The sequence below is a fragment of the Humulus lupulus genome, chromosome 2, assembly GCF_963169125.1.
Source record: "Humulus lupulus chromosome 2, drHumLupu1.1, whole genome shotgun sequence".
NCBI classification, from domain to species: Eukaryota; Viridiplantae; Streptophyta; class Magnoliopsida; order Rosales; family Cannabaceae; genus Humulus; species Humulus lupulus.
The window spans coordinates 86,851,413-86,923,501 of record NC_084794.1 but is presented as its reverse complement, the minus strand read 5'-3'; the positions used below and the strand labels follow the sequence as shown (position 1 = coordinate 86,923,501).

Sequence of the window (72,089 nt, the reverse complement as noted above, 5' to 3'; positions counted from 1 at the left end):
GGGAGAAAGCTAATGGGGAAGTCACAACGGGACTCATACCTTACTCAGTGTGAATCAAGGGGTATATTGGGTATTTAGCACAATATCGAGATATTGGGTAATGGTAACAAATATTTGATGATATATTGGGAGTTAGTGAGATCAGGAGAAAATTATGGGAATTTTGACTATTTTACCTCAGGAGGCGTTTTTGGGACCCTGAGCATTAGGATTTGCTTGAGGTTATTTAAGCTCAAAGTTACCTGTCAGAAATAAAAGAACGTTCAGTACGTTCTCTCTCTCTCTCTCGTTCCCTTTTTGACGTTCGTTCGCCTTTTTGAAGGAAACTCGAGTTTTATGACTCGGATTCAGGAAAGGATCGAGGCACAACGATTCCAGGGAAGATTATAAGCTTATTAGCCAGAGGATTTAGTTGGGAAATGACTCAATCAGAGGTAATCCAAGTTTTAAGTTTTCAAGTTTTAGCTTTGATTGGATTTTATGCTTTGATGAGTTTTTGGATGGCTTGAGATTTGGGTTTTGATAGTTTTGGATCAGTGGGATGTTTGGGAACTTTGATTTTGGGATTTGGATATGTTTGGATAGGTTTTTGGAAGGATTTTAAGTGGGAAAATGAAGAAAATGGTTGGGTTCGTTGTCAAGTCACGACCTTGTTCTAGGAAGTCGCGACCTGCATGAACCCAAAACCAAGAGGGGTCTGCCTGGGCGATGCACCGCGACTCTAGAGGGCCAAGTCGCGGCCTCCACCCTAAAGCCTAGGTAGAGGGATCTCTGTCAGGGAGGCAAGTCGCGACCCTCAGGGCCAAGTGGCGACCCGCCTGTGCATTTTTTACCAGATTTGGTTTTTAGTCGTGGGAACTTAACTCTAAAGGCTCGGGATCAATTCTACTACCCAGTTTGGTAGGATTCGATGTCTCAAAGTGTAGAGTCCAAGAACTTTACTTGGCTAATTATTTAGTAGTATTATAGTATGTATGATATTATCTTTGTTACTGTGGATTTTTGGTTCAGACTGGGAATTATTTGGACATTCATAGTAGTACTTATAGATTTTCTAAGTTTAACCTATAGTTTAAGAATATTAAGTATAACCTAAGGTTTGATTATATGACTGATATTAAGGATAATATTTGTTATATTATAAGGTTTAGATATCAACCAATAGGATTTTAAGCACATGTTATGAATGGGTAATTAAGGATTAAGTATTTTTTAGGATTAAATTAAATAAGGGTAAAATTTGAATGCTTTAAGGTCAGTCAGCAGCTTTGAATACGTTGAGGGCTTAGTCAAGGCTGTTTACCCCATTCAAACTTAGCTAAAAATGTGTAATTTCGTGTTTAAATATTCAGCGTGTGCCGATATATCGCAGCTATAGGGGGCAATATATCGCAGCACGTAGATACGGAAAACACGAGACGATGCACGGTCGCCTCGGGCATACTGGCCCAGGCGATATATCGCCTACAGGGGGCGATATATCGCCTCCTCCAGCATGTTTTCAAACATTTTTGAATTCTTTTCCTTTCAGCCATTCAAACTCCTTCATAAGTCCAGCATCTTTTGAACGAGTCTTCAGCCTCTGCTAAACGATTATTCAAATTATTTTCACCTAAAAAGCCATTATTTTTATTCAAGTAAAATCAAGATACTTTCATTCCCAAACTCTATAAATAGGACCTAGTACCCAGCCATTATTCACCTTTTGCTCTAAGTTCAGAAGTTGCTAGTGTTAAGTGAGTGTGAGAGTGTAAACACCTGGTTTGGGAAAATCATAAGCTTAAACATCATAAGCTTATCAAACACTTTGGGAAGTGAGGTTCTATAGTATTTCAGTTGTGGTGTAGATTGGTCTTTCAAGTCTTTGAGGTAAACCAAAACTCTAGCTCATTGTTTTATGTTATTTTCTTTCTCATAGCCTTCTATTCAGTTCCCTAACCTCATTCTTATTTTGGTTAGGAAAACTAATTTCTTGAGCACATAAGTTTCGGTAAGCATGTTTTTCAAATGGTTTAGTTTTTCCATCCCTTTCATTTCATCTCTTTTCTTCTTTAAACTCACTCTTTCTAATGGTTATTAGGAGTGTTCCAAAAAGTCCCAACTCAGTCCACATATCCCGGTAACTTTGGTAAGGAAAATAGGCTAGAATCTATATGTTTATGTTTATGTATCTTATGTGTTATGTTATGAAACATGCTATAAATATGTTATGAAATGTGTATGTTTTTAGGCTTGGGCATATGCCCTATTTGACTAACAAGACCCCAAGTAGATTATGGGCATATGACCTACTTAGCTAGTAGGACCCCACTAATCTCATGGGCATAAGCTTGTTTAGTCTATGGGACCCCAAGTAATAATGGTCATTATAATAAGTGTATGTATTAAGTGTTATGATATGTCTTTACGTTTATTATGAAATTATGTTTATGACTATGTGTTAGATTTTCCTTGCTGGGCATTAGGCTCATTCCTTTTTGTTTTATGTGCAGGAAAATAGCTTTAAGAGGCGGTAAGATTCGTGGACGCTTAGAGGATGTGTATCGATGGTGAATGGAGTCAAGGGGCCGAGCGTTATTCGATTCGAGGATGTAGTTACTGTTTTATGTCTTTTTATGGTTTTACATGTATTTTCCGCATTTCTTATGTAATGTTTTTTTATTAAATCATGTTTTGTTTTTAAAGACAATGGGATCCCATATCCTTCTTAGTATTTTATTTTGTAAGCAACTCTTATTTCTTTTACAAGTTACTTAATAAAATTATGGTATTTTCGCAAATGTAAGTTCTATTTAGGATTTTATGTATAGTTTCGTTAATGGTCCAAAAGTCTAGATTAGTGGGTCATTACACGAAGGCTAGGACTTGGTCTTGAAGTATTTATTTACTCATTTTTTATGGGATTTTATATTATGGTTGTGACTAGGTTGTCGCTAGGGGCTTGGAAACAGGATCGTGCTTGAGGGTCGTTTATTGGTAACCTGTTCTTGGACCAAAAGTAAGAAAACTGCACCCAGTATGAGATGCATGTGATACATGTGGTTATGGCATGGCATGAATGTTGAATATGAAATTGATCAGAGCTTGAGTCTTTGTAATTGTGCATGACTATGATTATGTGTACGATTATTGATTAAGCATGTTGAATGCCTCATATCTGGATATTTGACATATGATATATGCCTATTTGCATTAACTCATTGAGAAAGCACTAACTTATTAGTTAAGAAACGACAATGGTGTTTAGTATTGGTCGTGAAGCTCTGACTTATCAGTCATGATCGACAATAGTACTGAGCACTGGTCGTATGGAATTGACTTATGAGTCAAGAGCGGCATTAGCATATTCAAAGCAAGCCGAAATGATTAGATCTAATCAACATGAGCATTAAATGCTTGACCGACCTATTGGTCGAATAAAACCAAAGTGCTTGGCTAGCCTAATGCTAGTTACTCAGAGCTAAGGCTAAAAGGCTCAGGTGACTAGAACATCACATGGCTTAGGGCGCAGGACCCTAGAGAGACTTAATAAGTCATCTATTTAGGGTGCAGGACCCCAGATTGACTTAATAAGTCATCTATTTAGGGCGCAGGACCCCAGAGAAACTGAATGGTCATCTATTTAGGGCACAAGATCCCAGATTGATTTAATAAGTAATCTATTCAGAGCGCATGACCTCAGATTGACTTAATAAGTCATCTATTTAGGGTGCAGAACCCCAAAGAGACTGAATAGTCATCTATTCAGGGTGCGAGACTCCGGATTGACTTGAAAGTCATATAATCAAGGCGTAGGACCCCATAATCAGTTATTTGTACTTGCCTGCATGTATGAATAAGGTTATTACTGCTAGGCATGCTTATTATGATTTGATGACATATTATTAACTGCTTATGAGCATGTGTTTGAGTTTTCTTGCTAAGCCTCGGCTCACGGGTGCTATGTGGTGCGGGTAAAGGTAAAAGAAAGTTGGACCATACTTGAGTTAGAGAGCTTAGGTGACGATGTGTACATATGCAGCTACTTGACCACCACGACCGATGGTTTAAAGAAAAACTAGGGTTAAACCCTATTTTTTCGCTTAGGTCGGCTGGTTATAAATCTTTTATTGTAATTAACCTTTTAAATGTATTTTGGGATCCCAATGTATATAGTAAATGTTTTAGTGAAACATTATATCCTTGATAAAAAATTTTAACCCTAAACTGTTAATTACACTTAATTATAAGATTATGGCCAAATGACTCGTTTAACGAGTTTAACATTATTTTAAATACACAGTGTAACGGTCCCTGGGTAGTAGGGCGTTACAACTGCTAAGCATGCTTATTATAATTTGGAAACATGATATTAACTACTTATGAGTATGTTTAAGTCTTCTTGCTAAGCCTTGTCTAATGGGTGCTATGTGGTGCAGGTAAAGGGAAAGGGAAGCTGGACCAACCATGAGTTGGAGAGCTTATGGAGAAATGCCACATAACTGGTGAGTTCCAATGCTACGTGCCCACTTTTAAGTGTCAGGCTCATGAGCCACCCCTGGTTCTATAGCATTCAGTGAGCATATATTGAAGGCGGTAGGCACGATTCCTCTTCATCCATTCTTTGAAGAAGTACTCAAGTACTTCAGACTCACTCCACTTTAGCTGGTGCAAAATAGCTAGTTGATTCTCAGTTATCTATATATGGCGTATATGAGATGTGTGGGTCATCCTCCCAAGGCGAAGGAGGTGCACTTCATGTACAATCTCATGCCGACTCCTAAGTCGAAGAGCTTTTATTTTTTGCAGAAGGCCAACACTCAGTGTAATGCCCCACGCCACTATGGCTGCTTCCTGGAATGATGACTAGCCCTACAAATCAACACGAGTCTTTCCAGCGTGCTTTGTCCTCACTCGCACGCTTCCTGGGAAAACTTCCCAGAAGGTCACCCATCTTGAGATTACTCTAGGTCAAGCACGCTTAACTTTGGACTTCTCAAGTGATGGGTTACTGAAAAGAAGATGCATCTTGTTGATATAGGTAGTACCCATCAATCCATTTAAGCCCTCTTCAACTGTGTAGTCCCATTCCTACACAGTCTTAGAATCATCACATTTGACCTTCCCCAGGCGGTGTGGGATTGCATAGCTTCTTACCCGGTCTTTCCCCCTGCGGATCATGGGATTCTGACTGTCACACTCAGGTTTCGTTGATAGAGGGTGGTGTCTCTAATCTGGTTCTTGGAAACATGATTTCTTCTTCGTTACGGGTTGCCCCTCAGTTTGTGAACGCTTTCACACCTCTCCAAGTAAGCGTTGTATCTCTTTTCCTTTATTTGTTTTTCTTTTTCGTTGTTGTTAGGCTAACAATTGAGCTGGTGGTTCAGGGGACCTCCCTCCTCCAAAATTATCTGCTCAACAGCTTCTTTGTGTGGAGACCTTAGTTAAGGTTGACGTCATGGAGAAGATGGTGGCTTACCTTATTACTACGGAAAACCTCAACGCCTATGGTCTTTCTGGCGTCCCCGTTCCTGATTGTTGTGGCATGTTATGGATCGGAAGAAAAAGGTCCTTTTGAAAGGCACAAACTCCTCTAACGAAGATGACGATTGGGTTCAAGATGAACCCTCTCCTTAGTCCAAGTGACTGGCCAACGCATCTCTCGCTTCTGTGGACCCAGATACAACCTCTCATTCGTGAAATCCACTTTCAAATCCATAGTGCTTTGTCTTGCCCTCTTATGATGAGTTTAATGTTACTCCCAGCCACTTTTCTAGCTATGGAATTTCTAGAGGTCCTCCACCTCGTTCAGGCAGTGCGTCGTCTATCCCTGTCCATCCAAACGCCCTTGGTTCGAGTGAGGTGCCATGGGTGAATCACGTGTCAGCTCCTTACGTGTAGAGGTTTACCCGTGCGACTGAGGATATTGCAGAGGCTGAGTGGAAAGGCCTTGAGAGTTTTAACATGACAGAGCTGGGGGAAACTCTCATGCATTCCACTACCTGGGAAAATTTGTATCTTGTGATACTTTATTGTGTGTGCTTCCTTATGCATATGTTTCATGTATCTCGACCTCTTATACGTACACCCATTTTCTTTTGCAGACTTTTCTCGTGGCTCAGTGCTTAATAACTTCAGCAAGAGATTTGTCCTCGGCCGAGGCAGAAAAATGTCGGCTGACTGTTAAGATCCAGGAGCTCCAGAAGTAGCTTGCTGAGGCCAACCTCAAGGTAGACGCGGATGTTGTGAAGGCTTCCTCTTCGTCTAAGAGTAGGAAGAGAGAAGAAGCCAAGGTGGAGGCACTGTTGGAGAGGATCGTTGCTCTTGAGGCAGAATTAACAAAAGTTGAGTATAAGCCGGTGGAGCGCATCCTTTATGATGTGTGGAAACAAAATCCTAGCTTCGATTTCTCCTCATTTGGTGACCATGTTATTCCTAAGGCTGCCGAATGGAATGCTCATGGTGGGAAACCATGAAGTTTTTATTCCTGCCCCGTCTTTTTCTCCCATGTGTGGGAAGCTTATTTCTTTTTACTTCGATTTGGTTGTAATGCTACTTGACTTATTTTGCCTGAGAGGTTTCTCCGGGTCTCTTGTTTTCTTCGTGAGGAACTTTAACAAGTCCTGCTATGTCTTATGCTTATTTTGTGATGGAACATTATCATGTCCTTTTGTGCATGTGGGCTTCACCTCTTTAATGCCTGTGATTCCTATTTGTCAGTGCACCTTGACCATTTGTAAGGATATGTTGACCCTTTGGGTTCTTGCTATCCTTTTATATATTTTTGCGTGCGCTTGTTATTTTTTGCGAGAAGCATCCTTCTCGTCATTATGCTAGACGGCTTGGTGACCACTCTAGGCTTATTGGTGGACGTCCTCCTTGAGGCTTTACCCCTCGTGGAGGTACTAGCCTATCACGAGGTCGTCCTTATAGAACCTTTTAGCTCCCTTGGCATCCATAAGGGTAGCTAATCCTTATGAATTCAAGAAATGCTCTAGGCTTATTAGCGAATGTCCTCATTGAGACCATACCCCTCGTGGAGGTATCTAGCATTTGTCGCGATGTTATCCTTGTAGAAACTTTTGGCTCCCTTGATATCCATAAGGGTAGTTAACCCTCATGAACTCAAGAGATGCCTTGAAAGGTTTTTTTTTTTTTTTTTGGCAATATATATATGTATATATGCCTCCTATCCTACCCCCCAGGTGCTTGGTGGGATTCACTCCATTGAGCTCTTTGATCATTTTTCTCCTATCCTAAACCTTGACCATGTGTGTATGTTTGTTATATAAGTGCTTGCATATAGAAGGAATGTAATATACGAGATAAGAAACACTTTCATTGATAACGAGCAGATTACAAAGGCACATATGGCCACATTGCATCTACTATGAGGTTATCTGGGCAACCTCTTTGATTTTTAACTACTGAAATTAACATAAAACAACTAAACTATGGACATTCCTGCATTAGAGGTGAGAGTCTTACTGGTAGTATTTCTTGAGATGTTCCGCGTTCCATGCCCGAGGTACCATGGTATCATCCAATCGTGCTAGTTTGTAAGTGTTTGGGGGTATCAATTGGGCGACTTGGTAGGGTCCTTCCCAATTTTCTCCTAACATGCTTGCCCTGTCCTCTCTCACACTCTGAAGTTGTAGTGCCTTGCGGCTCGTTGTTGGTGTGTTGCCAATCTCAGTTGTGCCCTCTCCTTTCTTTCTTCCAACAGGTCCAAATTTTCAGCCATTATCGTATGGTTAACTTGCTCCTCATAAGTCTGCACCCTAAAAGAATTAATCTTCATTTCTATCGGGAGGACAACCTCGCATCCATATGCTAAGGCGAAAGGAGTCTCCCCAGTAGTCGATTGTGGTGTGGTTCTGTAGCCCCAAAGTACATAAGGTAGCTCATCGACCCGGCTCCCTTAAGGTTTTCTAACTTTGTTTTTAGGTTCTTTTTGAGGATCTTATTAATGGCCTCCAATTGCCCATTTCCTTATGGGTGTACCACAACTGAGAAATTCCTCCTTATTCCTTTATCCTTACAATACTCCTCAAACGTTCCCCCATCGAATTAAGTGACGTTATCAGAGATGATTTTGTAGGGAACTCCATATCTGCAAACAATGGACTTGTTGACAAAGGTGGTGATCTGTTTGGCCGTTATGTTGACCAGAGGTTCTGCTTTGACCCATTTGGTGAAATAATCCACTGCTACCACCGCATACTTTGCTCCTCCTCTGCCTATGGGTCGATTCCCCATATAACAAAGGGCCAGGGGGTGGTCATGCTAACCAATTCATTTGGCGGCCGTCGAGGGTAGCTTGCGTGCTTTTGGCACTTATCACACCTTCTTGCGAAGTCACTGGCGTCCTTTTCCATAGTGGGACAGTAATACCTTTGCCTCATGGCTTTCTTGGTTGTGGACTACCCTCATGCATGATTTTTGCATTCACCCTCGTGTATCTCGCGTAAAAAATTTATGGCTTCCTTTTCACCAATACATCGCATGAGCGGGACAGAGAAACCCCTCTTATATAAGACTCCATCAACTAGAGCATACCAGGCAATTTGTAAACTAGCCTACGGGCATATTTCTTGTCTGATGGCAGGGTTCCATCACTCAGGTATCCTACAATGGGATTGATATATGACTCTCCAAAGACATAGACTGTGTGAACTTCTTCTTCAGCAATACTTTGTTTGGATAAATATTCCACGGGGATAGATTCGAGCATATCTCCATCTCTCATGGAGGCAAGTTTTGCGAGGGCATCAACATTGGTGTTCCTTTCCCTTATGATTTGCTCTATGGTATATTCCTTCAACTAGTCCAAGTAACCCTTCACCTTTATCAGGTATGCAACCATCTTGGGACTTCTCGCTTAATACTCACCTTTCACCTGAAACACTACCAGCTGTGAGTCGCTAAAAATATGCAAGTGTGTTACCTTTAGCTCTTTGGCAAGTCGTAAGCCAGCTAGAAGCGCTACATACTCTGCCTCATTGTTCGAAGCCTCAAATCCAAACCTTATTGCATAGTACATCTTGTTCCCCCCGGGCCCAGTCATCACTATGCCGACTCCGACTCCTCCTTCATTGGATGCGCCACTCCTCTAGCTTCCCTTCTTCTTCCTAATCTGGTTCATTTTCTTGTCTCTTTTCTCTCATCACGTTGATCCGTAAATTTGACTATGAAGTCTGCAAGTACTTGCCCATTGATGGAAACTCTCACTGTATAGGTGATATCGAATTGACTTAACTCAATTGACCACTTCAACAGTCTTCCTGAGGTTTTGGGTTTGTGCAAGACCTGCCTTAAGGGGTTATTGGTGAGTACTTCAATCGCATGGGCATTAAAGTAGGGCCTTAACTTTCTCGAGGCCACCACCAAGGCATACACCAACTTCTCTCTTTTTGGGTATTGGGTTTTTGCGTCTACTAAGCGTTTACTGATGTAGTATATAGGTTGTTGGTGCTTCTTCTCTCCTTTACCCAAGGTAGCACTTATGGCATGTTCAAAAACCGCTAAGTATAGGTATAACCTCTCGCCCTTTTCGGGTTTAGCCAATAAGGGTGGCCTCCCGAGGTGCTCCTTCAACTTAGCAAAGGCCTCGTCGTAGTCTTCATCCCAAGCGAACTTTTTGCTCCCTTTTAGGATGATGAAGAATGGGATGCACTTGTTCGTGGACCTTGAAATGAACCTGTTGAGCGTTGCTACCCTTCCCATTAGACTATGATATTCAGAATCCCGTGATCCATAAGGGGAAAGACCGGGTAAAGCTGTGCAATCCCACACCGCCTGGGGAAGGTTAAGTGTGATGATTCTAAGACTGTGTAGGTATGGGACTACACAGTTGAAGATGGCTTAAAAGAATTGATGGGTACTACCTATGCCAACAAGATGCATCTTCTTTTCGGTAGCCCATCACTTGAGAACTCCAAAGTTAAGCATGCTTGACCTGGAGTAATCTCAAGATGGGTGACCTATTGGGAAGTTTTCCCAGGAAGCGTGCGAGTGAGGACAAAACATGTTGGAAAGACTCGTGTTGGTTTGTAGGGTCAGTCGTCATTCCAGGAAGCAGCCATAGTGACGTGGGGCGTTACATAGACATTGCACCTCCTTCTTGTTCTTGGGTGGATTCATCTCTAAGGCTTTAATTTTTCAGGGTTGGCCTCAATGCCTCTGGAGTTAACCATGAATCTCAAAAACTTTCCCAACGAGACTCTGAAAGTGCACTTGAGTGGGTTTAACTTCATCTTGTATTTTCAGAGTGTGTCAAACATCTTACTTAGGTCCTAGTTGAGTTCTTCGGCCTTCTTGGTATTCACCAAAATATCATCTACATATACCTTCATATCTTATTAGTGAACATCCTGTTCACCAACCTTTGGTAGGTGGCGCCTGCAATCTTCAGCCCAAAAGCCATCACTCTATAGCAATAGAGTCCTTTATCTGTTATGAATGAAGTATACTCCTCATTAGCTGGGGTATCTGGTTGTATCTAGAATAAGCATCCATGAAGCTAAGTAACTCATGCCCGACTATTGCGTCCACTAATTGATCTATCTTCGGAAGCGGGAAGCTATCCTTGGGGCAAGCCTTATTGAGGTTGGTGAAGTCCACACAGGTCCTCCACTTTCCATTTGGATTTGGGACTAATACGAGGTTCGACACCCACACTGGGTAGAACGCTTCGCGGGATGAATCCATTTGTTTTCAATTTGTCAACTTTTTCCTTCAAGGTTGCGTATCTCTCTGGGTCAAGTGTTCGCCTCTTCTGCTACATGGGTCTTGCCTTGGGGTTGATATTTAGGTCATGACACATAATGAAAGGGTTTATCCCTACCATGTGTTCGTGACTCCAAGTGAATATATCAAGGTTGTCCTTTAGAAACTTTACTAACTTCTCTTTTATGTTGCCTTGAAGGTTTTTTCCCACCTTCATCTTTCTCAATGGTTCCTCCATCACAACAATTTCTTCCAACTCCTCCACAGATTCAACCCTAGGATCCTCTGCGACTCGGGGGTCTAACTCATGTGGGTTTGTGCCTCCTTGTATCACCATCTCCATGGGTTCTCGTGGCTTTACGGTCATGCGGAGAGAGGTGTTATAACACTCCCTCGCTTCTTTCTATTCCTCTTTCATGCTTGCTATTCCCCCGGGAGTCGGGAATGTAACAGCTAAGAGATATATTGAGGATATCGCTTTCAATTCTCTTAGGGATGGTCTCCCTAATACCGCATTGAAAGCTGAAGCACAATCTACTACGACAAAGTTTTCCATGACAATGGTTTGTCTAGGTTACTCTCCTATGGTGAGGGCCAATTCAATCATCCCTAACGATTGTATTGAGTCCCCAGTGAATCCATACAATGAGGTATGACAAGGTTTCAAGTTCCTGATGCCCAAGCCCATTTTCTCCAAGGTATGGTGATACAAAATGTCTACGGAGTTTCCATTGTCCACGAGGACTCGATGTACCCTCATATTGGCCAGCTGGACAGTCAACACCAATGGGTCATTTTGGGGGAAATGCACCCCTCATGCATCCTCCTCCATGAAAGTGATCACATTATTCTTCCCCTTAAAAATTTTAGGGGGTCTCATGATGCACGGGGGTGGACTTCGTCTAGCTTCCCTAGCATACCTATCTCATCCCTTCCTTGACTCTCCTCCAAATCCTAGACCTCCGAAGATCATTCTTACTTCTCCTTGTACTTTTGGAGATCTTTCTCGGGCTCGTGGTGAAGCTAACCCATCCTCTATTCTTTGGTTTTCCCTTCTGACATATCTACGTAGGTGCCCCATGCGTATGAGTTCCTCGATTTCAACTTTTAAATGGGCGCACTCTGCTGTGGTATGACCAATATCCTTGTGTTATTGACAATACTTACTGTGGTCCCTTTTGGATCGGCCTTTTCTCATCGGCATGGGTTTCTTGAAGGGGGCCTGGCTTTCATTCGTGAGGAAGATATGTTCCCTGGTGACCGTGAGGTCTGTATAGAAGGTGTATGCTTTTTGCCTGGGGTCGCCTCCTCGTTTGTGTTTTTCTGGAAGTCATCCCTTGGCCCTTCATATACTTTCTTCTTTTTTTGCACCATTTGATCCTTTATGGGCCGAGGGCTTGGAGAGGGATTCATTTTTTCCTGCCCTAAGGTTCTCGTGGCCATCCTTGACACAAATGTATTTTTGTGCTCTTCCGTAGAAGTCGTCTAAGTTAGTGACCTGTCACTTGAGCATATTGTCCCATAGCTTGATGTCAGGGCATATTCCAATGGTGATAGCCATTTTTAGTTCCCCTCGTGTAATGCCCTAAACTCCAAGGACCGTTACGGTGTGCCTTGTAAACAGTGCTAAACTCGCTAATCGAGTCATTTGGGAAAAATCGTGTACTAAGTATGATTAACGATTTAGGGATTAAAATTTTTGGTTAAGATGTAACATTTCACTAGAACGTTTAATATATATGTTGGGATCCCAAAATTATAATTTCAGAGTCTATTACAAGAAAACATTTACAACAGGCCGTTCTATGCGGCAAAACAGGGCTTAACCCTAGTTCCTTCTCAACCTCGGCCGTGGTGGACGAGCAGCTACATATGTACACCTCATCACCTAAGCTCTCCAACTCAAGGATGGTCCAGCTTTCTTTTGCCTTTACCTGCACCACATAGCACCCGTGAGCCGAAGCTCAGCAAGAAAACTTAATATGCTCATGAACAGTTATAACATGTCATCGGATCATAAGGCACATGCCCTACTCCAACAGGCAACAGATCCACATAATGTTGAGTATAACACATAAACCAATGATTATAATAATCATCCAGGACTCTTAGCCCCAATAAATAGGTGACAGTCGCAACAGTCACACACGTGGGTACAGCCCCCTCTAGCCATGTGGCATTAGGGTCACTCGGGCTTAACCGATAAGAGAACCTTCATAAGTTTGAACAGGATAGGTGCATGGTGAATAGTCACCAACATAACCCTCCCCATGACTTATAGTCATAACCTTGGAGCAGCGTTCCCTAGCCATGTGACAAACAGTCACCGGGCCATATGCCCTGGCTCTAAATAACTAGTCTCAGACTAGCCAAGCGCTTATAAGTTCATCGACCTTAGGGTTGGTCCAGCGTTAATACCCCATATGAGTCATTCTTTACTGATATCGATTAGATCTAATCTTCATTTGGCTCGGCGTTCATGATGCTATGCCATTTCTGACTCTTAGGTCAGTAAAACACGACCAGTGTTCAACCCATTGTGAACTTGACTAGTAAATCACAGCTTCACAGATGGATCTAACACCATTGTCGATTCTGGCTAATAAGTCAATGCCACACACAAGTAAGCCATGCCACCAAACATATATCACATATCCAATATCCATAAACAAGGTATTCAGCATGCTTACTCAACATGTACTAGTATAATTAGGACTATGCACGAACACAGAGGCTCAAGCTCTGAACAATATCATACTCAATATGTAAAGCATGTCCTAATCACATGCTTCTCGTGCATCATATGCATTATATTTAACAATCCAACATGCACCAATAATAGCCATGCATGTCACATACACACAGGATGCAGTTTTCTTACCTCAGATTCGAGCTAGAACCAATATAAGAACGACCCTTGAGAACGATCAACCTTTAAGCCCTTAGAGGTCACCTAATCATAACCAAATACAGGACACCATCAATAAAATTATCAACATAGGTTACCAAAACAAAATCTAGCCTCCAGGACATAACCCAAACTAATCCAAGTAGTAGGAACACTCTTGAGGCCTATAGCTAAGTTCCCGGGGTCAAAACGAGCAAACGGGGTGAAAACAGGGCAAGGGTTATGGCCCTGGAACCTTGGGCCATGGCCCCCAGAATTTTCTAAGCCAAGGGCCGTGGCACCCAACAGGTTCACTTCCTCCACCTGCTTCTTCATGCAAGGGTCGCGACACCCCAAGAACAGGGCTGCGGCCCCCAACCCTGGGCCATTCCTAAACTCGATTTTAACACTCCAAAGCCTCCAAAATCATACATAAACATTCCCCAATCATCAAATCAAACTTCCCAAGCTTCCCAATACTCCAAAACCCAAGGTTCAAACCAACCAAAAACTCAACAATTCACAAAGTCTAATTCTAAGCTTAAAAACTTTAGAAACTCAAAACTTCAAACTTAGATTACCTTTGATTGGATTGTTTTCCGTCAAATCCTTCCGTTAAGAAGCTTCTAATGTTTCCTAGGATCGCTATGCCTCGACCCTCGCTTGATTCCGACTCCTAGAACTCGAAATTCCTTTAAGAAAGCTTCGAACGGTAAAATAGGCTATCGGGAAGGGAGAGAGAGATTTTCTAACGTACGTTCTTATCTGACAAGCTACTTTAAGCTTAAGTAACCTCAAGTAAAACCTAAGGCTCGGGGTCCTGAAAACACCCCCGGGGACATTATAGTCAAAACTTCCAGAATTCCATCATGATCTCAAATACTCCCAATTTATCATCAAATAAACATTTCTATTACCCCAAAATTGACCCCGTCATGACAAAACCGCTAACTAATAATCTATGATTATCTCATGCCGAATAGCTCGAATATATCTCCATAACAATAAAATCTCATTCACAAATTACAACATACACCCAATTTACAAATATGCCCTCAACAAGCCAAATTACCAAAATGCCCTTATCATTATAAATACCCCCATATGCATGCATTTATCATCATATAATAATATAATTCACATTAACACGCATATGATCATTTAATGCCATGATAAATCAATTATGGCCCTCCCGGCCTTCTAATCAAGGTCCTAACCCTTATTAGGAAATTCGGGACATTACACCTCGAGTCAGACTTCCAACCTTAGCCACTTCCATGTTGAATCTATGAATATAATTTTTAAGCTTTCGCCATCGCCTTGCTTTACGTTAGCAAGACTGGTGTCTGGCATGGTGTAATTGCGTACAACATGATGCTGTTGGAGAAATTCATCAAAAAATTGTTGCCATGACCTAATGGTTCCTGGGCTTATCCTCTTGAACCATTTGTATGCATCCTCTTTCAACGTGACAGCAAAGCAATGACACCTTGCTCTGCTATTGATCCCCCTCAACTTCATCAAGTCGTTGAAGGCATCAAGATGGTACTTGAGGTCGGTAACACCCTCATAGGGGGTCATGTGAGGCTCTTTAAAGTTAGCGAGGAGTCGTTCAACCTGAATCTCTCTTATGAAAGGTGACTCGTAATCAAACTCACCATCGATAATATGCCCCCCATATGTGGTGACTATTTTTCTTTGAAGGCTCCTCATCTCAGTGTCTAGCTCTTGTCTCCTTTTATTCAAGGAGTCCCTCAAATTTGACGGTTTGGCCTTTCCTTGCCCCTTGTCCTCCGGAGGGGCCATAGGGGGTGTTTTCCTTACGTTTGACCTCCTATTAAGCTTCTCGCTTAGGTCAGGGGGAGTCTCCTTAGAGTCCCTCCACCTTTGCTCTTGGGGGGGGCTTCGCTGGCCTTGGGCCCTCATGGCGCTTCGTCCAGGGAGTGTTGCTGGTGGAAAGTCGGGTCCTTCTGTCGTCTACGGGGGTGGTGTTTCTTCTCTTCCACATTCCTTCTCATTGTGCTTGGGAAGGGGCATGCTCGACTTTCCTTGCAGTAGGCCATTCAACACTTCTTGCATGTTTTCCAATGTGGTTTCCAATCTTTGTTTTTTTTTTTTTTTGTATAACTCGCGTATCTTGTCTCTTGATCTGGAACTCACAAATTCTATCTGGGGAATCTTGCCCGACCTATTCGTAGAGGGACCTGGATCCCGATGGCTAGAGTGTGGTGCAGCCAGAGGTCGTGGAGGAGGGTTCGCATCCATGCCACCTAGGGGGGGGGGGGGACTAAAGGTTCCTGATGACCTCTGTTAGGTTGGACAGTCGGAGATGACGCCTCATTTTCTTCTCCATGGGCTAGATGCTCCTCTGGCATGCCCCCATTTTTCGGCGGTGGGGGGTCTTTCCTGGAGGCTCTCAGTTGGTCTCTGTCCAGATGGATTTCAACATCTTGTGACTCACGTAGGCATCTTGAAAGCCTTGGCATTTTTCCTTGTCAGAATTGATGGAAGAACAATAGCTTGGTACGTGTTCTTCCCATGGATGGCGCCAAACTGTTGATGGTGAGAACTTGTCAACGATATTAGGTCAGAAAACTAAAAAATACATCTTGGAGAATAATGAACTTAGAGAAAACTTAAAGGATAAAAGCTTTAAACAACAATGGAGAAATGATACTCATATATTACTCAATAGCCTTAGTGCACAGTCAATTTTCCAACCCCTCCCTCAGGTGAAGGAAGACCCAATTTATAGGTGAGCACTATCGGCTCCTAATACATAGTGGTCCCAAATGGACAAAATCACTCATCTTCAGGCCACAAGTGATCGTGGAGCAGGTGGTAGTGGTGTTGGAGGAGTGGCGGTTGGGTCAAGTACATATCACGTGTCAGCAAGTAATACCCAGTCTTTGTACTACTTCGCACCACCACTACCTTTATGGTACAGATGTTTGGAACGTGGTAGTAGAGGTTTCACCATGTACTATCTTTGTATTGCCACTACTTGTCTGGCGTGGGCACTCGGTTCATACTCTGTGATTTTCCAAGCACGTACGTATCTGGCCTGACACACTCCGTACTCAGGCTTTCTCCTCTGTTACTTTGGGCTAGTTTAGCCTTGTCTTTGTATCTCCCATTGCTCAACAAGGCTGATGTGTGAATTCAAGGTGATATGACCTCGCAAGATGCCATGCAGATCGAGGTGCTGGTGTGCGCGCAAGGCAGCAAGAGGTGCGCAAGGCGCCAAGAGGTGCGTGAGGCTCTGGGGTGTGCACAAGGCCACAGGAGGTGCGCAAGGTGCTGAGGCTTTGCGAGGCATTAGGAGGTGCATGCGAGGTTGGGTGAGGAGCACCTTGTAATGACCTACTACTCTAGACTTTTGGACCATTAACGAAACTATACATACAAAACCTTAATAGTACTTACATTTGCGAAAATACCATAATTTTATTAAGTGACTTGTAAAAATAAGAGTTACTTACAAAATATCAAGAAGGATATGGGATCCCATTGTTTGAAAAACAAAAAAAACATAACATGATTTAAAAATAAAGGGGTTGCATAGTAAGTGCGGAAAATACATATAAAGACCATAAGTAAACGACTACATCCTCGAAATCGAACTCTCGACTCCTTGAATCCATTCACCACCGATACACAATCCCAAGCATCCACGAACCTTACCGCCACTAAAGCTATTTTCCTGCACATAAAACAGAAAGGAATGAGCCTAATGCCCAGCAAGGAAAATCTAACACATAGTCATAAACATAAATTTCATAAGAAATGTAAAGACATAACAGAACACTTATTACATACACATGCTATAATGGTCATTATTACTTGGGGTCCCATAGACTAAACAAGTCATATGCCCATGAGATTAGTGGGGTCCTACTAGCTAAGTAGGTCATATGCCCATAATCTATTTGGGGTCTTGTTAGTCATATGGGTCATATGCCCAAGCCTACAAACATACATAACACATATCACATTTCATAACATAAAACATAAGATAACTTATAAACATATAACATATGAATTCTATCCTATTTTCCTTACCAAAGTTACCGGGATATGTGGACAGTGTTGGGACTTTGGAACACTCCTAATAATCATTATGAAAAAGAGTGAGTCTAAAAAGGAATGGGAAGACTAAATCATTGAGAAACATACTTACCAAAACTTATGTGCTCAAGAACTTAGATTTCCTAACCAAAATAAAGATTAAGGTTAGAGGCTGAGTAGAAGACTATGAGAACTTAAAAGAACAAATACAGAATTGAACTAGAGTTTTGGGTTACCTTGAAGACTTGTAAGAGCAATCTACACCTCAAACCGAAATACTATAAAACCTTACTTCCCAAAGTGTTTGATAAGCTTATGATTCCCAAACCCAGTGTTTAACTCTCACACTCACTTAACACTTGCAGCTTCTGAACTTAGAGCAAAAGATGAATAATGGCTGGGTACTAGGTCCTATTTATAGAGTCTAGGAGTGAAAGGATCTTGATTTTACTTGAATAAAAATAATAGCTTTTTAGGTGAAAATAATTTGAATAATCGTTCAGCAGAGGCTGAAGACTCGTTCAAAAAGATGCTGGACTTATCAAGAGGTTGAATGGCTGAATGGAAAAAGAATTCAAAAACTTTCAAAACATACTGAAGGAGGCGATATATCGCCTGGGCCAGTATGCCCGAGGCAGTCGTGCATCATCTCGTGTTTTCCGTATCTACGTGCTGCGATATATCGCCCCCTATAGCTGCGATATATCGGCACACGCTGATTAATTAAACACGAAATTACTCATTTTTAGCTAAATTTGAATGGAGTAAACAGCCTTGACTAAGCCCTCAACGTATTCAAAGCTGCTGACTGACCTTATAGCATTCAAACTTTTACCCTTATTAAATTAAATCCTCAAAATACTTAATCCTTAATCACCCATTCATAACATGTGCTTAAAATCCTATTGGTCCTTATCTAAACCTTATAGTATAATAAATATTATCCTTAATATCAGTCATATAATCAAACCTTAGGTTAACATTAATATTCTTAAACTATAGGTTTAACTTAGTGTTGACTGTGTTTTTAGCCAACGACGTGAGAACGCCAATAACGACAAGCCTTCAAGAGAATGTAAACGACACAGACGATATAATAAAGAAAATAAAGAACACACAAGAGATTTTTATAGTGGTTCAGCCCCGATTGTCGGTAATAGCCTAATCCACTTAGAGTTGTGATTTATAGATCCGTACTCAAGATCAGATGGACTGAGCCAACTGAGTTTCTTCAGTACAGATTGTGAAAATACAAGAATTCTCTCTAATTTCAGCACTTTCTCTCTCTAGAATAGACAGACCCAATTTTCTCTCTCTAGAAAGAAGAAGCCTCTCTCATCCCATAAAATCTCTATTTATAGGCCTGGGATCCTCAACTGATATCCCCTTATGATAGGGATATTTTATTATATTTATTACATTTAAACATTCAAAATTCGAAATGTAACAAACCCCCCATTTGTGGGAAGAATGAGAGATTCCCGCGTATGTTGTTGGAGCTGTCTCTAGGAATCTTGACTTAGTCTCCTGTAGCTAGTCGATCCTCCTCCTACTGACCACCCATGCAAGTGTTGGTCGGACGTGCATGGTGGTAGGACATGCATGGTGGTAGGACATGTTTTCGTGGGTTGAACGTGCATGGTGGTAGGACATGCACTTCTCTCCTCTAACATGGCACTCTCCTCTAGCATGCCATGTTCCTCCTTGAACCAATCTCCTTGGCTTCTCCTCGAACCAAGGTGGTCCGAGGCAACCTCCTTGGCACCTCACCTTGGAAAATATTGAGGCAACCTCCTTAGCACCTCACCTTGGACAACATTGAGGCAACCTCCTCCATAACATCTCACCTTGGACAAGATTGAGGCAACCTCCTCCATAACATCTCACCTTGGACAAGATTGAGGCAACCTCCTTTAGCATCACCCAAACATGTCCGATCGAACATTGTATAGGCTCTCCTTATCAAAATCTAAGTCTCATTCCTCTTGCATGAGACTCCTCCTCCTTAGCTGCTTACCTTGGACACGTTCGAGCCAACACTTAGGAAACCTTGGGGGCTTGCCTCCTACACACTCTTGGGGTCTCTTAGGACCACATCCTCCTTGGGGTCTCCTAAGACCACTTTCTCCTTGGGGTCTCCTAAGACCACTCCCTTGGGGTCTCCTAGGACCACATCCTCCTTGGGGTCTCCTAGGACCACTCCCCTTAGCTCTTCTAGAATGCATTCTCCTTAGCCTCCTAGAATGCATTCTCCAATTTTTGGGTATAACACTTAGAAAATCTATAAGTACTACTATGAGTGTCCAAATAATTCCCGGTCTGAACCAAAAATCCACAGTCACAAAGATAATGCTATAAATACTATAATACTACTATCTAACTAGCTAAGTAAAGTTCTTGGACTCTACAATTCTCCCCTACTAAAAAGAATTTTGTCCTCGAAATTTACTTACCAAATAATTCCGGATACCGGCCTTGCATGTCCTCCTCCAAGTCCCACGTTGCCTCTCGTTCAGAACTATTACTCCATAGGACTTTGACTATAGGAAAGCTCTTGGACCGTAACTGCTTCATCCCTCTATCCAGGATGCTAACCGGTCGTTCCTCATAACTTAAGTCTTTCTGGAGCGCTATCGTATCGTACTTGAGGACATGAGATGGGTCTGACACATATTTACGTAACATCGAAATGTGGAAGACGTTGTGACTATCGGCTAGTGCTGGCGGTAGGGCTAGTCTATACGCAATTGGTCCCACTTTGTCCAATATCTCAAAAGGACCTATGAATCGGGGACTAAGCTTGCCTTTCTTCCCGAACCACTTGACACCTTTCATAGGAGATATCTTCAGGAAGACTTGATCTCCAACTTGGAACTCCACATCGCGTCGCTTGGTATCCGCATAGCTTTTCTGAAGGCTTTGAGCAGCAAGCATACGCTGTCTAATAAGCGATACTGCTTCTTGAGCTTTTCTAACAGCTTTGGGCCCTAGAAGCTGCCTTTCTCCTACCTCGTCCCAGTGCATCGGTGATCGGCACCTCCTTCCACACAGCAACTCATAAGGTGCCATCTCGATCGTCGACTGGTAGCTGTTGTTGTACGAGAACTCGATCAGTGGCAGGTACTTATTCCATGATCCTCCGAAATCAAGTACACACGCGCGTAGCATATCCTCTAAAATCTTAATCGTACGCTCGGACTGCCCATCTGTCTGAGGATGGAAAGCTGTACTAAGACTTAACTTAGTACCCATAGCTTGCTGTAAACTTCCCCAAAATCTCGATGTAAACACCGATCCTCTATCTGACACTATCGTCTTGGGGATTCCATGCAACCGTACAATCTCTTGGATGTAGATGTCTGCATATTGGTCTGCCGTGTATGAAGTTCTAACAGGCAGGAAATGTGCCGACTTGGTTAGTCTGTCTATCACTATCCAAGCGGAATCATGCTGCTTATTCGTCTTTGGCAGACCCGTCACAAAGTCCATGGCTATATCGTCCCACTTCCATTCTGGTACGCTAAGCGGTTGCAATAAACCTGCAGGGCGCTGAAGCTCCGCTTTCACTTGCTGGCATACCAGACACTTAGATACATACTCCGCTATGTCCTTCTTCATCCCTGGCCACCAATAGATTGCCTTGATGTCACGAGTCATCTTGGTAGACCCTGGATGAATTGAGTACGGGGTGATGTGCGCTTCTTCCAGAATCTTCTTCTTAATACTTTGATCATTTGGCACGCATACCCGATCCTTATATCTCAATAAGCCTTGGCTAGATATTGAGAAATCTGTAGTCTTACTTTCTCTGACTGCATCCATATGTGCTGCTAGCGAGTCATCATGTCTCTGACCAATCTGTATGTCCTCTAGCAGATTCGATTGGATAGAAAAGTTAGCCAGCTTGCCTACAACCACTTATATTCCGGCATTGATAAGCTCCTGCTGTAGCGGCTTTTCTATTCCGGATAAGGCTGCTAAGTTCCCATAGCTTTTCCTACTAAGCGCATCGGCAACTACATTCGCCTTTCCTGGGTGGTATAGGATTTCGCAGTCATAATCCTTGACTAACTCTAACCACCTGCGCTGCCTCATGTTGAGCTCCTTCTGAGTAAAGAAGTACTTTAAACTTTTGTGGTCCGTATAAATCTCGCACCGTTCTCCGTAAAGATAATGGCGCCAGATTTTTAACGCAAAGACCACCGCTGCCAACTCCATATCGTGAGTTGGATAGCGCTGTTCGTACTCCTTTAGCTTTCGTGAGGCGTAGGCTATCACCTTCTCATTTTGCATCAGCACGCAACCCAATCCTTGCTTCGATGCATCGCAGTAGACTACGAACTTATCGTTGGGTGTTGGTACACTGAGTACTGGTGTTGAGCAAAGCTTATCTTTAAGCAACTGGAAGCTTTCTTCACACTTATCATTCCAGTTAAACTTTTGTTGCTTCCGGGTCAGGTTGGTGAGTGGAGTGGCTATCTTAGAAAAGCCCTCTACAAACTTCCTATAATAACCTGCTAGCCCTAAGAAGCTTCTTACTTCTGATGTGTTCTTTGGTCTAGGCCAATCCTTCACGGCCTCTACCTTTGATGGGTCTACTGCAACTCCATCTTTCGATATAATGTGCCTGAGGAACGCCACTTGCGAAAGCCAAAACTCGCATTTCTTGAACTTTGCGTAGAGTTGATGCTCTTTCAGTCGCGTCAAAATCATCCTCAAATGTTCCTCGTGCTCTACTTCATCCTTGGAGTATATTAAAATGTTGTCGATAAACACAACGACAAATTTATCCAAGTAGTCTTTGAAGACCCTATTCATTAAGTCCATAAACACGGCTGGTGCGTTAGTAAGACAAAAAGCCATAACCAAGAACTCGTAATGCCCATAACGAGTCCTAAAGGTTGTCTTAGGAATATCTTCTCCCTTTACCTTGAGCTGATGATATCCTGACCGTAAATCGATCTTTGAAAATACCGTCGCGCCTCGGAGTTGATCAAACAAATCGTCGATCCGAGGTAGCGGGTACTTGTTCTTAATCGTTACTTTGTTCAGCTCACGATAGTCTATGCACATCCGCATACTCCCGTCCTTCTTCTTCATGAATAGTACCGGAGCTCCCCATGGTGAATGGCTTGGCCTAATAAAACCCAAGTCTAAGAGTTCTTGTAGCTGCGTCTTTAACTCTTTGAGTTCCATAGGTGCCATCCGGTATGGTGCCTTAGAGATAGGCTCGGTGCCTGGTACTAATTCTATCATGAAGTCTATTTCTCGATTTGGTGGCAATCCTGGCATGTCATCGGGAAATACTTTTGGAAATTCTTGTATAACTCGGACATCTCCAACCTTAAGCGGCGTCTCCCTTTCCACGTTCGTGATGCTGGCTAAGAATGCTTGACATCCTTTCTCCATAATTCTCTGAGTTTTGAGAGATGACACTAATGGGGTGCGCAATCCTGAAGCTTGTCCCATGAAGCATCGTCTCTGGCTGTCAGGAGTCTCGAACATCACCTTCTTGCATTTGCAGTCGATCGTTGCGCCATGTCGTGCTAGCCAATCCATGCCTAGTATTACGTCGAAGTCCTTGATCACTAGCTCTATCAGGTCTCCTTCTAGTTCTATGTCCTCAATCTTGATTGGTACGCCTCGTACTATTCATGATGATTGAACTACTTTGCCCGAAGGCAACTCGGTTACAAACCTAGTTCTAAATCTTTCACTAGGTTTGTCTAGTTTTTTTATCATTCCTAACGAGATATACGAGTATATTGCTACCAAATCAAGCGATACTAGAACATATACTATCGAGGATAGTATCTGACCTGTAAATGCTTGTTACTAGCATAGGTTCCTCCCTGGGTCAAGGCAAAGACTTTGGTCTGGAACCATCGTTTAATCCCTCTTCTCCTCCCTAACATTCATCTGAATCCTTTTTACTTCTATTGTCGTTTCTAGAACATTGGCATAGGTGGTATTTCCCGGGTTTGCTAGCTTAACCCCTAATTCAATCACCCTCATAAAGTCAGTTGGAACAAACTCTGGTGCAAACTTGTCTAATCTGTCGAACTGACGAGCATATTCTTCTACCATTAGCGATGACTGCCAAGGTGTAATACTTCTTGTGGAACAACTCCACAAATCTTGTCCATCTCATGGTGGTTACATCGTTAGTCTGCGGAACTAAGTCCCGCCATATTCTGGCATCCTTCTTGAGTAATGACGAGATGCAGGATATGCGGTCTGCATTACTGAGATTCATGTGCGTCAGAATCGGCTCCACGTTCCTTAGCCACTCTTCTGCCTCAAAGGGGTCTGTAGTCCCTTCGAAGTTTGGAGCGTGCTATTTGCGGAACCTTTCATACACTGACTCCATATTTGGTACTGGATGTGGCGCGTAGTTCGTCATTGGCCATCCCCCATATGGACCAACTTGTTGGGGTGATGGGGCCATTTGCTGTGGCTGCGTCTGCGGTTGCGGCTTCGGGGAAGGTTGAGGCTGAGATTGAGCCTGTTGGCGTTGTTGCTGCAAAAGTTCCTTGACTTGTTGTCGCAGTTTGGAAATCTCCGCAGTGTTGTCAGCTGGTGGTGCCGGCGCGTTGCGGCGGGCAGTAGCACGCACTCCCCTTCGGCGAACTGGAGGGACTTCATTGGTCGCTGGAACATCGTTGGAGGCGTTTCCGTTGGTGCGTGCAGATCTTCTGAGCGACATCTTCACCAAAAGTTCTAACAGTCGAGAACATGTTAGAACTTACCCTAATAGGCTCTAAGGCAAAACTTATTCTAAAACAAACATATCTCAGACCTATTTATTATGACTTCTTATGAAAAATTATATAAGTCTTTATTATTATTATAGTGGGTTTCTATACTTAGAAAAACAAGTCATCTTTATTTTCTAAGTGTGTTTCTAATCATCCTATATGACTTAATTCTCAGGCTCGAAACTCATCTTTGTTCCAAAGTTAACCATATTGAGGGAGGGCTGGGATCAGTAAAAGCGTTCCCACTACTATGGCCCCCTAACTCTCAATAAGGAAACTTGGTTCATTGATTTGTATCCACCCTCACTGAACTTAGTCATTATTCATTTTATTTATTACTTATTATGATTGCAAAAATAAAATCAAACTCATACATGAAAATAAAATAACATGTTACTCATTTGGAAAAAAAAATTCACTTATTACAATCATAAAATAAAGAAAGAAATAAAACAAACAATGAACACTAACTATTCTAAAAATCGGGATATTCTACATCCGATCCTTCATCTAGCATATCGTCATCTATCTCCTCATAATCGGCGTTGTCTTGAGCCTCAAAATTTCCTCGGGGAAGATTCAAGAAGATCCTATTTTGTTGCTCATTAGTGAAATGAAACTCTAAATCATAGGTGAACTTAAGTATGAGAGAATAATATCTTAGGGCTACTTGTAAGTCATCATCATTATTTATAGTCTCCCATATTTCTTCTAAAGTTGAAATTACTGAAGGAAAATCCTTTAAAAGCCTAATTACTAGGACATATTGTTCTGCAGCTCTCATCATGATTTGCTTAGACTCTTGAAGGTGACCTATCTCTTTGTGGAACAAGATCAACCTCCGAGTGATTTTCTCTAGTGTTCCTACAGTGTTCCTTGGTTCCCTTATTCTTTTTAAAGCCTTAATGTGCTCGGATATCCTCATTACTTAATGCTCCGTTCATACTTAACTGAAAATATAAACACTAAGGTTGTTAGCTATACATATAAGCAAAATAACCATAACTTAAATACTTACTTGGCGGTCAGATTCAGAGCTTTTGAGTGTGTGTATCGAGGAGAACTTCATGCGAAGGAACCGTTTCTTTGATACCAACTGTAATGACCTACTACTCTAGACTTTTGGACCATTAACGAAACTATACATACAAAACCTTAATAGTACTTACATTTGCGAAAATACCATAATTTTATTAAGTGACTTGTAAAAATAAGAGTTACTTACAAAATATCAAGAAGGATATGGGATCCCATTGTTTGAAAAACAAAAAAAACATAACATGATTTAAAAATAAAGGGGTTACATAGTAAGTGCGGAAAATACATATAAAGACCATAAGTAAACGACTACATCCTCGAAATCGAACTCTCGACTCCTTGAATCCATTCACCACCGATACACAATCCCAAGCATCCACGAACCTTACCGCCACTAAAGCTATTTTCCTGCACATAAAACAGAAAGGAATGAGCCTAATGCCCAGCAAGGAAAATCTAACACATAGTCATAAACATAAATTTCATAAGAAATGTAAAGACATAACAGAACACTTATTACATACACATGCTATAATGGTCATTATTACTTGGGGTCCCATAAACTAAACAAGTCATATGCCCATGAGATTAGTGGGGTCCTACTAGCTAAGTAGGTCATATGCCCATAATCTATTTGGGGTCTTGTTAGTCATATGGGTCATATGCCCAAGCCTACAAACATACATAACACATATCACATTTCATAACATAAAACATAAGATAACTTATAAACATATAACATATGAATTCTATCCTATTTTCCTTACCAAAGTTACCGGGATATGTGGACAGTGTTGGGACTTTGGAACACTCCTAATAATCATTATGAAAAAGAGTGAGTCTAAAAAGGAATGGGAAGACTAAATCATTGAGAAACATACTTACCAAAACTTATGTGCTCAAGAACTTTGATTTCCTAACCAAAATAAAGATTAAGGTTAGAGGCTGAGTAGAAGACTATGAGAACTTAAAAGAACAAATACAGAATTGAACTAGAGTTTTGGGTTACCTTGAAGACTTGTAAGAGCAATCTACACCTCAAACCGAAATACTATAAAACCTTACTTCCCAAAGTGTTTGATAAGCTTATGATTCCCAAACCCAGTGTTTAACTCTCACACTCACTTAACACTTGCAGCTTCTGAACTTAGAGCAAAAGATGAATAATGGCTGGGTACTAGGTCCTATTTATAGAGTCTAGGAGTGAAAGGATCTTGATTTTACTTGAATAAAAATAATAGCTTTTTAGGTGAAAATAATTTGAATAATCGTTCAGCAGAGGCTGAAGACTCGTTCAAAAAGATGTTGGACTTATCAAGAGGTTGAATGGCTGAATGGAAAAAGAATTCAAAAACTTTCAAAACATACTGAAGGAGGCGATATATCGCCCCCTGTAGGCGATATATCGCCTGGGCCAGTATGCCCGAGGCAGTCGTGCATCGTCTCGTGTTTTCCGTATCTACGTGCTGCGATATATCGGCACACGCTGATTAATTAAACACGAAATTACTCATTTTTAGCTAAGTTTGAATGGAGTAAACAGCCTTGACTAAGCCCTCAGCATATTCAAAGCTGCTGACTGACCTTATAGCATTCAAACATTTACCCTTATTAAATTAAATCCTCAAAATACTTAATCCTTAATCACCCATTCATAACATGTGCTTAAATTCCTATTGGTCCTTATCTAAACCTTATAGTATAATAAATATTATCCTTAATATTAGTCATATAATCAAACCTTAGGTTAACATTAATATTCTTAAACTATAGGTTAAACTTAGAAAATCTATAAGTACTACTATGAGTGTCCAAATAATTCCCGGTCTGAACAAAAAATCCACAGTCACAAAGATAATGCTATAAATATTATAATACTACTATCTAACTAGCTAAGTAAAGTTCTTGGACTCTACACACCTTGAGCAAGGCTGACCCACGTGAGGAGCACCCAGAGTGAGCCTGCGCAAAGCAGTTAATGCATGAAGGATACTCATGCATTTTTGTCTATGCTTCACTTTATGTTTCTACCCTCATAGTGTCTGAGTACTGCTTCGAGAGACTAACGAGGCTTCAGACATTGTTGCCTTGGACCTTCAAGGGACCCTAGAAGCGAGGTGTGGGTCTTTCACTAGAATGGAATTTTTAGCATCCACACTCACCAAGCCTTTTTATTATTTATTGTCTTTTATTTTAATCCTTTAAACAAACAAATCTACAAAAATATTGTTTCTTTTTATTGTTCTTATATTACTTACCTTTTAACCATTTTATTTGTCTCTTTGTTTGTTTGCCTCCTTGTGGAAGCGACTGTCCAATCTATACTACAACCACCGCTTAGTGGAAATCACGTTTGGGTGTTAATTGTTATGTAAGAAATTTATTTATTAGGTTTACTTTCTATATATTAAGAAAGAATAGGAAATACATTAGAAAACTACTTTCAACATAAGAAGAAGAAGTTGTAAAACTATAATAGACACATTAAAGAAGATTGTTATGGTGAAGTGAGAAACCCTAAATTTTAATATACAAGTTTCTGTCAAATGTTTATATTAAATTATTTTATTGTTCATATGTTTTTAGTCTTCTGAATCAAGTCTTGCTTAATCCATTAAAATTAAGACTACGAAAATAGGTAATTTATAAGCAATCTCTGTGGAAACAATAATTTTAATTCTCTCTATTACTAGTTTACGATTACGTGCACTTGCATGCATATTTTTCACAACAATAATATATATTATTTATTTATTTGATTTGTATATAAACGTAATTTGGTCAAATTTTCTAATTTAGAATAAAAATAGTAATTTAGTATATAATAAAATCTAACATTAAAAAATAATGGTAATTTATCAAAAAAATATTCATTTATAAGAGTAAAGGCAATTTAGTCAAAATAATATAAATTGCATTCCATTCCATTTTATACAAAACATAATAATTTTTATTCAATTACTGATTCCAAAATATTTCTCAAACAAATAAATTAAAATTCTATTACATTACATTCTAATTCTATTTCTATTACCATTACTATTATTTTTCTATTTTTGTTCAGCAAACAAATGTCACCTAAAGGAACCATAATAGATCTGCCAAAATGAGAGGCCAAGCTCTAAGGTGCAAGTGCACAAGTTTAGTTATTGAGTAATGATACCTGTGATGTGTATTATTTTAATTATGTATTCTTAATGTTCAAGCTTAGAAATGGTTAGTTTTTAGTTATTTTTATTTTATTTTTTGGTAGTTTGTGATTTTTGGGCTAAAAATAATTTTAAGTGTTAAAATATATATTTTTAGTTTGGAAATATTTATTTTAATTTCTGTAGCATTTTTGTAGAGAAATTTATAAAATGGTGATGGGAGAAAAGAAGCCCAATACCAAATGAAGAAAAGGTCCATTTCATCAGCCCAAGCCCATTTTCTTTTCTTCATGTGTCGGCCACGTGTCGCACATGCTGGAGCTGAGTTGAGCCTTGTGGGAGCCAAGCCAAGTAAAGCTGGAGCCGTTTAAGCCAAGCGGCGAGCCATTTTCTCCTTGTTCAGACACGTGTCACGCGAACGAAGCAACAAGGGAGCAGCTTTTCTCCTTGTGGACCCTTCGTCTCTTCATATTCAGATGCAAGCAAGGGTCTTGCACATACCAATCTTGTGGCAAGTGTCATTCATGTTAGAATTAATATGAAAGTGGGCATATGAACAATTCTATATACATGTAGGCGAAATTAATATATAGAATGAATATATACAAAAAAGGATTAAATATTGTATACCTCCAGCCATTACTATTGATAACCTCGATGTAGATTTAGATCTACAAAAGAAAAAGAACAGAAGTTAGAACGAGTACACGGGCTTCCAAGCTCTCACTAACTCTTTTAGATGGAGTTACTGAAAGTCAGAATGAGCAGCGAGCTTGGGGACCGGTACTCTATATTTATAGAGTGGGACTTACCATCAGAGTCTCTACCACAGATTGAGATATTTCCTCAATCAGTTGGGATATGAAAAATCGGGTAACAACAAAATCAGGTAACAAACAATGTTGACCATTAATTAGAATATTTTGTCAATAAATTAAATATTGACTTTAATATATTAAATCAATTAGTTGATTTTATATACCAAATAAATAATATTCTAACAATTCATGCACATGCTTAAGGCAACTCTTTCCACCATATGGGTCCCATGAATTCTCTTCGTGGGCAAGTTAATCACATGCATCTCAATTTCTTTCCTAGTCTCGCGTGAGATCAATGAGACCAAGTCAGTCACATACCTAATAACTTGGATATTTAAGGGTTCAAACCTAATAATTTGACATCATATAGTAAATTTAGAAGCAAAATAAACAACTGCCAATAGATCAAATATATTTTGTCAATAAAAAATAAATAAATTAAATACTTAATTACTACAAAAGTAATAATTTAAGTACTTTCATTGCAAATATTCTTAATTTCAAATTGTAACACTTTAAGATGGAATACATAGGATATGACCTAAAAGTAAGATTAAACAAAGATTAAATAATTAGTTTCCAATTTAAATTGAATTTCTTTCTCTGATTTTTTTTTCTATTAATGTATCTTCTAAGTTCTTTATAAATAAGTGTTATGAGTTTATCTTAATCAATTTTTTCATAGAGAACTATTTTGATTGAATTTTATAGAGAATTTTTGCATTTCAATTTTATTATTCTTCATCTTAATCTTTATTTTCTATAAAATGATCTTGGGCTTATTTTTAATTATGTTTAGCTAACTTTTTATTTAGTTAAAGTTGATTTCAACCCCTAAATATGTTTTCTATTATTTGTTGAAGATTATGATTTTCTATTTCTATCTATATCAAATTGTTTATATTTTTCCTATGTTTAAAATTATATTCTTGGTTTTATCTTATTTATATGGCCACTAAATATGATTTAAATAGGAAGTTAATGTCATCTTAGAATTATTATTCACCTAATAATCTAGGATTCTAAGTGTTTGTAGTAATTCATGATTAGAGATTATGGTCAAACTCTTCTTTAATTATGATGAAAAACATAATATTACTTTAATGAATTGCAAGCTTGTTGGGTTTGTTGTTTAGAATAACTCAACTCCATGAAAATTAATATTTTTGCTAGATTAAATTTAATGTGATTTTCTATTAGATTGTTTAGTACAAAAAATTTATTAAGAGCACTTTGCTTTAATGAAATACATGAGGGAGATTTGTGATAATGATTGATGCATGGTAAATAATTTGATTTAGAAATAGGAAATAATTTCATTTGTGAATAATTGAAAGTGTGTTCCCTGGTGGAGAATGAATTCTTGACTATCTTTACTCCTTAAATTCATTTTTATTTTCTTTAATTTTTAAATTCTCAAAAAAAAAAAAATTATTATCTTTTGTTTTTTTAATAATGAATTGAATTAATAGTTATTGTCATCGATCATTACTACCTCTTTACTAATAATTTAGTAACTAATAAAAAATAAAAATAATTAAATTTGGTCCACACACATCAATGTGCATATTTTGTGTCCACGTATCACTAAAATTTAAATATGTGATCATTCATTCAACTAGAAAAAAAATCAATACCAGAACTTTTGCACTTCAAAAGTCACACAGCTTGACCTGATGAGTATAGGGATTAACCTGAAAGGACAACAATGGTATTGGTGTGTGGTGTTCAACTGTATTATATGAAGGAAAAATTAGTCAAATCCTTAAATGCAAACCAGGAGATCCTGCAGCTTAATGTCCTTGTGGCATACTCCAAGTCCTCCATGAGTGTATGCCAAAGCCCTACAAATCTACAAAAACAACAAGGTATAATGTACCATGTCCCACCAATAAAAATTCAACTCATCTAAAATGAGAAGACATTTTATTCATTACTCATCAAAAGGAAAATAATGGGGGGAAAATGAGTTCTTTAGGCAAACTCCAAAAAATATTATAAACAACTTGATATGTGTAGAGTTTGACATATATTAAAGGCATTCGCTGATTTGCCTTACTATAGTGCTTTGTGACCTATATTGCTTTGTGACACGATAAACAATCGTACATACTCAAGCACCAAATTGAGATAAAGCTCATCCTTTTCTGTGGTTGAAAAGATGCAATGCTTGAGTGACACAACATTAAGATGATAAAAAAGGCGCATTGTTTGAAACTCACAGTTGTTATATCAACCTTCTTCATTGCAATAGTTTCTCCAGTTTCTAAGCACTTAGCCTACAAAACAACAAGACTCTACTTAAAGATATCCATTTTTATCTCTACCGATACAATGGTTGAAATGGTTTAGAATCAGTATTGAAATGTCACCTAAAATACTATACCAAACGAGCCTTGTCCACTAACGTGCTCCGCCATGCAACTTATGGTTTGTAGACGCGATAATCAAACAAAATTTAGCGCAAAATTCTCTCTCTCTTTTTTTTTTTTTGCTACAAGACTTATAGATGATCTATTACACCATTGTTTTTTTTTTTATCAAGAAAGATGAATTTCATTAATCACAAACCAAATACATCAAGGCTAAGTCCAAAGGACCAAAACAGATACAACCAAACAAAAGGCAGCTACCTTCAGTAGCTAAGTTTAATGCCTCTTACATTCTTATGGGTAAAACAACTAAGCCTAAACATGATGTCTTTTTTGATCAATTCTATGATAGCTTTAACACTAAGAGTTTATGCCAAAGATAATAAACAGTGGCTGAGAAAACAGCAGCCACTAATGAGGCATGAATACCCCCCTTCATGTCTTCAATCCAAACAGTCCAAGCAGTGAAACAAAGAGGCCAAGTGCATCTGACCCAACCTTGAATCAGCCGAACCACCTACTGAGAAAAAAGGCATTCAAAAAACAAGTGGTTGTGGCTTTCATCAACCAGCTCACAAACAGGGCATAAAACAGAGTCAAGAACCATAAACACTCTAAGAAGATGATCTCTGGTTAAAATTTTAGAGTTAACAGCTTGCCATGTGATGAATTTATGCTTGGGAATACTCATTCGGCTCCAAACAAACTGATGATATTTGGCCGGAACTTGGTGAATAAGCCTAGCATACAACAGCCTAATTTTAAACTTCCCATGACTACTCGCATTATCAATGTCCTCCTGAGCAAACAAGTTACGTAATTGGCAAAGTTTTTTCCAATACCAACTTGTGTCTGTCTTGAGCTGGTAGTGCCAGAAATTATTACCTTTTAAGTACACCGCATGAATCCACTTAACCCATAAAGTCTCCTGTTGATGGTTTATTGCCCAAATATACTTCCCAAGCATGGCCTTGTTCCATTTAGATCCTTCACCAAAGCCCAATCCTCCAAGAGATTTCGGCAAACAAACTTTAGACCAGGCAGTGAGATGAAAATTACTCCTAGCCCCATTGTTGCCCCAAAGAAACCACATACATAACTTGTCAACTTCTTTGATAACACTTTGAGGCAATAAGAAAATATTCATCCAATAGTTATGCAGCCCAAGCAGAACAGAGGTAATAAGCTAAACCTTTCCCGCATAAGATAAAAGTCTACTAGACCAAGTGTGAAGACGGAGCTTAATTTTTTTCAAAATTTCACCACAGTCAGCCTCTGTCCATTTAGTAGGACGCATAGGAATCCCCAGATATTTGAGAGGGAAAGAGCCTTCCTCAAGATGAAGCACTTCTTGTAACTGAGTCTTATCTTGAGCAGATATGCCCCCAAAGAACACTTGAGACTTGCTGAGATTAGCCTTCATACCCGAACTATTGCAGAAATCATCAAACATCTGTTTTATAATCTGAATAGAGCCATAGTTAGCTTTGCAAAAAATCACTAAATCATCAGCAAAACATAAGTTGATGATTTTGAGACTTTTACACATAGGGTGGAACCGAAAGGCAGGTTGCATAGCTCCAAATTGAAGCAGCCGAGACAGGTATTCCATTACTAAAACGAACAGTAATGGTGATATAGGGTCCCCTTGACGAAACCCCTTGAAATCCTCCCTGCAGTCGCCCATTCAGCATAAGTACATATGAGGTACCCCTGAGACAAACCATTACCCAGTTTATAAATCGGGTGGGGAATCTAAAGTAGATCAACAATCTTCTCTAAAAACTCCCAGTCAACTGTATCGTAAGCCTTGCTAAGGTCGATCTTTAATACACATCTCGGGGAGGTGTTCTTCCTATTATAATTCTTAATCAAATCCTGAAAGATGAGTATATTGTGAGCTAATGATCTCCCTCGAATAAACGCTCCCTGATTAGAACTAATTATAAACGGAAGAACTTCTGAAAGTCTACTGCAGAGCATTTTGGAAATGCATTTATATCGAGTGTTGCAGGAAGCTATGGGTCTATAATCTATTGCTCTGCTAGGAGCATCAGTTTTAGGGACCAAGGTTAACACTGTTTTATTGATCTCAGTAGGAATCCTTCCATATTTGAAAAAATCCAACACAGCCACTGAGATTTCATCACCAATTTGCTTCCATAAAACTTTGTAAAAATCTGAGTTATACTCGTCCAGACGTGGGCTCTTAGTACCCGGAATGCTGAAAAGAGCTTTCTTCACATCAGCCATAGTAAAATCTCTAATTAATCCCAGATGCTTATCTATATCTAAACAAGGCCCAAATTCTATACACTCTGTTTTAACATACCCAGTAGCAAGACCAGAACTGCCCATAAAACTTTTGAAGTGATCTAAAAAATGATGAACTACTGAACTATAGTCATCAATGATGTCCCCGTGATCATTTAAAAAAGAAACTATCTGATTCTCCTCTCTCCTTTTTTTGATGCAAGCATGAAAATAAGCATTATTCTCATCTCCATTTTGCAGCCAAGTCACCTTACTTCGCTGAATCAAGAAGCTCCTATACCTTGCATAGTGAATTTTATAACTGATTGCTGCTTTCTTTTCTGCCTCTTGAGTAGAGACATCAAAGGGAAACTCTTGAACTTTAGTTAAAGCGTCCTGATAATCGCCTTTAGCTTGATGAAACCTTTGCTCAATATCCCCAATTTCCATCCTATTAAACTTCCTCATAACATGTTTCAGGCGTAACAGCTTCTTAGTCACTCCCCATAAGCCTCTAGCTGTCATAGGCTTAAGCCAATTTGCCATAACAGTTTCTTTAAATTTGCTGTGAGTGATCCAGCAATTAAAGAACCTGAATGGTTGTACTCCTAAATTCCCAGCCGAATGAGTCTTAATGAGGAAGAAACAATGATCTGAATATACTTCCCAATGTAGCTCAGCAATGGAGTTCAGCAGAAAGTCTATCCACCCTTCATTAATAAATGCATGATCTATTTTTGAATAGACCCGATCTCCCCCCTCCTGTTTATTGGACCAAGTAAAGTTAGAACCTACACATTTAAGTTTAGCAAGATGAGAATGAGCTAGCCATGCAGTAGAATCAACTAACTCATTAGCACCAATCTCCCTTCCTCCCACTCTATCATCAAAATCAAACACTGAGTTAAAATCTCCCACAACCAACCATGGCAAGTTCAGAATTGACAGAGAAGATAAACCCCTCCACATATCTAACCTCTCAGCCAACAAGCTGAACCCATAAACAAATGTAATCACCAAATCCTGCTGTAAACCAGAGAACTTCACCAGACAATGTACGAATTGCTGGTGAACCAGTAACACCTGAACATTGACAAAGGATCTCCTCCACAGAACCAGAATCCTACCTTCAGCAGCCGGACTATTATAGTAATCCCAGCCAACCATCACTTTAGAAATCATATCTTGAACCTTATCTCCCTTTAATTTATTCTCTAACAGAGCACATATACCAACTTTATTCAACTTTAAGAGACGTAAAATAGCATGTTGTTTGTCTCTCTTATTCAAACCCCTGACATTCCAGCTAAGTATGTTTGTGCAATCCATCAAGATATGAGTCAATTGGAACCCCACTCATTTCCCCTGTCACCTGTTCTTGAAGCACTTTAAACACATTTTTATCCCTGTCCAAGTGTGAACTCATAGTCTTACCTTTGCTCTTTGAGGTCCCAATTTTCCTTGGAACTTCCCAGTTCTCTTCGTTTGCTGGAGACCGAACCAGATTTTGAATCTGATCCCTGTCCTGAATCACAGCTTCATCTGTAACAGTTACATCTGTATTAGTCTTTGTCTCCACCACTTTAGGCTCCTCTTGAGTCTCAGATGTCTCTCCTGTTGTTGCCTTAGCAGCCACTGAAACAGGAGCAAGATTAGTCGGATTTTGATCTGGTTTGCTCTTAGTGACCCAAGCTTTTGTTTTAGTTTTCTTGCATTCTGCAGCATTATGCCCATAGCCTTTGCATGTCGAACACTTAATGGGAAGCCATTCATATTCCACAAATTGCTCCTGAAGCTGTCCACGTTCATTTACAAAATGGATTATGAAAGGAGGGTCATCTGTAATCTCCATCTCAACCAAAACTCTAGCAAACCTTATCATAGATCTATCCTTTGTAAACTTGTCCACCATAATAGGCTTCCCAATTGTACTAACCAAGGCACTTAGACAGTTTTTCCCCCAATATTGCAGACTTAAATTTGGCAAACGAATCCATAATGGAACAGATCGCACTAATATGATCGAATCGAGTTCTTGAGTCCAAGGTCTCACAATAATCGGCTTCCTATCAAACTACACAATTCCATTCTCCAAAACAAAATCTCTTGTAGCCTCATCATTGAACTTGACAATGGTGAGACCCATGTGCATTCTCACTACCCGTTCAACACCCAAATGACCCCAAATTCTTTTAACAAACCCTTCAATCACAACAAATGGGGGATTTGCACCCAAAACCATACATATCACAGCTGAATTCCAATTCTGAGCCCGTTCAGAAACCTCCTCCAAATCAATTTGGGCAACTTTCTTCCCATTTTTCATCAGTGGTTCCTCATAATGCAGCTTAGACGATTCATTAATCTGAAGTTTTTCTCTGAGATTCGCCCAATGAGACTGGGCAGAGGCTTGAAAGTCCTCCTTCCCGACATTTGAATCCAAATCCTTACCCAGATCATCATCCACCACATGAACGTGTTTACCCTCAGTACTCGGCCCCTGCAAATCTAATCCCTGTTTTCCTTCCAACACAGCCGAAGAACCATCTATTTCATTCTGTAAATCAGTTTGAATCTGAACGGAAGTTTCAGTTAGAATCGATGTTGTAATAGTCTCCTCAGTCCGAGCTCTAGATGCAGGCTTTCGAGTCACTTTCTTCTTCTTCATCGTGGAGAGAAGAGAGAAAGTTCACACGCCCTTTTATTACACCATTGTTAATCATAAGAAATTTCAAGTTAGAGTTTTCGAAACCACAAGACAAAACCTACATGTTTAGGTTGACCATTTCGACCAACAATAGTAGTTACTATGATGTGTCTAGCTTCAGTTCCATTTCCATCCACCATTTTTGCTTCCATTTTTTATAATCGAAAAACCATCAGCAATGAACGGAAAGCAAACTACGAACCAGTTAAGAACGAGGTTCCAACCTTTTCAAATTTCTCATACTTGATTTTCATTTCATTGATTTCATCTGTTAGCTTATCACCAAACCTGTATTCCCAACCGGTTTTCCAACAGCTAAAACCAGAGTCGTACCATCAGAAGCCACACATGCTTTCTAGATTTCTTAAAGACAAGTTTTTGCAAACTTCTAAAAAAGATCAGACCATGTGAAATAGATCAAGTCTTAGTTACTAAAATTAACAAAAAGAAACTTACATAAAGACAAACTCATCATAACAAGTAGCAGGGTGATGCTTGAAACACTTTTAAATGATAAGGGAGAACTAATGGGGTTCGCAAACAAAATAAGATTTCTTGACATTATTTCATGCCAAATAACAAACGGTCTTTAGAGATTATTGAGCTCTAATTGGTTAAAACAATCAGTGTCTATACAATTTGTCTATTGTATTACATGGTGCAAAAACTTCAAACATTTACAACTTTTTATATTCAATAGATATGACCCCAAGTATTTAAGAAATTTTGATTAGTAGGCTTGATTAGTGCTTTAAAATGTCATTTTATTGGTTTTAAAGTTTAAAATAATTTATGTTTTAATTGATATTTTCATAAAATTATTGAAATATATTTTATAATAAAAATATTAATTTTAATTTAATTTGTGTTTAATTTTTAGGAATTAAAATATTTTTGGCACTTGGAAAAAGAAAAGAAAGAAGAAAGAAAAAAGTGAAATAATCTAAAAAAAAAATTAATATGTTTGAGACAAAAAAGCCTAAGAGAAGCCTTATAAAAGAGGCCCAAATTACAAATAAAAAATGTCTTTTAGCTACAAAAATATTGGTAGCCAATAATATGTTTTTGGTAGCTAATGAATTTTTTCTATCAAAATTTTTGGTTGCTAGTTCGTAGTTTAATCCCCGTCGCTAAAAGTTTTTAGCTACCAAAAATTTTGATAGCAAATGTATTTTATTAGCTACCAAATATTTAGTAGCAAAAAATATTATATTTAGTAGCAAAATAATTAATTCCTTGTGACTATTAATTTTATTTGCTACATAAGTTGGTAGTAAATTAATTTATTTTTATTAATAAAATGATTAATAGTAATATTATTTTTCTAGTAAAATTTGATTATTTAAAATGATTAGCTAATAACATAATTTTCACTGTTTCATGCGTGATAGTTTGTATTAAGAAGCTAACAAATTATATTTGTTAAAATATTATAATATATATAAATAAATAGAAACTCATGGAAAATGTTAAAACTAAATATAAAATTTAAGATAAATATATATGGCATTCATATAAATTTTATATACATAGAAGATGCAAGCTAAAAATGCATACAAAAATTACAAGATACAAATTTCATATACGTTGAAGCTGATATTGTTTAATTTATATAAAATTACAAGATGGTATTTATTATAGGCTTGCTTCAAAGTGTAGACCATATCCCTTCTACTTTCCAATCTTTCAAGTTTTGTACAAAAATCTGTAAAGGAGAAAAACAAAAACAAAATACAATTATTAGTTATCTAATGAATTGGTGTATATTTATATATATATATATATATATATATATATATATATGAGAGATTGAGAGAGACATTACTCGCCTGGAATGATAGTTGCGAGAGAAAGAAGGTTGCAGATGAGAGACAAAGAGAATGATAATTATTTAACTAAGAGAAGTATAAGGGAGATGATTCGTTGCTTGATTCCATCTATTTAATACATATAAATATATATGCTAGATTAATATACTGTAGAGAAGCAAGCGGTTTGTAGAGAAAGCGGTAGTGTTAGTGGTTAGATAAAGTGTGTGAGAGAATGTACATGTAAGGCGGTTGAAATTTGCTAAATTAATAAATGTTTATTATATGATTTATCTTATACAGATAGAATTAATTTATTCTATAAGTATGTGTATATATATATGCATTATTATATATAATTACTACAAATATTTTAACATAACTATTATATATTAAGCCATATACTTTTAACTACCAAAATTTTAGTAGATACTTATATTGTTATAAAATACTAGTAGCAAAAATTTCAAAACTTAATAAATAGAAATTTAGTTTTTGCTACCAAATATTAGTAGCTAAAAATGTCAGATTTTGCTACAAAAATAAAATGGTAGCAAATAATATATAAAGTAGACAATTTTATATTTTTGGCGCAAATAAATTTAGTTACTAAGTAGCTAAAATTATAAATTACCTACTAATAAGTTTGGTAGTAGAAATATTTGGTGTTTTATTTTTAGATTTTACTACTAAACCATTTTGCTACAATAATTTAGTGGCAAAATATAACTAATTGCTACCAATAATATTAGGTAGCTAAAAAACATTTTTCTTGTAGTCCTGCTGCCTTTTCTCTGTTCGCAGCATGCCACATGGCGCCCCTAGCTCTCGCCTCGCGTCCGAGATCCCCAGACCTACGTGACCCACCTGTAGCCTCGGATTTGCCAACTCGCACCTGCTCGGCCGCATGACCCAGCGACCTGCGAGCACCATCCGGCCTAGCTTTGGCCCAAGCCCGCCTGCCACCTAACACTTGCTGCCTGCCTGCTGCAATTGTGTGCTCCTCGGTCCACGTGCGAGCCACTTGCAACTCCAAACCCCCACGTTTGCACCTACATGGCTGCATAAGAGAACACAATAAATAATAACAATCATAACAATAAAACTAATATTAATAATAATAATTTTGATTTGTAAATCAGATTTTATTATTAATTTTTTAGTTTTATTTTGTAAACCCCAAAGTTAGTTAAATTGTATTTTAACCCTATAAATATGACCTTATAATCTAAGTTTTTGTATGTAATTTTTGGAGTAGAAAAATTATAGCAAAATTTCATCTCACTTTTCTCATATTTGTTTATAGAATTTTTGTGAGAATGATGTGCATAATGGCCTAATCTTCTTTGGAAGGTTAGGGATGATCCCATATGCAAAGCGATGTTATTTATAGTTTTGATTAAATTTATGTGTCTTTAAAGTTTATACATTTGAGTATTTATGTTCCTCTATCATCTTCTTTATGTTTACTTATTGTTGCTAATATTATATATAGAATTAATCATGCTTTTTCTATGTATTTAAAGTTAGTATAAATAATATTGATGCTTAGTTTTATGTTCAATCTTTTATTGTATTATGGCCTAATAGCATAGTGCATTTTTAGATTTTTCATAAGATTAACATATTGCTTCCAAAGTAAGAGCATACTTGCTAAAATATATTTTTGTGAAACAAGCATGCACTTTAATGTTAAATCTGTCAAATAAGTAGTTGGGATATGAACTATTTGTTTGTGTAAATTTTATGAATTAAAGATCTAAATAGCTAAACAATGCGTGTGGGTGATTCTTGATACCTTTCTATTATCTAATCTTGGATTACATCTTATTTCTATTTGCTTTATTTTAACATCAAATTCTCAAACCAAAAATCATAAATCCATTTCCCTTACTTTTCACTAACTTTTTGTGTTTATTTTTCCGCGAAAATTTTTGTTTTTAGTTACCTCCTTGTGGAATCGACCACTCATCTATACTACAAGCACCACTAGTGGATGTCACATTTTGAGCGTTAATCAAATTTTGGTGTCGTTGTCAGGGAGGTAGTTTTCAAGAGTTTAGTGGAATTTGTACCAAGATATTAGTAACTTTATTTATATTTTTATTGGTATTAATATTGTGTTAGCATAGTATTCTTCCTCTTGTGTGTGTTGTATTTTTTTTCCATTTGCTAATCTTTAGTTAATTTGAATATTGTTAAAAAAAATTTAGTAATATTTTTTTCGGTAAAAAAAACAAAAAAAAATGTATATATTTCTTCTATATAAAAGTGTGTAGATAATGTCAATTCTTGATTTTAATGGTTTGTTTTGTTAACTTTAACATAATATTCTAAATATTTAACGAAATATAGTTTTAAAACTAATTAAAAATAGATATTTATTAATTATATTAATATAAATTCAAATATTATAAAATATCATTATTATAATAATATTTAATATAAAACTACTATATAATAATTATATTAATATAAATTCAAATTTAAATGTTATAAAATATCATTATTATAATAATATATAATACAATATTAAATATTTAATAATTATATTAATATAAATTTAAATGTTATAAAATATTATTATGATAATAATATATAATCCTAAATTTTTACTAATTATATTAATGTGAATTCAAATATTATAAAATATTATTATCATAAAAATATGTAATAAAAAATAGATATTTAATACTTATCTTAATATAAATTTAAATATTATAAAATATCATTATAATAATATATAATACATAATCTTAATTTTTATTAAAAAAATTATCATTAATGTTTAAAAATGGTATCATATTATATATATTTAAAAAAATATCATAAATAATATTTTGGTTAAATTTTTTATTTAATATGTTTATGTCATTTTTTATATATAATATTATTTATTTATTTAAAATTTATGTGACAATGATACAAATGTAATAAATATAATTAATAAATTCTATAAATAAATGAAATAAACTTGCATTTCACATAGTTTGTATCTAGTATATATATATATATAAAAAGAGAAAAATGTAAAATAAAAAAAGTATAGATATTTATCATATTTTTTTTTCTTTTTCATTTCGGTTACATAAAAAAAATTATATATATATATATATACTTAACGTAAAAAAAATAAAAATAAAATATTTAGTTATCTAATTTTATTTTCACTTTTAGTTAATTCTAATTTCATTTTTTTTTCTTAATTTTTTTTTATTTTCTTAGTATAATAAATATTTGCAAAAAAAATTAAGCTTGTTATTTTATCTTCATTAAAAATTAAAAAAAAAATACATATTCCTTGATAAATAGTGTTAAGTAGTTTGATTCATCTCCTTACTTTTATTTTTGTGTTGATTATTTTAGAGCATTAAATTTTCTTAGTTTAGACCTTTCTGTCTCTTTGTTTTAGCTTTCCTTAAAATTTAGTTCTTCCTTGAAAAAAGAGCATAAAATTATTCATAAAATTTCAATCATAAAACGCTTAATATTGAGAACAATTGTGTAATATTACAAATGGTAAAAACAAATATTGTTCCGTCTAGAAAGATTGGTTATTAAATAAGGTTTGTGATAGTGTTACCTCCACAATTAGCTGGGAACTTCGGGGAGTTCTGTCTAAGGCAAGTGTGGGTCTAAAGCGGTACATTGGCAACCTTTCCAATCGGCCTGGGAACATTTCGTGTGTATAACTTTGCACTATTACATTTTTTAACTTATTACTATACGAAAACCAAGCTTGTTCTGTCAAAATAAGCAATTTCACTCTGCTTAAATATTTTTTGGTCGAAATTTTTTAACTTGTGATCCTCCATACTTACTCAGTAATCTTGGGGAGTTCTAGTAAGGCGTTGGAGATCACCCTAAAGCCTCCAAATCTACCAAGGAACAAGTTTAACAAAAAAAAAAAAATCAATAAAAAAAAATCAATGAAAAAATAATAAAATAAAATAAAATAAATTTAATTCTCATTTCCAAGAGTGGATGAATCATCACGAAACTCCTAGTGAAACTTCTTCCAATTCATCCACTACTTCTTTCGTCCTTCCACCATTCCTGCTTCTCCACACACCTTAGCTGGTAATAATCCGTTCGCAATGGCTCACAATAATGAACCAAGAACTCTCAATGACTACCTCCATCTTACTCGCACTTTTACGCCTATATGCATTATATTCTTTCCTAATATGTCCACATTAGACTTTAAACCTGGCATGGTTCAACTCTTGCCCACATTTCATGGAATGGAAAATAAAAGCCCATACGTGCATATTAGAGAATTTGAGGAGGTAGTAGCCACGTTTTATAACCGAGCTGAAAACGTCGATTCTATGCGACAAAAGTTCTTCCCTTTCTCCTTGAAGGACAAAGCCAAAATTTGGTTATACTCTTTGAGACTGAGGTCTATTGGAACATGGTAGGAAATGAACAAATATTTCTTCTTGAATCACTTCCCCAGCCATAGGACCAACAATAAAAAACGACAGATTTCCACATTTTCCCAAAAAGATAATGAAATGTTCTATCAAGTCTGGGAAAGATTCAAAGATATGTTAAATCAGTGCCCTCACCATGGCTATGAAAACTGCCGTTTGGTCAGTTACTTCTATGAAGGCCTCACAAGTCATGAACGCCAATTTGTAGAAATGCTATGAAATGGTAAATTCCTCGAAAAAGAGCCAGACGATGTTCTTGAATATCTCGAAGAAACTACAAAAAAAAAAAATCTCACACCTGGTGACAGGTGTCGTATGTCGTATCAAATTTAAATACTTATTTTATCAATCACTTATACCAGCTACTTCAATATAGTGGTAAATAAAGGTCGAACCCACGAAGACTATGATCAAATTATTATTCAAAATAAGAACTAAACAGAAATTAGATAGGGAGTATAGTTTTAAAAAATGAAAACATAAAATAAAATGATGATTAAAGATTAAATAACTAAAGATAAAACAATATTAAAGAAATATTCAAGCATTACTTTCCTCCTTCGACAATCAATCTATCAACAATGACAAATAATATTCTCTATTCCCAATTAAACTATTAATCCTGCAAATAACACTTACACAATCAATTATCACAGTTTTCCTATTATAATTAATTAAAGCTAAGCGCTCTTAATTAATCATTTTTACCTAGCAATAAACTCATTAAACATGCGATCTATTTAACCTAGTAAAAGCATTACACTCTATGGAAATAGATTAATCTAGGCAACAAATTCATTAAGCATGCAATTCATTTAACCTACGTTCTATTTTTCATCACAATCAAGATACTCATCACAATACCCTAATTTCAATTTATCACTCTACTTAGAATCCTAAACTATTAGGTGAATAGAGAATCCTAAGATGATAGTAGAATAATGCAAAATCCTAATTAGTTGACCACCTAACAAGATCTCACAATATTCACATTAAATTAGAAAAATAGAAACAATTTAATATAAGGGAATAGAAGGAATAAAATTTATGATTGCATTCAAGATCTCATATCTAGGGTTTAAAAAACCCTCAACTACAAAGAAAACTACTCCATAATCACATTTATATTCACAAACAGAAATATGCAATGAAAATAAATGAGCTTTGAGAAGAAAGAACAACTAGATTGAAGAATGTAGATGATGATGTCTTTTCTCATCCTCTGCTGCTCTAGCCCCTAAAATTCGCAATACAAAATTATTATAAAAGTTAACCCTAACCCCTTTATTAGTTGTTGTCTGTGTTTTCACCAACAAACATGTGGCAGTTAGGAGCCATTAGTGACAACACAAGTCATGTGGTTCTTAGAGTGTGAACTCTTTTAGGAAACCCAACTCGGCCAATACGTGGATATCTCCAAGTGAGGCCACGCCCCGAGGTCTATCCTCGAGGCGAGGATGTCTCCAGGTGAGGCCACGTCCCGAGTCAATCTTCAAGTCGTGGATGTCTCCGAGTGAGGCCACGTCTCAAGGAGTTCTCTTCACTCGCCCATCTCCCAGGTCTAGGACTTTGGTCCTCAGGTCAGAAGTAGCTGCCAGATGTCTGTCATTGCAATGGCCCACTTGATCATTTGACACATTTTTGTGAACCTCGATTAGTGGTGTCAAGTCCGTACACTCGACAATCGGCACTTCCCACTACGCCGCCTGACATGGAGAAATGTGCAACAACATCCTGATATTGTCAGAGGCATGTTCCCCATAAATTTGGTGAACAACTTTCTGCAATGGGCCTTGTGCAACCTGCCTGGGTCGTAGTCTTTATTTAATGCAACCCTTTTTGTATTAACGTAACATTAATACCTCAGGATGGGGGAATCTTGTATTAATGATAGATTATTAAAATTAATGACCCCAACCTCTATAAATAAGGCTGGGGTATCTCCTTGTTAAGGGTTCGGATTCTTAGAGAGATAAACTCTATAACTCAGTGCAATATATATGCTGCCTGAGAACCACCATTGAAGCTTGCTCAAATAATCTTCAAGCTCACTAAATACCAGAGACTTGGGGAATAGGGCTATTTTATAGCCTGAACCACGTAAAACCCTTGTGTTATTTTATATTATTTCCTTTATACTCTCAGATTAGGTAGATAGCGAAAAAGGCAGCAAAAATTTTGGTGCATTCGTTGAGAGTTTGAAGAAAGTGTGAAGAAATTAATCATGGTGACTACTCGGAGAAACGCACCAGATGATGCAACTCCCCCTGCCGGAGTTCGTGGAGAAGAAACCAGCCTTCCACCACCCCATGCCCTCCCTGAGATGGTGGAAGACTACGAAAAAAATGCTGAATACGATGGTATGGACGACGAGTATTATGAGGAATACCCTCAGCCCATGGATGCGGAGGAGACGCCAGAAGTGGTGGCGCTCCGCGACCAGGTGGCCACTCAGTAGAAACTCGACACCCAAGAGGGTAATATCGCTGCCCTACAGGAGATGGTTAATGCCATGAGGGCTACTCTGGTGGGCCAAGGGCTGCGAGTGGACCACCCTGGTGAAGTACCATCTAGGAAGCCAGCTGGTGTGCCACCTGTGCACCCAGGTAGAGTGCCTCGTGTCGACCTAGCCGGTGTGCCTCCAGGGCATTTGGCTGATGTGGCACAAGATCCGCCAGTTGGCTAGCCTCCCGTGCACCCAGCTGGAGTTGGAGCCCCATCTGTGCCACCGGATCGTGGCAAGGGTAAGAACGAAGAAAACCCTACCCCCAAGAAAAAGAAGGCTTGTCGGAACCCCGAAGACAAGCAGGCCTTGAGGCCAGCTGGTAAGGGTAAAGGCCTAGGTGCCTGAGGACACTGATAGGCTGTCAGTGCCTGTGGAGCTCAGGGCATTCCGCCCAGGCGCGCCAATACAGATCGCAGGAGGCCTGGAGGTGGTGTCCCCCCAGCACCTCGCCATCACCATAGGAACAATGGCCAAGGAGCCAACCAGTGAAACTTCTCCGTTTGTTGAGAGTGCAGCATCAGCATCTTGGTAAACTATGAAAATATCGAGTTCGACGGTGAAATGAAAGTAGCATACCTCGAGGAAAGTGGTGCATTCTGAGGTCAAACCAACCTACAAGATGACCTTAATGATCCTAGGGGTAACAAGGTACCAGACCTTTGGGACAGCCTCAATGCCCGTAAAAGGGATAACCCAGCATAAAGTGCCAACCGAAACCACAATCCCCTCAGCGCAAAGTTTGAGAGTTTGAAGAGGATACTGCTCATAATGGCCCGACGACATGGCCATGAATTTGTCTCGGAGGGCGAGGATGGAGAGTTGTGCGCTCCTCACATTGTGGAAGCCTTGTTACCATGAGGTATTAAGATGTCTACCATCACGTCTTATGATGGCAGCACAGATCCCACCGACCACCTTGCAAAGTTCAATAGGTTGATGTCAGTGCATTGCGTCTCCAAAGATGCCAAGTGTCATGTGTTCTTGATAACCTTGATGAGACCAGCAGATGAATGGTTCAAGAAAAACTAGACAGGATCCATTCATTCAATGCACCAATTGTGGTCTTCATTCCAAAGACAATTCGTAGTTGCTCAAAAGGTAAGCTTCGAGGTCAATGCTTTGGCCAGCATAAAGCAGGGACCCTTTGAGACCTTCAAAGCTTACATCAAGCATTTCAAGGAGGAAGCTGTGAGGACAAAGAGGGTCGACGATGGCCAATAGCTGATGGCCTTGCAGGCTAGCATCTGCGCAGGGTCCCCGTTATGGGATAAACCCCAGCGAAGAGGATGTCATAGTCTCGACGACTTCATTCGTCGAGCACAAGAGTATATTAACTGGGAAGATGCCCAGATCAGGGAATTCGGTGGACCCATCGCCGTTTCTGCTCCAACAACACCTAACCTCATGATTTCAGGGACCCAGCATCCGTCTTACACTCCTTTCCAAACGAATGTGGTGGGTGCCCAGTTTAGTCCAATTGTCCCGATAATTTGCTATAGTGTTGTGCCACCTGCTGGTTTCAATGCTGCTCCGACAGGATATGGAGCAACACCCACTAGATATAGTGTGTGTCAACCTGCATTCAGTGTTGGAGTTGCTGCTCCATCCCAGTCAGCCGCACCTTGTTGGACCCTTAGTAGCAGTAGATGCGGGGGAAAGGGCAAGGGCAGAAAGCCCAAAGGAAATGGGATAGCGCAGACAGGACAAGGAGCTGCCCCTGACGAGAAGTATGTCTTGCAGTACTCCGAGTACGCTGACTTAGTTTAGTGGATTCTTGGGAGAACATCTATGTGGCACGGGAAAACACATCCATTACCAAAAGACACAGCCCATTCGGAGAGACCGAGAAAGGCAAGATCCCAGCAAATTTTGTCATTTTCATAACAATGTAGGACACCACATCAATGAGAGTCGCCAACTCATAGTTGAGATCGAAAACCTCATCAAGCTGGACTAACTCCACCAGTATGCTCGGGATGGAGTACGACAGACACTAATCTCGACTGCATGAGAACCATCACCCACAACTCCCCAGGCTCCGGGTACAGTCCCCACAGCTTCGCAGCAACAGATGGTCCACGGACCTCCCCCACATCTTAAACCACGATGATGAAGTGTTGGTATTAGCTCAATTTCCAGCCCAGATTCCAAGGATGATCGACCAAGTCATCACATTCTCCAAGGATGACACTCAGATGGTGCACTTTCCACACCATGATCCTTTGGTGATCGAGAGTCAGGTTTCCAATAATATGGTGGCTCAGATTCTGATGGACAACGGGAGTTCCGTGAACATCATGTTCAAGTCAGCCTACGAGAGGATTGAGTTGACCACAAGCGACCTATCCTCGTGCACCTCAACTTTATACGGGTTCTTGAGGGAAGGTCTCATACCAATGGGCCAGATCAAGTTGCTCGTGACACTTGGAGATGTGCCTCGCCAGATGTTTAAGTATTGCACATTCATGGTAGTGGATTGTTCATCGGCGTATAACGCCATCTTGGGGCGCTCGACCTTAGTTGAGTTCGGGGTAGTTATCTCTATTCAGCACATGTGCATAAAGTTCCCCACAGAGTCAGGGATTTTCAGAGTTCGAGGAGACAAAAAAAAGGCAAGGCAATGCTACAATGTGTCTCTCAGGCAACCAATAATGGTTATTGAGGCATTGGCCCCCGAACAGCCTCTTCTCGAGAAGGTGGGGGTGCAAGTTGTTCTAGATGATGAAACCAACAAGTTGGACCTGCAGGTTCAAGATGAGAGGGCTATCGAGCCCATGGGGGAGGTTGAGGAAGTGGCCCTCGATGCCTCTGTCCCCGAAAGGAAGACAAAGGTCAGGAAAGGTCTATAGGCAGATGTCCAAGAAGCACTGGTGGGATTTCTCTGGGAAAATCAAGACATTTTCTCTTAGTCTCACTCCGACATGAATGGTACTGACCCGAATACCATTTTTCATGCCTTGAATGTCAATCTGAACATCGCTTCGATCCCGCAGAAGCAGATAACTTTTGACCAGACCAGGGTAGAGGCTTTAAAGGCGGAGGTGAACAAGCTACTTGCAAACAAATTCATTCAGGACTCCAAATATCCCAAGTGGGTATTCAATCCGGTCCTCACACCCAAGCCAAATGACACCTAGAGGACCTGCATAGAATTCTCCAACCATAACAAGGCATGTCGTAAAGACTATTTCCCGCGGCCGAAGATAGGCCAAATGGTCGACGCGACCTTTGGGTACGAGCTCTTGTCCTTCATGGACGCGTACTCGGGATATAATCAAATTTTCATGCATGTCGTGGATCAAGAACACACCAACTTCTAAACCGATAAAGGATTTTACTGCTATAAAGTGATGCCCTTCAAACTGAAGAATGCTGGTGCCACCTACCAAAGGCTCGTGAACCGTATGTTCAAGGAACAATAGGGACGGAACTTGGAGGTTTATGCAGACGACATGATGGTCAAGTCTAGAACAACCCCCAACCACATAAAGGACCTAGTAGAATTGTTTTCAGTACTTCGCAAGTTTGGGATGAAACTAAATCACCAAAAGTGCACTTTTGGAGTTGCCTATGGGAAGTTCCTAGATTTTATTGTCAGTGTTCGAGGATAGAGGCAAACCCCGAGAAGATCAAAGCCCTAGTCAATATGTCATCCCCCCGAAAGCATAAGGATGTTCAAAGCCTCACCGGGAGGATCGCTGCCCTGAGTCACTTTGTTTCCAAGGCAACTAACAAGTGCATCTCCTTCGTCAACATATTCTGTGTTGGGAAACTTATACAGGATCTTTATTTATTTTCATGTAGATCTAATATTAAACAAATTATATATGAGATAACCTAGAACATGTTTCTAAAATTGAATTCAAAGAGAAACAATAATAAGAATACTTACAGTATACGCAGTGGAATGAATGAGTCATTCCTTCAGTATCTCTAACCCTTGTATCCTTTCTGTCGCAGAGTATTACCAAGAAACTGAACCGATCTTCTATAATCTTCATAGTCTTCCAAAGTATCATTGGAATCACCTATACTAGAGTGGGAAATTCTCAACACATGAGATAGATACAGAGAGAAGAAGAGAAAATAACAAAGAGTCTTAGAAAATGACTTGTGTTTAGAGAGAATCTAAAATCTATCAGAAAATCTGACTTGTGACTTGTTTTTAGACTTATGTTTTCAACTCTCTCTAAGCACTCATTTTATAGACTCAATTAGGCCATTTAATTTAATTAAAAAATCAATAAAATGATAGCCAATTTGAAGCCCTAGGTCGAAATTATCATGGGCTACAGGCCCGTGAAATTTCCCATTTGATTATTAGCCCATTGGACTTAAAATCAAGACGTGTATTATTTTCTATTGATTTAATTAATTAAATAATTATTTAAATCCTTTATCAAATTAATTATTTATAATTTGAACCTTGATTTAAACTTATTTATTAATTTAGATACCAATTTATCTTAATTAATAAATCTACCCTAATTTCTCTTTTCTTCTCAAAATTACATAACTCTTTGAAACTATCCAAAATTGACCTGGTAAACTTTGATAATTCTAATCGATAATTAAATCAATTAATTGAGACTATCTAGATGATTTTATCCAAGGTACAATGGGGACCATGGTCCTATGAAATTAAGCTCCAATAAGTTATCATAAATCTAACAAATAAATTTACTAACTTATTAATTCCTCGTGACTCCACTAAAGACTCGGAATTACACTCTTGAATTCATAGAACGCTCTATAAAAAATATAGATACGCTATTAATTATCCATTGTTACAACCATAATTGTCACTTAATCCTCTATAGACTGTCTACAATGAGATGAGACTAAAATACCGTTTTACCCCTCATTGTATTTTATCCATAAAACACTTAGTTCCTTGTAAATGATATTTCAATAAACTAATTTAATTACTGAAATGAGATCCCTATCATTTAACACCTTGAACCAAACTAAAAGGAAACCATCATTTCACTTCTTCAACAGAAGTTATAGATGTTCATATCGATGATTAACACTCCCACTCAATTATACTACCGAGTTCCCAAGATGTAAGTATGGGCTAGTCCATAGAGTAAGCTGGTAACGAACAAGTCAAAGAACTCAAATAATACAATCAGTTAGAATAATAACCACTCAGAATTGAGAATGAATTGACCTATGGTCAACTATATGATATGACTAGAATAGATAATAGCAGTATGTTTACTTATCTTATCAACTGTCAATATCGGTCCTGTCCGATGTAACAAATACATCCGATCTTATCTACTTTGCTAATGTTCTGGAAAGAACATAACACTGTAATGTGTAAGTAGATCATATCGTAGATTGGCAAGTCAGTGTAAATCCGGTGCACTGACTAATCTTAGGACTAACTTATTTTGAACATATAATCATATTTATATTCCACTGTGATTACGTCACTATAAATAAGATTAGCTATATGCTCGGGATTTAATAGAAGTTTATATTAAACAAATAATTATGAAAATAAAACATGTGAGCAAAGTGATTGACCAAGTCAAAAAATGATTTATATTCTTTTATTGATAATAAAATGAGATTACAAAGAATTTGGGTTTTAATTTGGGCATAAAACCCCAACAGACCATATATAGAGGATTGAGTGACAATTATGGTTGTAACAATGGATAATTATTAACGTATCTATATTTGTTATAGAGATTTCTATGAATTCAAGAGTGTAATTCTGAGTCTATAGTGGAGTCACGAGGAATTAATAAGTTAGTAAATTTATTTGTTAGATTTATGATAACTTATTGGAGCTTGATTTCATAGGCCCATGGTCCCCATTGCACCTTGGATAAAATAATCTAGATAGTCTCAATTAATTGATTTAATTATCAATTAGAATTATCAAAGTTGACCAGGTCAATTTTGGATAGTTTCATAGAGTTGTGTAATTTTGAGAAGAAAAGAGAAATTATGGAAGATTTATTAATTAAGATAAATTGGTATCTAAATTAATAAATAAATTTAAATCTAAGGTTCTAATTATAAATAATTAATTTGATAAAAGATTTAAATAATTATTTAATTAATTAAATCAATAGAAAATAATACAGGCTTTGTTTTTAAGTCTAATGGGCTTATAATCAAATGGGAAATTTCACGGGCTTAAAGCCCATGATAATTTCGACCTAGGGATTTAAAATGACTATTATTTTATTGATTTTTTTAATTAAATTAAATGGTGTAATTGAGTCTATAAAAGGAGTGCTTAGAGAGAAGTCAAAACAGAAGTTTAATCACTGGTTTTCTGATAGTTTTAGATTCTATCAAAACATAAGTCCTTTTCTAAGCCTCTTTGATTATTTTCTCTTCTTCTTCTCTGTATCTATCTCATGTGTTGAGAATTTCCCACACTAGTCTAGGTGATTCTAAGGATACATTGGAAGACTGTGAAGAAAATAGAAGATCAGTTCACTTTCTTGATAATACTCTGCGACAGAGATGATACAAGAGTTAGAGAAACTGAAGGACGGACTCTTTAATTCCGCTGCGTATACTGTAAGTATTCTATTCATTGTTTCTCTTTGAATTCAATTTTAGAAACATGTTTTAGGCTATCTCGTATTAATTTTTTTAATATTAGATATACATGAAAATAAATAAAGATCCTGTATAAGTTTTCCTAACACTATGTACTCAGCCTCCATGGTGGAATCTGAGATTGCAGACTGCTTTATGCTTCTCCAAATCACAGCTCCACCCCCAAGAGTAAACACCATTCCAAAAGTAGACTTATTGTCATCGACATCAGTCTGAAAATCTGAATCGGTGTAGCCTACAGGGTTCAGAACACCACCCTTGTAGACTAACATATAATCCCTAGTTCGCCTTAAATACTTCAGGACATGCTTAACTGATATCCAATGTTCCAGTCTTGGGTTTGACTATTACCTGCTCACTATTCCCACTGCATAGCAGATATCTAGTCTAGTACACAACATGGCATACATCAGACTTCCAACTGCAGATGCGTAAGGATCTTTTCTCATTGCATCTTCCTCTTCAGAAGTCTGGGTCGACTGTTTCTTTGAAAGATGAATTCCATGGTGGGACGGTAGATGCCCTTTCTTGGAATTTGTCATTGAGAAATGTTCAAGCACTTTATCTATGTAAGTTGCTTGAGATAGAGCTAAAAGTTTGTTCTTTCTATCCCTGATGATCTGGATACCTAGAACATAACTTGCTTCACCCAAATCCTTCATCTGGAATTCAGTGCTCAACCAATTCTTCACATCTGATAATTTCTTAACATTGTTTCCAATGAGTAAGATATCATCTACATAAAGAACCAGGAATACCACTATTTTATTTGCCTTCAATTGGTAAACATAGGGCTCATCAATATTTTGTTCAAAGCCATTGGTTTTGATTATTTCATCAAACCTAAGATTCCAGGAACGAGAAGCTTGCTAAAGTCCATAAATGGACCTACTCAGCTTGCAAACTTTTCCTTCTTGTCCAGCTACTTTAAATCCTTCTGGCTGATCCATATAAATGACTTTGTCAAGCTTTCCATTAAGAAAAGTTGTCTTGACGTCCATTTTCCAGATCTCATAGTCGAGAGCGGCTGCTATGGATAGGAGGATGCGAATGGACTTGAGCATGGCTACCGGACTAAAAGTTTCCTTATAGTCCACACCTTCTCTTTGGGTATAACTCTTTGCCACCAACCGAGCTTTATAAGTCTTGATATTTCCATGAGCACCTTGTTTCTTCTTGTAGATCCACTTGCACCCAATGACCCTAAAGTCACTAGGTGCTTCCACAAAATCCTAGACAGAATTTGAGTACATGGACTCCATTTCCTATTTCATGGCTTCAAGCCATAGTTCCTTTTCAGGGCAAGCCATTTCCTGTTTGAAAGAAAACGGATCATCATCACTAGTGTCACCAACAACCATATCGGTTTCACCATCCAAACCATAGCGACTTGGGTTCCTAGAAACCCTCCCACTACGAAAAGGCTCTATGACTGGTTGCTCAGGAACAGTGGTACTTCCTTCATTTAAATCGACTTGCGTCAGTTGGACATGAAGAGTGGGAATTTCATCATCAACTCGCGTTGATGACGATGGAACATTGGTTGGTGTCAATTTTGTAACCATTTCCTCTAAAAATACTTTGCTGCGTGGTTTGAAGTTTTGGACATAGTCATTTTCTAGAAAAGTAGCATTCGTAGAAGTAAACACTTTTTAATCTGAATGACTATAGAAAAGTACACCCCGAGTACCTTTAGGATATCCAACAAACATGCAAACTTCAGTTCACGGTTTTAGCTTTCCTTCCTTTTTCCTCAGGATGTGGGCGGGACACCCCCAGATTATATAATGGCGTAAACTAGGTTCACGACCATTCCACCGTTCTAAAGACGTTTTGAGGATTGATTTAGATGACACGACATTGAGAATATCGTTTGCGGTTTCAATTTCATGTCCCCAGAACGAAGTTGGTAGAGTTGAGTAACTAAGCATGCATCTAACCATTTCCAATAAAGTTCTGTTCCGGCGTTCCGCTACACCATTTTGTTGCGGAGTACCTGGTGTGGATATCAAAAATCAACCAAGAAAAAAAAAGTTTCTAGTCCCTTAATGAAGTAAGAAGCTAAGGGGCACCAAAGGCGCCAAGTACACGATGGAGGCAGAAGATTATTATAGGCCACCAAAATGTCAGACATTCGCAGGGCCCTAGGCCTCATGAGGTCATTCCAAGCCTCCAAGCTGCATCACCTCGTAATACGCCTCTGTCACGTGCACATTCCCCTTAGCCATGCCCCTCGGAGTCAAGCCCCAGCCTCGCGAGATGCCTCCACTTTGCGCAGCACCCAGCAGCACCTCGCGCATGGGCCTCGCGAACACCACTCCGGCAGCACCTAGCTGTGTCTCGCGCATGGGCTCGCGGACACCACTCCGGTAGCACCAAGCTGCGCCTCACGCATGGGCCTCACGAACACCACTTCACACAACACCCAGCTTTGACTCGCACATGGTCCTCGTGGACACCACTCTGGCAACGTCCAGCTGTGCCTCGCGCATGACAACACCTCACGCACCACGCCTAGCCTCGTCCCGAGGGTCTCGCACCATGTGTCTCGCGCCAAGTGAGGCGCGCTTAGTCTCGCCATGAGGTGTCCTACACCATGGACCTTGCATCAAGAAGACGCCTCGCACCTGGGAGGTGTCCCACGCCTCGCCCAGGTATGCGCCTCACAACCCCAAAGCACCTGACCTCGTCTCGCGTATTCGGGCGCGCCCAGAAGGTGCCTCGCGCCCGCGCACACAGGGGTCTCGCGCCCACGCGTACCAGGACCTAACGTCAAGGGCCTCGTGGCCTCACCTCGCGCACCATCCATGCCAAGGGCATTGTGGCCTCGCCTCACGCACTAGCCACGCTAAGAGCCTCGAGGTCTCGCCTCGCACACCAGCCGCATCCTTAAGGGCCTTGCGAGACGTAGCCTCCCCAAAGCATCTCATGTCCTTAGGGGCCTCGCAAGACATAGACTCCCAAAGTGTCCCGTGTCCTTAAGGGCCTCGTGAGACATGGCCTCCCAACTCACGCCCTTTGGGGCCTCGCGAGACATGGCCTCCACTAAACACCCCTCAGCCACACACCAAGGGCCTCGCGACGTGGGGGCTGCAAAATGATGGTCTCGCAAGGTGAGATCCTAATCTCATTCACAGACATCATGCCTCATCGCACACGCAGCATGCCTCATTGAAGAGGCCTTACCTTTCTTCCCGAGACAAGTGCCACCAACGGGGCACCACTCCATGTGAGTCCCATGAGATGAAAAGTGAAAAAGGGCCTCACAACGATTCGACATGAAGTCAGAAGAGATTCGGAATGAGCCTACAGACCAAGAAGAGTTAGAGTATGGATACAGTGTCCATGCCAGACAGGTAGTGGTAGTACAAGAATGGTACATGGTCAGGACTCCCTCAGCACGCTTATGAGGTCTATACCCAACAAGTAGTGGAGGCATAATATGTTACCAAGATAGGAGTACTTTTGCAGACCCCTGACACGTACTAGAGCAGACCACCACTACCACCTGTGCTATCACCCTGACAGTGTACTCATGTACTATTTTTTCCTGAGGGACCACCATGTATAAAGGGCCATTAGAGCCCAGCTATAAATAGAGCTTAACCCCTCAGAATAGGGGGTTGGAAAATTCATTGTACACTCAGGCTATTGAGCAATATACAAAGGCTTACTCCATTGTTGATCTGTATTTTACCTTTCCTTAAGCTTATTATAAGTTCTTATCTAAATCTAAATATCTTCATCTGTTTTTCGATCTGATTTCGTTGACGAGAATTCACCGTCAACAGTTTGGCGTCGTCTATGGGAGAACAAGCATCAAGCCAACATTATTTCATCACTTCCAACAAAGAAAGATGCTAAGGCGTTCAAAACACCTACGGCAACTACAAGGCGATGAAATTCGCCAAGACAGAGTAGAGAGGAGGGCTTCCAAGAAAGGCCCCCCACCGCCTAAGCATGGAGGTAGGCCGGAGGAACCTCTTCCCCCAAGGGAGGAGAAGGAAGCATCATCCCTGGCTATTCATCCTGACGGAGGTCATTTAGATCCACTAGTGTATCCACTTCACCGGCCCATGGTGGCACCACACTCAGGCCACCAAGACCCAGGTCAATCGACGCACAGGCCAGGAAAGGGTGCACTCAGTAAGTTCCAGCTCAAGGACTTGTTTCTACAAGGATGAGATTCGAGAGTTACATAAAAAGACTCGAAGGCTGGAAACCACGATAGAAAGCATGCAAGAGATCTTAAACGACCTACTGCAAGGAAAGTCGAGCATACCCATTCCTAAGCATAAAGAGAGGGAGCGTGATAAGGGGGAAAACACTGTCCCCATAAACGATGGGGAACCCGACTTTCCACCAGTAAAACTCCCCCGACAAAGTCCCATGGGGGACCTAGGGAGACGAAATTCCCCCAGGAGCAAAGGCATAAGGAAGACGATGGTCGTAAGAATGAAGCAGAAGTCACCTCAAAAGAAGCGCCTCCTGTGGTTCCCCCGAGGAACACAACCAAAGCAAGGGTTCAGTCTAAGGACCTGCGAGACACCTTAAGCAAAAAGAGGAGGGGACTAGACACCAAAATGCGAAGCCCTCGGAGCAAGATTACCACTGTGCTTGGGGGGCACAAAGATGACGAAGAATTTGACTGTGATTCGCCCTTCACAAGGGAGATCCAGGCTGAGCAAATGCCCACTAGCTTCAGAGAGCCTCGCATGACTCCGTACAAGGGTACTACAGACCCAAAATATCACTTAGACTCCTTCAATAACTTGATGAGGTTAAGAGGGGTCAACAACAGGGCAAAGTGCCATTGCTTTGTCGTTACGCTTAAAGGAGTGGCGTACAAGTGGTTCAGGAGGTTAAGGCCAGGAACAATCAAATCGTGGCAGCAATTCTCTGATGAATTCCTTCAGCAACACCATGCAGCCTGTGATTACGTCATGCCAATTACCAGCCTCGCTAACATAAAACAAGGCGAGAATGAAATTCTGAAGAACTATATCCATAGGTTCAATATGGAAGCAACGAAGGTGGGAAGTTTAACCAAAGCGGAGCTCAAGATGGCTATTACAGCCGGAGTATGTCCAGGAAGCAAATCATGGGGTAACATGCTCAAAAGAGAAGTTTCAAATTTAGATGACTTCGAGAGAGAGCACAAAAGTACATACGTGTGGAAGAGGGCCATAAGAACTTGCACGTCGAAGAAAGCGAACCCTCCTCTAGTTGCCCTACTACCAATACGTCTGAAGATTCCATATAGATGGGGGCATCGTGCTGGAGGGGTCGCTGACCAAATTTAAAATTGAACGAGGACCTTCTAGCCATAAAAGTCCCGACCTGAAGGGAGATCACCTCAAAAATTGAAAAAAGGGTCTCAAAGTAGACACTTTCCAAAAAGGGTGTCAAAGTAGATGCTCGCAAAAAGAGTCTCAAAGAAGACGCTTGCCAAAAGAGTGTCAAAGTAGACGCTTGCAAAAAGGGTCTCAAAGTAGACGCTCGTAAAAAGGGTCTCAAAGTAGACGCTCGCAAAAAGGGTCTTGAAGCAGACGCTTTCCAAAAAGGGTGTCAAAGTAGACACTTGCAAAAAGGGTCTCAAAGTAGATGCTCGTAAAAAGGGTCTCAAAGTAGACGCTCGCAAAAGGGATCTCAAAGTAGACGCTTGCAAAAAAAGGTCTCAAAGGAGATGCTTGCAAAAAGGGTCTCAAAGAAGACGCTTGCAAAAATAGTACTATGCCTAATGACGAGATGGACGCTTCTAGCAAGAAATAATAAGCGCACGCAAAATTATATAAAAGGATAGCTAGAACCCAAGGGGTCAACATATCCTTATAGATACAATCAAGGTGCACCAAAGAGAGACTTATCGAACCCCCTATTGCGTGGGCTCCAAAGGAATATGTATATATATTTTGTATATGGGAAGTAAAAATAAATTTGAATATCATGTATTTTTAAAAGAAAAATATATAAATTTAAAAAAAAAATTCAAATGTTTTGTTTATAAATATTTTAACTTGTCCAGTTTTATTGTTAAATTTTTACTTCGTATATATCATTTATAAAAGTGTCACTCATTAGAATGTTAGTACATTCATTTCTTAGATTTTTCATAATTATTTATAAGTTGAAATTATATTTCTTTTGAAAATTATTTTGCTATATAGTTATATTTTTTTGTCCAAGATGTATGAGAAAAAATTTATATTATTTTGATAATGAGTATTTAATTATATTCACTTTGCATTTTTAAATCATTGTTGGATTTTTATTGCATAATTTCTTATCGATGTGATAAGGTCATATAATCATGAACTTACAAGAATTATAAGCTTGTATATTTTCAACTATACACACACACACACACATATATATGACTCATTCTTGAAAATGAAATATGTTCGTAATTGTGATTTATTGAACATGAAGTTCAATGACCCAATAATATATATGAGTTTGAACAAATATTAATTTATTATGATATATTGAAATCCCTACAGGTTGTATTAATCTTTTAAATATTCTCTCTATCAGGGGGAGAGAAATGTAGTTGGATCAATGAATATTTTAAAAAAATGATCCTTGCACAAAATATGAACTAGAAGTTCAAAAAGATAAAATCATACATATATGTATTCCATTTGTAAATCAGTATTATTTAAATTGAGTCAGAATGAGTCTAATAACACTTGAAGCGTAAGTGAACAAAGTAGAAATTATGAAAAAAAAATGTTCATTTGTTTCGTCCTGAAGATGTTGTAAGTAAGAGGCACTCATGAAGATACATTAATGTTATAAAGTATTGATAATTTGAACATTAAATAAAAATAGTGCTCCTGAAGAGACTCCTTAAAGAAGTTATAGACATAACAAAGTTGATAATAATTAAAGTCCTTGAAGTGGTTATATAAGTACCCATAAATAATATACATGTTTGACAAGTATGTTGAAAATAATGATATTTCTTTAAGTTGTGTCAATATGGGAGAAAATTATCATATTATGAATTATTGTCGACAATACAAAATGTTTTCATATGCAATAAACTAATATGAGATAGCAAGAATCATGATATTAAACGGATCGAGAATTATCGATGTATATATAATTTTGGCCAAAATTATATGACGCAATCCAGATAGTATAAATTTACTCACATAATGTGAAGTAAAACTTGTAGGGGTACAAATAAATATTTGTACAAGAAAAGGTAATTCTAATGAGAATTTTGTATATTTGTACACAAATGAATTATTGTACAAAATTTGCATAGACAAGAGAATGATTAAATAAAGGCATATACATATTGTTATGAGAAAATATAATCAAGATTTGATTATAGCCTGGAGTATATATGTTTTATGAGAATTGATATGTGTCATATAAACGTTGCAATACAAACTATTTATTTGGAGCTCTTAGTAATACGAGAATTTAAAATATGCCTTACTGGAAAAATTCCTGATTAGTCTCCTGGGTTTGTAATATTGACTTAATTCTTATTATTCATTGTTGGTTTAGACCATCTCCAATGAATGGTGTATAATTTGTGCCAAATTTGGCCCAAAATATGTGTCAATGATATATTTGGCCCACTTTTTGCATTTGTACTCCAATGCACAATGTGCAAACTAGCTAAAAAAACTCAATATAACTATTAATGTTTATTGAAAATATACAACCAAAAAAAAAATTTCTTATTGAATGATAAATTAAAAGTTAAAAAATTAATGATCTATATTAATAAATGGAAAAGAAGTAATTAAAAAGGATACATTTATTGTGGGCCAAATTTGGCCCATGTTATATTTTGTGCTAAATTTGGCACATATTTTAGACAACTACTAGAGTTCAATTTTATGAAAATGGACTAAAAAATAGCTATACACCACTTTTATAGCACTCCATTGGAGATACTCTTAGAAAATGTAAGCCGACAGTATACAATGAAGCATAAACTAGATATGGAAGATGTTTGAAACCCAGAAATGTAAGGGTCTGATTGGTATATATATGAATCTCATTTTATCATTTTAAAAACTTGAAAACAATGAAACCTACAAGAATAACTGATTGGCTAAATGATTTTGAAAATAAAATTCAAATCAGTATTCTAATTTTGTGTTTTAAAATAAAAACAAGAAAATCATGTTTTCTCTTATTCCAAATCATTATATCCTAAAATCCTACAATTCTATCATTTTTTTATATTTTCAGATTCCCTACCAATCACAATATTTAGTTTTTTAAAACTCAAAAACTATTTTTAGATACTAACCAATCACATTTTCAAAACATGTTTTTAGACTATAAATTTATATTTTTATTTCAGAAACACATTTTTTGAAAATTTAGTTTTCCAATCGCGAACTAATCAAGCTCTAAACAACCTTTCATTTTGGCTATTGAATTAAAGTAATTTTCCTACATTTACCAAATTTAATTATATGCATCCAAATACACCACACTTACGGTACACATCCAAAAGTATTCTTAATCAAGTGTCAACAAAATGTCCTCATGGGGCAAAACTAATATACCGCTACTACAAAATTGGGCTTTCCCGATACCTAACCACGACAATCAACTCTATTGACTGTCGTAATTATTTAGCGCAACTCTACGCCGACAGTTAAAAAGTGTAGGCATAGAAACTAACGCCGACAGCTAATAACTTTCATCGTTGCTTTTGACTGTCACTATTGACCTCAACGCCGACAGTTAATTTGAGACCAATGCTGATAGTTAAAAATTGTCGCTATTGATCCCAATACTGACAATTAATAAAAGCCCAACACCGAGAATTATAAAATGTCGCTGAAATTCAAATAAAAAAATCTAAAAATATAATTAATGAATAATATAATTTTAAAAATAAACTAAATTATGTAAATATTTATTTATAAAAATTATGTATTTATTAAAAACTTTTAAAACTAGATTTTTTTCCTTTCTAAACTTTTCATATTATTAACTTTTGTATTTATAATAATATTTACATTAAAATTTAAATTATATATTTAATAAAAGAAGATTTTTATGTGAAAATTCATCTATAATACTTTTTTTTCTTTTAAAACTAATACAACAATAATTTAATAAATTAAAAATAAAAAACATTTAAAAAATAAAAGGGATTTAAAATAATATTATAAGAAATAAGGCCTTTCCAATTGTCTCTATACATTTAATTTTTTTTAAAATATTTATCTATATATTGTCAAATATAATTATACTTTGCAATTAAAAAAATAATAATTATACTTTATTTTAAATTAACCCAAATTTATAAAATAAACTAAAGTATAAATTAATTCAAAAATATAAAAATAATAAAAAAATATTCATTCTAAATATTGTAATAACAAAAAAAATATATAAAAAATAACACATATATTGTAAATTTAACAAATGCCTAAATAACAAAACAAATAAACAATAAATCATAAAGAATAATAATTAAACATCTATAATAATATAATATCAATATGTATAATATTACATTATTATATTTGTATTTATATCATAAATCACAAACACGCATTATATTATGTATACTAGGTGCAAGCAACGCACAATGTATTTTTCTTTGGACCTAAAGGGTAGTGGAACCCTTTAGGTCCAAAGAAAGATCATGGACAATTCAAAGACGTGAGATGTTATTGTTTTGTTTGTGGAAAATCCGGGCACTATGCTAGAGTATGTACCGAAATGACCCACATGAGAATGAGGTAAATGCTATAGAAAAGGAAGAAGAGATCCTAGCATAATTACCATGTTTATGTGCCTTGTTGGGAAATGGTTATTTTCATGTAATAAAGCTTGTACTCTTGAAAGCTATCAATAAAATTAAAGTACTATTCTATGATAATTATTTATTTTGCTACGAGACATTTTTGTGAGACATTAACAAAGTTTCAAAATGAACTTGTTAAAATAATAAGTAAGAGTGACCTATTATTCCATAATGTGATTATTTGTTTGAGAAATTCTCACATTATATTTGTGTTTACATTTTTATTTTGTGAAATACATAAAAGAAAGAAACTAAGTGAAAGTTGCTTTGAAATAAATGTGCATTGCTTTAGCAAGTAAATAAATCAAGATAAAACATTGATGTTTATCTCTTGATCTATTGAGAGTTTATCATGTGGCTTAAAGGACTCATGATGAACTTTGAGAATTATAAGTCTAGATTTATCTTGGAGGATAAAAGACTTAATAGAAATGAAGAGATTTCTATTTTAAAATGATTATCACTATGCAAGAATTGTGGGGGTGATGCTCCAAAGTTAATCAATTTATTTTGTTGATAATAATTGATTAATTCGATCATCCTATCAAACATGTGATTTGTAATTCCACATTCTAAATCGCATTGGCTATATGTGTATAGAATGGACAAATCTAAACATGTTTAGTGTCTAAAGCTATTGTTTTGTAATATTTTGATTCAAGAAGGAATCAATTTAAAATATAAAGGAGAATTTTAGAAACAAATAGGTTTCTAGAATTAATATTCAAATATTTATCATGGATATTAAACTATAAAATAGTGGGGGTGTTGACTATGGTCAAAATCACTATTTTAAAGGGGTAACTATTTTAATCAAACTATGGCTAGCAACAAAGTTTGAATAAAATAATGAGAGTGTTTAAGGATGCATGCATGAGAAAAGAAATGACTCAAATGAAATCATTTCTACATCTCAAGGGATGAGACTTAGACTCCCTCAAGAGATTCATGGTTGATGGTAACATATCTTAACACTAGTAACCAAACTAGTATTATGTTTAATAGGTAATAACAAGTCAATCAAGTGAATAGTAGTAGTACTCAAATTTTGTCCCATATGAGATATGAGTACTGGTGTGTTACAAAAATGAGGGTTAAAAGCGAAAGGTTTTTTTTAATAGAACTCAGTTTTGAAAAGACAAGTATTTTAGAGTAACAAAATACTGTAAGAGTTCTACCTATATAGACCTAGGGGTGGTGTCGCCCCTTATGAGAATTGCGAGTCATTCTTAAGAAAAGTATATGAATGGAATGTGCACATGGCAATTAACGATGCAAAAGCGAGACATTGAGGTCTCAAGTGAACATAGCAAAAGGTGTGTGTTATCACTAGTTTGTTACCAAGGGATAGTGGTTCAATGCTTCAGCAACCAAAATTTCAACAATCTTTGTGATAATTACACTAAGGTAAAATTCAAGTCGAAAGACATTTTACTTTATGTACCATTGCAAAGGTTTCTATAGAGAGTGATTATTTAATCAAGTAGGGGAATATTATATTTTCATATAATGTTTGATTGATTAAATAAGTGTTACAATAGATAACTATTTAATCTAGTGGGGCAATGTTATATTATTTATAATATAATGTTTTAGATTAAATAAATGTGACAAAGAGTGTCACATATTGTAACATATAATAAAGAGTTACAATATTTAGATATATGTGAATACTCAAATATGTAACATATTTGGTGTTACAAATTTGTAACTTCTAAATATTGCTTATTATTGTGTAGATTTGTTGTTACACAATATTGAGATAAATTTCTTAAAGTCATATGTAAAATGACTGTCAGAGATATGATTTTAACCTCAATAATATGTTTTGGGGGTTACAAAATCAATTGAGAGTGATTTGGAACCATTTGGAAAAAACAACACAATTTAATTGGGAAGAAGGAATAATATTTGTCATTGTTGATTGATTGATTGTTGAAAGTTGAGAATAATTCTTAACTATTATTTAAAATCGTTATTACCAATTGTTTTTTGCTTAATATTTTAGTTTATGTTATTAAATTTCAAAAACAAAATCCCATTTTTAGTTTTTGTTTTTGTTCTGAATAATAAATTGATCAATAGTCCCCGTGGGTTCGACCTGTATTTACCATTATAATAAGTAATTGGTTATACAGAAAATAAAATCTTTAGTAAATTTGGTACAACATACGACACACATCAAATTTTTGGTGCCATTACCGGGGACTATTATAAGTCTATATTATTATTTAAATTTATTAACTATTTACTAACTTATTGTCTCTTCTGTTGCCTACTCTCATGAGTATATGTCTGAAGAAGATTTGCGCTTAAGGTTGGAGAATCTCAAATTATACTTAGAATCCAAGACATCAAATCAAACTCAAGAAGCTTAGACCGTTCCAAGGCTAACCACAAATCCATTGTTTCAACGTATAATTTCCACGCCAGTTAAGTTCAAATTCGAAGACGATTCCGAGTCTTCTGTTGAATCCCAAGAAAATATGTCATAGTAGAATAGAACACTAAAGAAGTTGGTGACACCTGCCATTGACCAACCATATTTATGTATCCAGCATCCAGTATCCAGTGCTTGAGGTGAATTTTGAGCTTAAATCGGGCTTAATCCATTTACTACCGAATTTTCATGGATTATCTGGGGAAGATCCTAACAAACATCTCAAGGAATTTCATGTGGTTTTTTCAACGATAAAGCCTCAAGGAATTTCAGAGGAACGGATCAAGCTGCGAGCATTTCCTTTCTCTTTGGCAGGCTATGCTAAGGGATGGCTTTATTATCTACCCCATAGCATAGTGGATATATGGAATGAAATGAAGAGGTTATTCTTGAAGAGGTATTTCCCTACATCTAAAGTTGTGAGTATAAGGAATGAAATCTATGGAATCTGACAATGCAACGATGAGACTCTCTATGAGTACTGGGAGCAATTTATGAGGATTCTGTGCTAGCTGCTGCCATCACCAAATTAGTGAGAAAATCCTTATCCAATATTTCTATGAGGGGTTATTTCTAATGGAGAGGAGCATGATTGATGCAACCAGTGGGGGAGCTCTAGTAAACAAGACATTAGATGTTGCTACGAAAGGCTTGGCTCTTAATGTTTTTTTCTTTTAACTAATTTTTCAAATATATAATATATATATTTGTTTAAAAAAAAGATATAATATATATTATATTAAGTTGTATATAATAAATTATTTCTATTATAAATTTTATTGAAATATTTTTTTATTTAATTTTTTCTTTTTATATTATTAGTTATTTTTCTTGTTGACCAGTTTTTTCGCCAACTTACATGGGGTAATAAATGAAAAGTTGTTTTGTGTGTAAAATCCTAAGTGAAATCTTTGCTATGAATAATGAACCAAAGGAAGAGAAATAAATACAGTAATACATGTAAGAGACACATGTTTATAGTAGTTCAACCCCAAAAAGATAACCTACATTCACTTTCGTCAGTAGTATTTATGATGAATTTTGAACCAGCAAGAACAATTACAATGTGTTTGATTCTATTCTTTAGGCAATTAAAACAATAGAGAGTGAGGGCTCTCTAGAAGATGAACATTTACTGACTTAGTGACCCCCCCCCCCCCCCCCTCCCCTTTTTGCATTTCGATTTGTAATATTTGTAGCCGCGAAGATGGGAAGAGCTGGCAGTGGCAAGTTGTTTTTGGATCTGGCTAATTTCAGAGATACTTGGATGGAAGTAGGTGTCCGTCTCTCCAAAAATGGCAATCTAGCGTGTCCCATGCATGAAGAGGTTATGTGTACATTTTGGTGCTTAGTAAGGCTTGGGTGGCGAGGGCCACCTGTGACTGGCTAGGGCCGCTGGTGATGAGGGATTGGTGAGGGGCCCTCGTCCTTGTGATTGGCGACGGCCTGGACGGTTAAATGCCGATTGACTCGTACAATTGGAGAAGTAGACTCTTGTTGATGAAGTCCATTTTTTCCTAAGTGTTGAGGATCACTCTCTTGGCGAACGATGGTGATTGCGATGTCCTGCCACTTCACCACTCATTTTGACGCGTCATCAGCTACGCGGGCCGCCACGTGACAATACCAAAATAAGTTATAACATGTAAATATAATTTTTAAAAACAATAAATAATATATATCATAAAAAATTTTCTTAAATATTTTTTAATTTTAATAATTATTATTTGTTTTTGAAAATTATATAATTTATTTATTTTTATTAAATATTTTTTTTGTAATTAACAAAATTGATAAAATTATAACTTTATTAAAAAAATATTGTATACTTTATTTAGTTTGTACTACACCAAACACAGTATAATACATAATCTAGTCCAGTCTGTTGCTCATGTTTTCACCAATGGATATGTTGCACAAATTAAGATTGATTAAGGGTTCCCTGGAATTTGTTTAAGGCTTCACGAGAGTTGAATCCAATTTTCATCACCGTTCACCACCGCCGGAGGAGTACACCCTCCGAGAGCGTTATCTCCTGAGGAGATTGTCGAAGGGTAATGCTCCACGTCTCATGATGTGATCATCTCCTCCAATATCACCTCCTCCAAGCACGCGAGAACTCTTCTCCGGACAAGAAGGACAACTGCCAGGTGTCAGACAAAGAGATGTCCAGGACCACAAACAACCTTCTGAAACCTACTGCCACATGGATCGTGGTGCCAATTTCGTACAAATGGCAAAAAGGATGTCCCACCACGCCACTTAACATGGGAAACACATGCAGCTACCACCCTAACAATGCCAGGGGTGTTTTTCCCAACAAAATAGTGGGTTGAACTTCCTCGTATTGGGCCCATTGAGATACGCTAGAGCTCACCAGCTTATTAAACACATAATGAACTTAATTGTCTCACCTGCCTATAAATAAAGCTAAGACACACATTATAAAGAATGTGCTTTCCATTTTTTTTTTCAGAGAGAAAATCCGATTAATTAATAATTGGATTGAAAATTGAGAGAGCTTGAGTTGTGCAAGTTCTTCATCAGCCTAATACAATTGACTTGTAGATTATGGTTAATTAATAACTTGAACCACACAAATCCGGTGTTTCATTTTATTTTTTTGTAAGCTTTTATCTTATTTTAGTTGTTGGCATAAAAGCTCGTCAACATAGTCCAATTCAGTCCAGTCCCAACTAATAATCCAGTCTAATCCAACATGCCAAACGAACCATAAATCATAAATATTATCTACTTCACAACTCAAGAGAAACGACATGTCACCCTTTATTTTATTATTTGATCTCACCCTCACTATCACGAAAACATTTCGTCACCATTAATTATTTTTTTTAATAGAAAATAAAAATATGTTGATGGCTAAAAAAAATGTTGTCCCTGCTCTTTTAAGTAAAACATATAAAGGACAAGTTTTGTTAATAATAAAAACAATAAAACGACAAGTAGCTTTTTCTTAATGGCATAGGGTTGGATACTAATTACAAAAAATAAAAATAAAATATTTATCTTTTTAGTTACAATATAAATAAATTTTATATTTGAATATCATTTTTAGTCGCAATAATTAATCACAAGTTATCACTAATGTAAATTTCATTGTAACCAATTACATATAATGATAAAATTTGTTGTGATTAAAAAAACATTCAATCACAACAAATTATATAGTTTTTGACTTTGGTAATGTGTTTTTTTTATTAAAAGAAACGACGAGTAATTTAGTTTGTAGAATCTATAAATTGCAACATATTGTTGTATAACTAATCAAGTTAAGAGTAATGATTGTAACACTATGATATATGTTATTAATTCTAACCATAATATATTATGTGATTTAAGTATGTGTTTTTAAGTGTATATATTGTTGGAAATAATTGAGTGAAAGAGAAATTGATGTCTAAAATAGTAATGATTCAGCAAATCACTTTTATTAGATGTGATATTATCAGAATATTATGTGATTTATTCTGATTGATTTTAGCAAATCATTTTGGTCAAAATTGAGATATCAAAATATTGTGTGATTAATTCTGATTAATTGCCTAAAATCACTCTCAGAAAATCACTTTGGGTAACTGCTGATATTACCAGAATAAGTGTAATTAATTCTGATTGATTTTCATAAATTAAGATTCCAGATTTGTTGGATATTTGGGCATTAATGCACTTGATTCACACACATTTTCAACTCTCCATGAACCCTATAAAAAGAGGCTTCTCCTCTCATTCTAGGATACATAGATACAGAGTATCACACACAATAGTCTCAATCTCTTTCTCTCTTCAGTCTTTGTAGTATTTTTTGGTGATAAATGGAAGGTTTGTTTCGAGTTCGCCTAAGCAGACGCACTGGTGCTTTCGTCCTACTTGATAGTTGTTGTATCCTGGGAAGTGGTTGCTCACGAATCCTCTAGCACCGTTCAGGTAGAGGGGGCATGTAATGACCCAAATTCGCTAATAAGGCTTAAGGGCCTTGATTAGTGTGTCAGGAGGGCATTACTGGAATAATTGTGATTTAATGAATAATTATGTGTTTAATAATGTTTATATGATAATTGATTATATTATGTGGTAGTACGATATGTGGTATATGTGAGAACTACATTATTATGTGGACAGGTTCGTTGAGCACGACTCAACACAATTCTAGGGTCAGATAGCGGGAAAAGTCACAATGGGGTTTAAGGTATGACTTTGGAGAAGTCAGGGATGTTTTTAGATAGCGGATGGTGAATTGGGTTATCGGGACATGAAAATAAATATATGGAGATATATTTGAGGTTAGGATGTCTAGGCGGGAATAATGGGGGATTTTACCATTTTGGCCTCGGGGACGGTTCCGGCACCCCGAGCCTCGGGATTAACACAACACGTGAGACAGACTTAAGGAAGCCTTTAGAAGAAAAACACAAACCGACTTAATTTAGACTCAGCTCTCTCTCTCTCACGCTTAAGGAAAACAAAGGGGAAAACTAAGGGAAGAAAACACAGAAAAATCAAAGGGGAAACAAGCAGGAATTCTGGGATTTGAGGTGAGGAATTGAAGGACTAGCTCAGGGGTTTGTCAAGCACTAGAACAGGGATTAAGGTAAGCATCTAAACATCTTTTCTGTGGTTGAATTCTGTGCTCTAGTTGGATTTTTGGTTAAGTATTGAAACCAGTATAGCTTTGGTGTTTTAAGGCATAATTAAGGAAGGGAACTTGGGGACCTAGCTTGGCTACAGCTTGGTGAAGTGGTTCTACAACAAAGGTGAGTTTTAACTCCAAGTTTAGAGGTTTTAGATTGAGTTTGGTGGCTGTTTTGTGTGTGTTTTAGCATTTGGGTTTCAGAAATTGAAAGGAAGAGATTGGAGTGTGTTAGGTTGTGTTTTCTTGGGAGTTATGCTGTTTAGATCATGTTAAAGAGGTTGGGAATTAATTGGTTAAGAGTTGGGGAGTTTTGGGATGGTTTAAGGTGAGGTTTTGAGCTTTAGAATGGTGAAAAATCTGGATTCGAAGGGGAGGGCCGCGGCTCTGTTCTAGAGCGCTGCGGCCCTAGCATGCAAGAAAGCCAAAGGGGCTCAGCCAAGGGGGTGCGCCGCGGCGCCCAAGGCAAGGGCCGCGGCGCGTGTGTGGTTCAGTGAGGGAATAGGCTCTATTTTGAGGAAGGGCCGCAACTAGGCTTTGGGGGCCACAGCCCTTGGTTGCACACTTGGGATTTTGAGGGTTTAAGGCATGGGAGAGTGGTCTTGGGTGCTCGGGTTTAGTTTCACCACCATGTTCGGTGGAATTAAGAATCCGGGGAGTTAGTTTTGTAACTGGAAACCTATATTTGATTATTTACGAAACCCTATGCTTTGGTTGTGGCTAGGTGATAAAAGCTTAGGCTTGGGAACGAATTGTGCTTGAGGGTCATTGCTCGTAATTCGATAACTGTATAGATTAAAGGTAAGAAAACTGCACCTGGTTGAATATATCTGACGGGATTAAGGGCTCCCTATTGTAGATGCTTGAAAAGATGGTATTATGCCACGCAAGCCATTTAGTGAACCAATGGCCTAAGGGTGCCAAGGGTCTCACTAGCGCACAGGGCGCAGCTCGGACACTGTTATCCGAGGACAGCTTAATATGCACTGAGCTTGGTTTAAGCGGGCCAGAGTCAGTGGGTTAAACAGAGGGTGCGGCCTAAGTCGTCAGCCCTGAATAACATGTGAAACGAATGTTATATGAGATAGTATGTGTCCTGGGTTGAATTGTACATGCTGATTATCTGTTGTGGAATATTTGATGAGTATACATGCTTACTGAGCTATTTGTCTGCTGTTGTTGTTTGAGTTATCTGTGATGTTTTCTTGCTGGGCCTTGGCTCACGGGTGTTACGTGATGCAGGTAAAGGCAAGGGCAAGTTGGATCAGCCCTGACTGGAGAGCTCAGCGAGCGGAATGTACATAGCCAGGTGCTTGGCCGCCACGGTTGAGGACTAAACAAGGACATGGAACCTGGAGACTGTCTGTTTTGGCCTTAGCATGGCTAGTGGTTCCTCATGTATTTTTGGGAGTCTGTAAACTTATTTTAACTCTGTTTTGTATGGGATCCCATGTTTGCCACAGTTTAAATATATAAAATGAGTCTTTTGAGACCAAAACCTTTTTAACCTCAGCTCAAACATGTTTAGCGACACGATTTCAAATTAATGACTTGATTAGCAGGTCTTGCACCTTTACAAGTACACAGTGTAACGGTCTTGGCTAACCAGGGCGTTACACGGCAAATCTTCTTTAAGGAAAGTATGGTTTGCGTGCCTCAACTTTGGTTTATTATTTGTATTGTATTATATTAATATGTATTTCATTCTTCTCCGATATATTATTTCTAACAATCTTAAAGCAGATTTCGACTCCTTAGAGAAGACAAACATATTGAAGGGCGGAAACCATTTCTGAATTTTGTTTGTTTTTATATTTAATCGGTGCTGATAATATTTTAATATCTTTTTATGCTCCCAATTTTGTTCAGTATATATATATATCTTAATTACTGAATAGTTGCATCAATTCTCTGCCAAGATTCTTTATCTCATATATGTATTGATATGAAAGTTTTTTTTTTTAATATATATATGTTATATTTTTTCAGTACTTTTATATTCTGTTGTATCCATATGGAATATATCCTTTGTTTTATATGCATGAAACACACACACACACATATATATAAATATGTGTGTGTATGTGTGTCATATATGCTTAACGCGTAGAATTTTGAACATATATCATATATTTTTGGTTTTGACATATTGCCTAGTTTAAATACATATATGCATATTAATGAAATGCTAAACATATTCTTATAATAAATGGGGAAAGGTATATGCATATTCAATTACCTTAATTGGTATTGTCATTACAAATATTTATTTATGTATATATATATATGTGGAAGTATACTATATAATTATGAACATATTATGTAGATTTATTTTTCCATATATATGAATGATTTATGTATATTAATATATATAAAAAAATATTTATATGAATATAGTTGTATATGAATTTTACATACATATATGCGCATATTTTATATAATTTATGTTTAAGTTACTATTGAGATATTATTGAGATATTCTCTTAATGTTTTGTATATATGGATAACTGTGAGTTTAGGAATTAGATTAGAATTACAGCTCTAGTTTTCTTTTTTCTAGTTTCTTGTTTTCTATTATTTTGTATATATATACAACTAAAATATATCAATAAGATCAAGCCATTCACGATTTCTTCATGGTACCAGAGCCACATGGCTAAGATACACGATCGACAATGGCTGACAGTAACGATACCACTATGGTTGGATCTTCGGTTAATGGGCAAAGAAACTCTTCCAATGATGCAGCCACCACGTCAAACATTGCTGCCTCTCTTCCTCACCTAAGTGCAACACAATGGCAAACTATCGCTACTATGTTTGGTAATACTCATTCCTCTACCAACCATTTACATGGTGAGTTTTCCAGGATTTCTTGGATTATTGATACTAGTGCTTCTAATCATGTGACAGGGGATGAATCTTGTTTGTTTAATGTTCATGATATTGCCGCATGTCCCGTCGGACTCCCTGATGGCCAAAAATTAATTGCTACTAAAGAGGGAAGTGTGAGACTCTTGGAAGGATTATTTCTTATAAATATTCTTTATGTCCCTAAATTGCACTGCAACTTAATTTCGGTTACACAACTCATTGATGACATG

At 37.7% G+C, this 72,089-nt stretch overlaps 1 protein-coding gene, 1 non-coding gene and 1 pseudogene across 2 annotated transcripts; 1 reads left to right on the top strand and 2 right to left on the bottom strand.

The window, feature by feature from the left end:
• Positions 1-29,897: 29,897 nt before the first annotated feature.
• On the bottom strand, positions 29,898-37,035 carry LOC133814489 (shaggy-related protein kinase epsilon-like; annotated as a pseudogene).
• Positions 37,036-43,038: 6,003 nt separating this feature from the next.
• LOC133820752 (small nucleolar RNA R71) lies at positions 43,039-43,147 on the bottom strand. The gene has a single exon (XR_009887152.1). It is a non-coding gene; the product is annotated as a small nucleolar RNA R71 (small nucleolar RNA).
• Positions 43,148-47,663: 4,516 nt separating this feature from the next.
• Positions 47,664-48,359, top strand: LOC133814488 (uncharacterized). Its single transcript, XM_062247442.1, has one exon. It carries the CDS (start codon positions 47,664-47,666, stop codon positions 48,357-48,359), a length of 696 nt encoding a protein of 231 aa, XP_062103426.1.
• The last annotated feature ends 23,730 nt before the right edge of the window (positions 48,360-72,089 follow it).

What these genes read in the sequence shown, in the direction of transcription:
- LOC133814488 (XM_062247442.1), top strand. Translation starts at nt 47,664, where the DNA reads ATGATCGACCAAGTCATCACATTCTCCAAGGATGACACTCAGATGGTG.